Source organism: Danio aesculapii, chromosome 20, assembly GCF_903798145.1.
Source record: "Danio aesculapii chromosome 20, fDanAes4.1, whole genome shotgun sequence".
In the NCBI taxonomy this organism is placed as follows: domain Eukaryota; kingdom Metazoa; phylum Chordata; class Actinopteri; order Cypriniformes; family Danionidae; genus Danio; species Danio aesculapii.
The window spans coordinates 11,807,756-11,879,844 of record NC_079454.1 but is presented as its reverse complement, the minus strand read 5'-3'; the positions used below and the strand labels follow the sequence as shown (position 1 = coordinate 11,879,844).

The window sequence follows — 72,089 nt, the reverse complement described above, 5'->3', positions numbered from 1 at the left end:
AACTAACTGAGTCATTCATCGGAGTGAGTTTTTCGCAAGTGAGGAGATGAGAAGACTATTGTTGAGAGTGAGCCATAGGGAGGAGGGTGGCTCTGGATAACACAGCCCACACTGTTCGGCTGTACTCACCGGGTCACAACACAGAGCTAGAGGGGCCAACAGTACGATCAGGAGACAAAAAAATGTTTATTATCCAGCCAATGTTTAGCGCAGTCATGAAAAATGCTATTATGTAACTTCAAATATGTGTAGCAGCGTAAAGGGAGAGAATGGAAGACCTTGCTAGGGGAAACAAATTATGTTCTTGGGTGTGATGAAAAAGATATTTGTACATTAGCACAAAAAAAAAAACTGTGAATGTTATGAAGAAGTCTTATTTTATCTTTTACATAATGCATATCCTGTCAGAATTATGAATTATATTCTGATGACATCATATTGTTTTTAAAGGGAAAAAAAGTTTTTGTTTTTTACTTAAAATTTTTACATTTACAAGAATATATTTCAAAAAGAATTTGTGATATTTTTATCGAAGGTTATCATACCGTAAGAATCTTATACCAGCCCATGCCTATGCGTTCGTCTGAGCTACAGCAGTCAGCGGGTGCTTTGAGCACAAAACCCCAGCGCAGTGCATGTCGGACAGTTTATCAAGGATGTACCGCTGGATCGCGTCTCACTATAGTTGTTAAACATGATATTTAATTCATCTTGTCTCTATCAAATGACTCTTCTGTCTTTTTAAGATATATATATATATAGATATATATATATATATATATATATAAAATATATATATATATATATATATATATAATATATATATATATATTATATATATATATATATTATATATATATATATTATATATATATATATATTATATATTATATATATATATATATATATATATATATATATTATATATATATATATATATATATATATATATATATATATATATATATATATATATATATATATATATATATATATATATATATATATATATATATATATATATATATATATATATATATATATATATATATACACACATACACACAGCTTTTTGAAGTTTCAGTCTATTTTTACTCCCCAGGTTTTTGTCAGTCACCTAGTTTTCACCCTGCGCATGCTACAAAATGACAGACTCTGAGACCCAGATCTGCTTTGGAGCTCAAAGTGCTGCTCTAGACGAAGATTCTCCCTAGTAACACATCTTTTATTTATTCATTTGCTTCATGCGCATCGTAATAAGTGTGCCAGAGATTAGCATATATAAAAAAAGCAGTGTTACAGTGATTGCAAAGTATGACTAAAGTGTGTTGGTGATTGATAATAATCAATTCTGCAACTTCTTTTAGGTATTTTAGAGAAGATTAATGATGATGTCTACTAGAGATGTCTTTTTTTTTTTAAATATATTTATTATCGGTTTTTTGTCCTGTCTCTGTAATCCTGTTGCACTGCAGAAGCTCTGTCACGAAAACAAATTCCTCGTATTTGTGAACATACCTGGCAATAAAGCTCTTTCTGATTCTGATTCTGAAAAGAAAGCAGTGCACTAGTCTGTCAACATACATAATAAATTTAAAGCATCTGCGCCACAGAAATGCTGGGCATTCAGTTTCCCTTCATCCAGTCAGTACCATGCATATTCATACTCAGAATGCACAAACATAAGCTGGAGACCAAAAGACGGAGGCAGCTACCATCATGATGCACAAGTTCCCTTGACAGCATCTCCAGACATTCAGAACACAGCCATACTGAGCTTCTGGTGAGTGTTGCTCATCTTTCATTCAAAGAAAAATAGTTTGAGTACTTAAAATGCAAGAGTAAGTCTGTTGCATCTTTAAACAAGCATTTTAGATGAATAAAAAAATCTGAACTAGACACGGATGAGACACTTTTGGAGATGCATGTGAGAATGAGCAGTGGTAGAGGTAAGTTTGTGACTTTGTTAAGCCTTAATTAGACTGAATGTGAGATTTTTACAGTAATCCTCTGCTCAAGCCACCTGGACAAGCCTGAACTTCAAAACCTTTCTTGGATCATGTGGTGGCATTGACAAGTAACTGTAGTAGCAGTGTACTGTACACTTTCACTGGACAAGCCTGAAAGTTTCCATTGCTGCATTATGAACAACGCCTGGAATCTATAAATGCACTATATCATGTAAAACAAAAATAAAAATAGAAAGAAAAACATTTAATAAATATAAAACAGTAGACAAGTGTGGTAGACACTATATTAAGCCGTTACAGATAAGATAACTGATGTTACATTTGTACATTTAAAATATGGTCCAATTTACACATTTTCAAGAAAGCATTATGCATTTTTAGTTCATTGCAATAGTGTTTTGGAGGCCAGAAAATGCACATTTTTAAAAAAAGGTTTAAATGTGCATGTTTTAGAAAATAATGCCAATATACCAGCTTCTTGGTGCATAATTGTTATATGTTCAATATAATTTTACTAAATTTGCATAATTTGTTTATGTGAAAAAAAAACATGCATCTTTGCGGAATAAATACCACACTTGTACAACAGTGTAGATTTTCTTTTGCCCGTTTTATGCCAGTTATTTAATTTGCTCAGTTTAAATCTTTTAGAGTACTTCTATCATCTAATGTTTGGTCGAAATTAAGCATTAACTCATTAATGCTCCTTATTACCATGATTAAATGTAATTTTAACAGATCTCAATATGAATATCTATTTGTTACACTGTGCATTTTGTTGTTAATTTGTAGGATTTTACATTTTTAATTTAATACGTCAAACAATAATATCAGTGCAGAATTATTTTGATACTTAACAAAACTGCACCCGTCTGTACATTCCTGCTCTACTTTTTACACTTTAAAATAGGGCTGTGTCGATAAACAATATTATACAGAATCAGGATAAAATGTGAATAAAAAGGATAAGCTCTGGACTTTTTTTTACTCTATATTGATCAAAGAGCTAAATCACACAGCAGAAATGTGCAACAATAGGAATCTAAATGTGTTGATATTAGTAATGTACCGAATTTTCAGCCACCGAAAATTTATCAGCTGAAAATGTTATGCCATTTAATGGACTAATTTTTGTGGCTTTAGTCATTGATGGGTACTCTTTTAAATCTAGAAGTATTAACAACTTGTATCGAAATATATATAGTTACCGTTCAATATGGAAAATAATTATTGAGATTTTTATAAATATTTACCGATAATCATCGCCCAGCCTTAATTTAAACATACAGCAACTTGATGACACCTTAAATTATACAAAATTACAATAAAGTTCAAGAGCTCGATCAAAAACGCCCTTAACTTTTCACTAGACGAGCAAAGGCTGAAGAAGACATAAAGAGCCGAGTCAAGAACACCAAATGATCTCCAACACAATACATGCAGACTCACTCTGAGGTTGTCAATATCATAAAGAGCGCACTATTGATGTGCTCAATCGTGAAGCGGGCCTGGCGGCCACTAAATGGCCTATTAAACATTGATGAGGAAGTCATCCTGAGACAGTCGCAGTGGGACTGATGGCTGCTGGACAGTTTGACTGTGTGCAGGAGGTAAAAGCATCAGTGCCCCGCCCCGGGATAATCCATTATCCAGCACCAGCTGCCACACGTTCCCAGCCCCCACCGAAACAGCCATTTACTGGCAGAATCCTAATAAAACACTCGCTGCCATGCAGACCTGTGCTGTATACCAGCTCACCTACTGCTGAGGTGACGTTTCCGATCATGATAAGAGGACAAGCTGGATGGCAAGTAGGATAACATGGGGTTATATAGGGCCAGATGGAATCTACGGACGTTTTTGCTATTTCTGCTGAGAATTTTGGTAAAAATCTGCGGATTTCTGCGGAATTATTTTGGGAGTATCATAACTACAACCTTAATATATGAAATAAAAAACAATATCTTTTTAACTGTGATTTAAAACGCAAATCCAATTAGATTCACTTTATTTGGCAAACAAGCAAGTCTCTCATATAATATATCTACTAAAAGACAGAAAATATTACTGTACAAACTGCATTGTACATAAATCTGATGAACATTTTCATATTAGTCAATGATATTATTGTATTTAATTTAAAAACCTGAATAAATATAGATTTACACACATTTACTCAAGTAAATAAACAGAATTAATGATGGGCTAAAAATCTGCTGAATTCTGCAGAAAAACAGCGTAATTCAGCGCGCACCGATTCCGTGTGGCCGTGTTAACCTTCAAGACTTGAAGTAATTTAATAATTTACTTTATATACCACTTTTTTCTCTCTCTTGGTCTCTGAAAGTGACAAAAATGGCCTTCAGCCCTTCACCAAGGCTTGTTTTCATCTTTAATTAATGTGATTCAATCATAAATGGCCGAAGGAGACTCCGAGTTCCCACCGAACATGCATTGAAATGCATGTTGTGACCACTCCTGTTTAGATTTTTTTCAAAGCACATTATTCTAATATTATCTCACACTCACAACAAATCGTTTCACAAGAGGAAAAAACATTTTATGCGTCTTAGTTATAACAAGCATGAAAACAAGTGAATGATGAAAAGAAAGAGGACAACAGTTATGACAACAGTTATCATAATCGGTGTGACCAAAACATCAGATAAAGGCCAACATACTTCAAACGAAGTATTCTAATTTTATTTAGAGTTTTTTTCAGATCATCTTGGCTCCTAAACACCTTAGAGATGGTAATTATGCACATGGTTGGTGTGTTCTGAAATGACACCTTCTTTGACGTGCAATTGATTGGTATCTCATATCCACAGAGGTCAGACAGGAGACAGCAACATCAAGTTAGGAACATGAATAACATGAATACACTGAATGGTCAAGTAGCAGAGCTGGTACAGATGTATCCGTACCTGTATGATCACTCTGTGATATTTAAAATGCTCAGAGCAGGTCACACGATATATGAGAAGAGCTTACCACATCATTTAAATTTTAAAACAAAATCTATTCAGTATGTGTCTACTGCAAATAGAAAACAATGTAAAGATGTAGCACACTGTGGGGCTTCTAGTCTGGTGTTCGACCATATTTACCAGATGTGTATGAAATTGTTCTTCTCTCACAGCTGCTATTGTTGTTGTGTTTAGGGAGGACACGTGAGCAGTGTGATACATTTACACTATACCGGTCAAAAGTTTGGGGTCAGTAAGATTTCTAAATGTTTTAAAATAAACTTATACTGCTCAACAAGGCTGCATTTATTTAATAAAAATGCAATACAAACTGTAAAATTGTGAAATGCTATTGCACTATATAATAACTGTTCAAAAGCAGTTTATCATTTAATCTAATGATTTATTCCAGTGATTTTAATATCGAATTTTCAGCTTCATTACTCCAGTCTTCAGACAGAGTCACTTGTTCCTTCAGAAATCACTCTAATAATAATTTTTATTATTATTTTAAAATAGTGTATATTAAATATTATTATTTTGTTATTATTATTATTATTATTAATAATAATGGTAATAGTAATAAAAGCAATAATGACTGGAGCAATAATTTCATTTGAAAATACATATAATAAGTAATAAATGAACATTTAATAAGTATTTAACAATTAATGTTTTTTTACATTGAATAGATGCCACGTTGAAGAATAGAATTATTCTCTTTAAAAAAAAACATGAAAAGAGTGGTTAACACGTGGTTAAAAGTGGATAAGCTTAAAAGATTTCAGACCTCATTTAAAAAACATTTACTGAGTGTAAAATACACACTTCTATGGAAATGACACTAATAACTATTTGTAAACATAATAGACAATGTGCACAAGATTTAGGTTACTAGAACAGTGTTTCCCAACTCTGTTCCTGGAGGCACACCAACAGTTCATATGTTTTGGATGTCTCCCTCATCTGACCCATTAACTTTAGGTTTTGGAGTCTCTTCCAATGTTTTGATGAGTTGTTTCAGGTGTGTTTGATTAGGGAGAGAATGTGTACTGTTGGTGTGCCTTCAGGAACAGGGTTGGGAAACTCTGTACTAGAACACAGCATCTTATACCTTACAATTTACAAAATATGTTCATTGTATGTTCATGCAGTCAAATAGGTGTAATGATTTCAGAAGTCAATCCTATTCAGGCAAGAAGACTTGAGTAATTAAAAGTGAAAATTACATTTTTTACATTTTCTGAGACCATTATTTGCTTCCCTCTTTATGCATCTCATTCTTGCAGTAAAAATATTATGTTTTAAGGTAAGAACAAATATATTCAAAATTCACACTTTTGAATTTGGCCGTTTTTGGTAACCGCTCTACTCGCTAGATCTGCTCAAACATTGATTTCTATAAACAAGCCGAATAACCAACTTCCCCAATCGTCACCCAGCCCTCAACTTCTCCTTTTGTGGGTTAAAATAAGCTAATATGACACTGAGATGCTCAACATAACCACACTATTACCATCATCCTTCCTCATAGTATCTGGCTAATGATTGTCTATGGAGTCACAAAACTAAAATGGCAACTTCAACCACATGTATTGATGTCACTTCAGGGTGTATTGAATATATATTAAAAGACAACGATTTATCTTGTGCTGTAGTGTGAATCGTGGAGATAAAACGAAGACTTTTGTTTTCTGGGATAGCAGTTCTCATTACAAATGAAGAGAATTCAAAGGTTTTCGGAGTTTCAGAGTGATCCCACTAGAAATGTGGCACAGTAAAAGTGATAATCTGCCAAGAATAAGCAAGTTTTAATACAAAAGTATTAAGTATCATCAAAAACAAAAGAAAAAAAAAATCTCACAATACAGTCACACTGATTAAATTAAAAGCTAATTGCAAATAAACAAACATGAAGCATAAAACTTCTTACACAAGTGGAGAAACAAAACTGCTGCTACTCAGACCAGTTGATATAAACTCATTCATTTTAGCACAACTGAAAGTTAAAACAACATTACAACATTTATTTCCATAAGTGATCCAACAAAAGCCGGCAAACCCATATATGGACATCAACCAGAATTCAGCTGGTGTTACACAATGATGAAGATGTCAAAGACCAAAATAGAGCTGAGAAAAAAAGTGGCCTCCCACCACAAGTATACTGATGGTAACAGTCACCACCATTGGCATGAATGGGTCAGTGACTTTCCAAACAGACAATGAAGCATGTCTCGGGGATGGAGCCTCTGTGTCATTCATTACTTGGGTCTTCAGCTGTTGTGGGAGACATTTACGCAAATCACATCCATCACACAAGACTAGGTGTGTCGCTTGAAAGTCTTGCCTAGACAAAATGGTGCAAGAATGCAACCTTCCAATAGATCAAATCAATACAAATACACTCTTACACAAGATTGAAAACGTAAAAAATGATTGCAAGGTTTAAGCTGAAAGCTGATCTTACAGTTGATATGGAGAGGTGAAACCTGAGCACAAGGGCATGATGACCGTATTGAATCATTTTGAGGTCAAGTTTTGAATGGAGTTGCTTTTATTCTGCTGAAACGTAAAGGATTTTTTCAGGAAAAAAAAGCTGACAGGAACAATGTATCTGCAACATGTCAGAAAGAGCATGAATAAAAAGATGAACATTCATCCATTGTTATAATATCCTCAGGGGATTGGCACTTTGACTAATAAAGATCCTGTCCATGCCGCATCATTGCGAAATTCAGAGAGGGAGTGCAAGAACATGCTGTGGGGTTATGAAAAAAAGAAAGAAAAGAAGATTGTTTCTCTGGGCGAGTCAAAAAGCTTGGAGGGGAAGAAAAAACATTTATTGGAGTTGTTCGGGCATGACCGATGAAAATCTGAAAAATAGAACATAGGGTCATGCCATCTATTTACCTTCACCTTCAATCAGATAGTGAAAAATTGGTTTGGAAACAATTTGTGCTTCGGTTTCTCAAATAAAACAATGTATATTCGTCATAGTTAATGGTTATTACTGAGAATTGTATCTTAAAATAAAACTTTTAATTAAAGCAAGAAAAGCACAAAGGCCTCATTTCCATCGAGTGTTTTCAAGTAATCTGATAAGTAGTAAACTATTGGTATTAATATTAACTGAAATGAGTCTGATGGGACCACTTGGGGTTGGATTTGGTCAAGATGTTTCTGTCTAATTTAATCAAGCTCTACATCTCTCTGTGACCCAAGAGTACTAATGCATGAACGAACCCATGTTATAGGATAAATGAGTAAGTTGCGGGTAAAAAAGGGTAATAAAAAAGAATGTGAACAGCATCTACACTGTAAAACCCAAAATTTTAAGGCAACTCAAACCATTTGAGGAAACAGACTGCAACAAACCATTTAAGTTCAAAAACTAATCCTAATGAGTACTGTGAACTTAATCCATTTGAGTAAACGAAGCAATTTGAGCACAGTAAAACCCAATTAATGAAGAGAACTTAAACCAACTGAGTACTGTAAAACCCAATAAGTTAAGGCAACTCAAACTGTTTGAGGAAACAGATTGCAACAAACCATTTGAGTTTAAAAACTAATCTATACGAGTACTGTGAACTTACTCTATTTAGGTTGAAGTAATGAGATTTTTAATTAACGCATTACCTTCAACACTGAGTTCAAAACTCTTCTCAATTGAGAAGAATTATCTTTCAGTAAATTTTGAGTTAACTACACTCCTTTCATTTAATAAAGTTGACTGTTGGGTTTTACAGTGTATACTTTGTTTTATAATCAGTCAACATGTCCCATAATGACCACATTGGCGTTTACACTATGAAAGCAATCAAATGCATTTTCGATCACCTCTGCAAATGATCAAAAGTCGACAAGCTCAAAAATATCAGATCCCTTTTACACCTGTATTTATTGTTAGCTACTTGTGCTATAATCTTCATACCAGGTGTGAACAAGACCAAAAAACACTGCAAGACTGTACTTAATGTCATAAATAAAGGAAAGATGACTGATTAAAAGACAAGTTGAAATAAAATATATGGTTTCTACAAAAAGACACCATTTAACAAACTCAGAGCCTTCAACATGTCGGTCTTTAACAGGGTTGTCAAAAGTATCGACTTCTGTACCAATTTGTACTCAAATGTTAAAAACGTCCATTTGAGAGTTATTGAGCCTTTCAAAGTTGCGTCAATCAGTTGTTCCTTCAGCAGATCGCTCATATGTTTGTTCATAGACAGATCAGCTGATGTGGCTTTGAAATGCTCCAGAGCCCCTGAATCTGTGTTAGCACTTGTTGAACAGCGGTGAACAGTGGTAAACCATGACCTTCTTTGCCAATCACAGTCATATCTGCTGAACACGATGCCCAATCAGTGGTGTTTAAGATGTTAGCGAGAGATGGACGTTCTTAAAATACTTTAATACTTTTGACAAATCTAATATGTAATGGTTTACAAGTTATGTCTAAAAGTTAAGTTCTTTAGGGTAAAACTTAATGCAGTTTTCACTTCCGGAAACTGGCTGTTGCAATTTATAGGGCAGGCTTTATCAGAGAGCTGGACAGCTAATCTGTGTCATGCTTACGGCCGACGGCCTAAAAGCAGGAGGGGGAGCAGGGGGGTATATCGCCCACACATGCCTTGTGTTGGGGGAGGATATTAGCAAGAATGACTGGAATTCACTTCAGTCCAGCCGCTGCTTTGGGTCAGGTGACAAAGTCCCGAGGGACACCGACTTTGCAACAACGTATGATCATTTAAAATATTCATCTCACAGCCCCAGTGGTAGATCATAATGACTTTGCTGCAGCCTGTACATCTGTAGAGCTCAGGAGTGAACAGCATTTGTTTTGAAAGGCATTCCTGACACAAGCCCTGTCCTGACTCTGCACCTAAAGCACGCTGTGTACATGTCAGAGAGGTATGCAACGATTCAGGGTGGCCTGTGCTGTGGAAAGAGAGATGCCTCACATGGTATAGACCATTTGGCCAGTTCACAGGCAGCAAAAGGCTCGTTCTGGACAGAGAACATACCAGACATTTCCAATGTAATGGGAGTTGCAGCTTGCTCATTTCCTCCTGTTCAAATTGAAGAGTAACCCAGGGCAGGGCTTGTCTGTTTGGCCCAATTAATGAGATTGTGTCTTCTCAGAATTCAAGAAGGGTGAAATTGATTTAAATGTTTTTATGCGTCACAGACAGAACATTACTGTAGACCATGAATCTGCTGTACCTTTCGCTTCGGCTTTCATGTGTTTTCATCTTTTGAATAAAAAATAAAATAAAGGGATTAAGGGATTGTTATTCACGCTTAAATGACTTCTTTAATAAAAATAAAGTGCAGTTCATCTGAATAAGAGTGAATGCTGCCATTTGAACCTTATTTCCACAGAAGTGAAAATGAGGCAGTTGAAAAGTTCTTGTCCACTTCCAAATGAAGTTTGTAGTTTAAATAAAATAGTAATTAGATAATAGTAACCTAATACTAACCTAACCCAAACCCTCTTAACTGAACCATAAACACCCTTATATAAAATTATTAGAGCTAATCAATTAGGATGTTCTGTTCCATCACCATGTACAACATAAACACTGTTGTTTGTTGTTTTTTGTTTGGTTGGTTGTTTTTTGGTATCTTGAAGTTCAGGCCTTAAAATCACAGTACGAGCATTTTCTTCTTAGGTCTGGACCAAACAAACCAAGAAAACAGAACTGCAAAAGTGAGCACAGTCCAAATATTTCAGGAGTAACAGTAAATACATTTATAAAGTTGCCTTATATTCCGATCACAAACAAATTGTGCTTTTCTTAATGGTACAGTAGGTTTTTGTCTTCAGAAAGATGTTTTGTTGTGCTGGTTGAAAGTCTTTTCACATTCCACTAGTAATGATTGAAGTAAATGATCTAAATGTTTGTAATAAGCATAAGACTAAAAAATGTTTGTCCAATTAAAAATTGTCAGGCCAAGAATTCCCATAATTCTGATAAGTAGCCCAAATTGTCTGTCAACAAATATAGATTTGTACTAGGGCTGCTCGATTTTGGGAAAAATCATAATCACGATTATTTTGGTCATAATTGTAATCACGATTATTCAAAAGGATTTTCAGCTGAAGTCAAAATTATTCACCCTCCTGTGAATTTTTTTTTAATAAATATTTCCCAAATGATGTTTAACAGAGCAAGGAATTTTAACAGTATTTCCTATCATTTTTTTCTTCTGGAGAAAGGCTTATTAGTTTTATTTTGGCTAGAATAAAAGCAGGTTCAAATATTTTAAAACCTATTTTAAGGTCAATATTATTAGCCCCCTCAAGCAATAAATATTTTTGATTGTCTGCAACAGAAACTACTGTTATACAATGACTTGACTAATTAAGCTTTTGAATCACACTTTGAATTTGACTGCTTGTATTTTGAAAAACATCTAGTAAAATATTATGTGCTGTCATCATAGCAAAGACAAAAGAAATCAGTTATTAGAAATGAGTTAAACTATTATGTTCAGAAATGGGTTGAAAAAAATCCCTATGAAAAATGCTATATGATGCAATAATCGTTTATCTCGATTAATGCTTTTTCATAATTGTTAGAAGGGTTTAGGGTTATATGCATGGATGTGTTGTTCAGCCACTAAAATCTCCCGGCGCAAGATTGATGTGACTATTTTCAGTTTCATACAGGACCTTTTACAGCATCGATGATGTAGATTTTAATTTAGTTTAACAACAAAACACCAGTGCTATTGCACCTACCCTGTTTTACTGAGCTGAAGTTGCTTTTATATTCACAGTGGTTCATTTTTGAACATTGACAACCTGTGACGCGCTCCCATATATTGTTTACCATGCTACTTTGAACATTCTGACTGAAATAGCATTTCAGTATGGCTAAGTAATACGTGTAATTCCTGCACGTCGCCGACCAAACTAAGCATACAGTAGTCACTTTAGGACAAAGCACATGAGAGTGAGACCAGCGATGTTTACATGCATGATATATTGCACATTATGAGAAGTTTTGCTTGCTACATAAAAACGTGCTTGATACACTGTAAAAAATAAATCCGTAAAATTTACAGTAAAATACTGGCAACCACAGCTGCCGGGTTTTTTTTCTGTGAATTTTTACGGAAAAAATACGGTACAAACCGTAAAAGTAATTTCTCATTTTTACAGTAAACCACCGTATTTCCTTAATTTATTGATGTAATATGTCTGTATTTTGAATTACCAACATCTACACATCTTTTGTTACACAGATAGACACGTTAACATATGCTGGTGTTGATGAGAAAGTATAATAATGAACCAATACTCATCACAAACAACTTTTCCCCACAAGCAGAAAAGTGTATCAGTCTATAGAAGGTGCTCAGTGTCATTCACACGGCTACTAAACACCAGTATGGTAACACGCATTAAATTAAAGTCATGAAATAAATAGTTTATCAACATTAGATGTAACATAAATCTCTACTGTACATAACTGATGGGGAAACAACTAAAAAGATCCATAGTAATGTCAACAAAAAGTATAAAAAGTGATGTGCCATGGAGGGAATTTTGGGAAAGTCAATTTATGGTTATTCGCCGTATATATTAAGGAAACATACTGTTAACCAGGTTACGGATTTTTACTGTAGCATTTTTAAAGTTTTTTACCGTTGAAATCACGGTCATTTTACAGTGTATAATACAGTTTTTTGTTTGGAATTGCAGTATTATAAAGTACCATAAAGTTTTCTAACTGGTGAATTACATGATCTATTGGGTTGTCTGCTGTCATCTTTAAGGTGCGCGCGTTCATGTTTCAGGAGGCGTGGCTATGGAAGGCAGGCAAGGGACCGTGTTTCAAAGATATCATGCTACCCGGTTAGCATTTTGTCAGATCACCTACTGCACCTTTCTAAACATGAAAGAATACAGAAAAAAACATAACTGTTTCTACTAATTAAACTCATCAATATTAATTATAAATGTTTCCTTAGCACCAAATCAGAATGATTTTAAATGATTTTAGAAGGATAAAATTGGCCTTTTAAAATAAAGTAGAAGACAGTATATTTTCAATTTAAAAAAAAAGATCTCAATCTTATAGGGGTGTTTTGTATTTATTACAATGTATTTATTAAAATCTAAAATGTATTTATTAATGTATTAATGGTGACATATAATCAGAAACTGCTTTGGTGAGAATGATACAACACCTTTTTTGTGGTGCCTCACACGATGTTGGATAAAAAAAAAAATCTGAATAAGAAACAGAACAAGAACATCTGCAAGCGTAAACAATAAAATTAACCATCTAAAACTGTGAATAGTTTACTGGTCTGCCTACTTAGCATATAATTACTGATCTTGCTGTGCAGTTTAATGCATAACTTTATGAGAGGCTAAATTAGGCACCACAACATAATGTACCAAAAAAGACTGAAAAAAATAATCTATTGAAGAGTATTTCCATTAATGAGGAGGATAATGGTATTCCACATATCATAAGAGTAAAAAAAATGCTAGGCAAGGCCTTTAAAACTGTGTGCGTGTCAAGACGGCAACCTGAAATGTCATGAAAATGAGGCAGAGAGAAAAATCTCAGCAGGTGCAGGACTTAAAGAGTTGCAAAGCTGCCTGTAAACAGAGCGCACAGCCAAAAGCCAAGCTTACATGACAGGGCCTACATCTCTTTTTTTCCGGGCTAGCAGTTTCAAACAGTCTCGCCAGTCACTGCAGCTTCTTATTAGGTTATTTGCTGCTGCTTGTGAAAGTAGGCTAGTCAAAAAGCATCTCCCAGCTGTGGGAATAAGAGGCAGCAGCTGCTTTAAATAAGGACGAGCGCACAGTCTGCTGTACGCCACACCAAACAAGATGATTCGCCCATCAAGAGGGCACGATTTGCCCTGCTGCCATGTCTAAAAGCCCCTCATTTCAAAAAGCCCCTCTTTTTGAAATGTAGGCTCGGGAGGGGAGTATTATCTGTTGGCACACAGAACACTCGACCACAGCCGACTATGATGTTTGTGGGAAGAGGAAGTGTGCTGATCCCATGAGAGGATGCCAGCTGGGAAGTCAGGTACTGTTTACTAGTCCAACTCCCTATTTTAAAGAGGAAAATACAATAGAGAGGCATAACCTGCTTTGCAGCTTCATCAGGACACTAGGGTGAACACTATAGAGCACGGCAGTTTGTGTTCAAACACTGGGAGTAGGCCGGGATTCCGAGCATTACAGTAGTTAAAGTGACAGAGTATGACTGGCATCGCTAATGCCCTTTTCCCTCAGCAAGAACCAGGTGTATTTCAGAGCCAATGATATTACTGGTCCATCTGGTGAGCCTTCTAAGAACTGGTTTGAATTTCTTCCTTTTATAACCCTTGTCCACAGTATGAGTGACGCTTCAAAGTCCGAGCCTAGTTCCAAATTCAATCTTTGTCTATCAACATCCAAAGCACTGGCTCTGAAGCAGGAAAAGTTCATTAGCATCAAAATATTGTTGGGCTAGAAGTAAGAACCTCTTGCAAGGACAAGATTACCCGCACCAACTGCCATTTTCTAGGCCTATTCAGATTTTTAGAAAAGTGTGACTTGCTGATACAGATGTTTGCTGATTTCAATTTCTTTCTAAGAACTAAAATTATAAGTATTAATAATAATAATAATAATAAATCATAATTAATAACAATTTAACATCAGTTTCCCCCAGAATTGTTTATCCACACACTGAACATTTTAAAATCAGCCCAAGTAAAAAAAATAAAACATTTATTATGGCTTAAATGACTAATAATTATTAATTAATTACATAATTGAATAAATAATTAAAGATATTTAAAACTGATAACAAATCAGTTTATCATTAATACACAAATGTCTCAAGCACAGGTACCTGCTTAGATGAAAAGTGCCAGCCTAAACATTCTCTGTCAGGATTTCATCATGCATATTACCAACACAATCTCACGGCAATTCGTAACTTTTTTTTTAGTGGCTAATTCGTATGAATTCGTACGATCTAATTCGTACAATTTAGTACGATTTGCTCATCCTCCAATGACGGTTGGGTTTAGGGGCGGGGTTAGGTGCCAAGCCTCCTTTTTAAAATCGTACCATTTCGTACGACTGAACTCGTACAAATTCGTACGAATTAGCCACTAAACTGTCAAAACGTAAAATACTTACGTTTTCTCGTGAGATCAGGCTGATATTACTGAACACATTATCGCTTCTAATCTCTGGTTCACCAGACCAACCAGCTCCAAACTGGCACCTGGTCTGTGCTAGTGTAAAAGGGCTAAAGAGCCACCGTTGAGGCAGGTTTATGTCAGTGCATAAGTCTCGTCTTTTCCCAGAAATACAAATGGGTTTTGACAGTCACTGAAAACTGAATACGATGAATACAAAAACACAGTATCAAAGATGCATTGCTACTAATGTTAAAGGGTCACGAAACACCAAAACACATTTTTTGAGCTGTTGACAGTCATATATGTGTCCCATTCTGCTAAAAAAAAAAACTATTAGAACACATATTTCACAAAAAAAAAGTGAAAATCGGTTATTTTGAGCAAATTCATTCTTCCGGTTTGAAAGAAATTTTTAAAGCTACGTCACGCTGATTAGATCCTTGCGTGTATTCCAGCGTGTAGACTGGCTGTCTGTACCTGGGAGTACATTGTGACGTCTCTGAGTGTGCAGCATTAATTCAACTTCATTAATATGCATGATAGCTTCGACGAATGTTTTTACCTGATACAGTGTTCAGAGGGCAGAGACACCACATTGTGTTGCCAAAACAAGTGAAAGAAAAACAAGAATTGTTTGGGGACACAGATCGTCAGTGTTGCGTTTTTAAATGTGCTGCAACTAAGGTTTTGTTTTCATTTTCCTGCTATGAGAGCGCTGCTGGACACATGTGTGGACTACAGTGCACGCGACACACGGCAGAAATATGTTTGCACGGAACATTTTTTTTAGCTTTTCTCATCTGCAAATGGTGAAATCTGGATTTGCCGCTCGTCTCCTTTTACAAAGACGCGGCTCCAGTTGGTGTTGATTGTCCTGTCTCTACAGATTTGGTAAGTGTGTGATCAGTGCCCTTTGTTTGTTCATTCAGATGGCAAAGTCAGTTCGTATCGTCAGCAGTACTCTTTCAGTTTTTAAAAGACATACCTTAGTCAAAATGATTTCTAAGTTACTAAGTTTACAGTACAGTAATCAGTACAATATTATGGGCTAAAAGATCCGCTGTAAATGCTGCTCTCCGAGTGTAAACATCGCAATCAAACTATTACCGTAATGTTGGATTTTCGCCGCATTTTGTGACAGGATAGTCTACACACACACGGCTTTCTGACGCTACCAATCGAGTGCATCTAAGATATGCAGAGGTTTTTTTTTTCTCTTATACAACGTGCGGTATCAAACATTCCGCAGTCACAGTCATTAAACAAAGTCACTGTCTTTCTCCCTTAGGTCTGTGTGTTTGTTTTACCTCCTCTGTGAAAATCAGCGCGTGCCCAAATGGAAACTAATTTTTATCAAAATCCTTCCCTCTTTCCCTCCCCCGACACTCCCACCTAAACAGAGCTAGACACACCCACTTTCCGGACTTTTTCCAAACTAGAGGTGTGAAAACACCCAGCTGAAACACTCAGAAAGCCTACATCAGCATCCCAACACTGCAAATTGAAGGCTTTCATTCTATAGTTTGTGAAGAGGAAAATTACGAGCAATAATAACTTTTTTTACAGCTTGCCGTAATTCAACAAGACATATTAGAAGCAACAAGAAGTCCAGCATTATGTTCAGCTGTTATTTCAAATATGGTGCTCAAAACAGCTTCTGTTGGTCTCAGTAACCCTGCCCTCAGCCCCTGACATAAGTAGTTCTTCAAGCTAGTGATGGGTTATATGGCAAACAATAAAAACATTGTTTTTATCCTAAATTTTGTCCGATTCACGGTTTCATTTATTTTTTTTAAATGTGTACTTAGTCCATTAAATAATTAACAACAAGAAAAGGGACATAAGACTAATGCCCATTTCCAGTGAACACACATTTTGGTGAGTGGAAAATTATTTTCACATTAACCAATATATTGTTAATAATAAAATAATACAAGCACAATTACACACAGCAGAATGGCTCAACAATCATATCTGCCAAATGGTCTGATTACAAGACTATAGACAGTCAAAGGACCTGGCAATTCGCTGATCTGACCTGCATCATCATAAAAGTTTGAGCATGATTTTAAATCATTCAAGAGCAATAACATGAACAGTAGGGCTGCATGATATTGTAAAAATCACGATGTTTGGTTTCTCTGCGATATGATTTACCAGATTTCACCAGAAGGCTTAAATATTCTATAAATGGCTTAAATATTCAATAAATAATAATAATTCAGGTACATAAATTGAATAATTGCACAGAATAGAAATTAGTGCAAATAATTAAATAAAATCTTTTTTATTAAACTTACAAATGGTACAATTTCTTACTGCCTGAATGCTTTAAACTCTCTCGATGAGCTTATACAGTCACAGTCATTAAAAAAAAATTTTTTTGCTCCATTTATGGTACAAATCTTCAATGACCCCCCAAATCTCATGTTCTGAACTGCAGCTCCTGGTCAACTAGTCCCTACTCAACATTGCAGATCCTGCGATGTGACTATTGTGGATGCACACATTGCAATATTGATGGAAAAAACAATATACTGTGCAGCCCTAATGAACAGTTCAATCTAGTATGTGCTCACTAAATCGAGTTTTTCTTCACATCTTCTTGCTCTCAAAGGGACAAACACATTCAAAATTCTTCAAATAAGACAATCACAGCAAGCACTCCCAAAAACAGTTGGTTACGTCTTAAGAAAACAGCTGAGAAATAAACCTAATGTATGTACCATCTTATATCATTATATACCATCATGTTATCACAATGAAGGAAAACAAACCTTTAATGTACTTTTATTTGACAAAATGTAATTGAAAATTTTTCCATTCAAATTGGTCACGAATAAAAACAGGCTTAACTGTGCCTCGACCTTTCACTTTCTACAAACCTGCCAAATACAAAGCGCAATAACAAACTGCATTTTAAAAAACATCAAGGGAGTTAGAGCATAGTAAGTCTCTGCATTTAGCAGCTTGGCTACAAGTACAGGTCACGCCAAAACCTGCCAAGGAGGGTAAATACCAGTCAACGTGTTTATTCGGCTTAATCTTCTCCTTTAATTAGTCTTCAGTCAGCTGTCAAGGAGGAAGTCAGGCATAAACACCTGTATGCCGTTCTCTGTCACAGCTGACCTTGGCAATATGCTGCAGTTGAGAGCTCACAGAAATCAAGCAAAAGGGGTAAGACTTTGCAATGATTAATAACTGCTTTGCTTGTTGCTTATGCAAAGACAGCCCCATTATAAACTCAGTTATTAGGAGCAGGCAATAAATTCATGAACTAGCCAAGCTTGACTTCCTGTCAGGCTCGTACACATAGCAAAATGGATTCATATGCACTAATTCAGGTTCATAAGCATTTCTTGTGCAACACTGGAAGGAATTGCTCCAGTCAGAGCTTGTCCTCTCTTGGAAAAGAGCCCCAGAGAGACAAGATGGACTGTGAACCAACAGATCTGGTCAATAGCAGAATGCGAGGTGCAGTCAATATGTCTGTCAGTGATAATGAGGTGCAGATCTGTAGGGATCTCACACACAAAAACGATTGTGTCAATGATTGTGCCATCAGAGAAGAGACGTGGCTGCAGGAAGTTGCAGAATGCTTTTTAATTAAAGATTACCAGGATTAAAAAAAAAAAAAAAAAAACAGATGTCCACAACTAAATAACCAACAATGACAATATTCTTAAAATTGCAAAACACTGGCACATTATTGAAGCTGAAAATAAATTACATAACCTGAAGATCATGTACGATTTTGGGACACTCTGGGGTGGGATTTAGCTCAGAAGATGTGGTTTAAGTGAAATTCTGGTACAACTGATCACTTACAATAGTTTATTTAAGCACATGTTGCCATTCAAACCCTTGTGCATAGAACCCAGTAGATAATGATGGGTGCAATAAAAAAAATAAAAAGACTTGTTTGTCTTAAAAACGTGGCCATCAAATGACAGAATACTTCCTTGACACTGTCCACGGCCTACAGTTCAATACAGGTGTCAGAAACATGCTTTCTGGCAGCAGATCATCATTTGTGTTTTACAGAAGAATTCCTGGTGGTCTTTTGACTCCTTTGCACATTTATGAGATCTAGAGGAGTTCTTAACTACTAAGAAATAGCATCACATGTAACCATATACTAGGGCTGCACGATTCTGGCTAAAATGAGAATCACAATTTATTTTGCTTAAAATCAAGATCACGAATTTCTCACAATTTTGTAGATGTAAAGTAAAGGTTATTTTGAGTAGGCTATTATTATTGTTATTCTGAAACATACAGTAAAACAACAATAATTCTAGACCTGTGTGTAGGTCTACTGTTGCTTAAAATGATTAATTTTGTTTAGACTTGGAATGGTGGATTTTAAATTTGTACTGGTTATTATTCACAGTAAAGTGACGTAATCAGAATAAAACTATTCATAATTCTAAAGTTGAATTATTATGTTTGAGACATATGCTTGTCATTTGTCATTGACATTATTAGACCCTTTTATGCAGTGGTAAAAACAGACATTTGTCATTATCAGATTCCCTCTAGCATTATATTCAACATTATATAGGCTAGAGTAGTTGTACTGACCCAGTAAACATTTATTCTCATGTACAACTCTTTGTGTTCACTATGAAAGACAAAAAACATATCAAATGCTTTGTCATAATCATAACTGCAAAATGTGATATGATCATTTAAACGATGGTTTCACTTTCACTGCTGAGTGCTGTTAATGTCATGACTGCGGTCACTTCAAGAAAAAAAACATACATCAGTGTTTCCTCTAGGATTTTTTCCAGCTGTGGCGGCAGGCCTTTTTTCACACAGATCTACCAACTACCTGTGGCGTTATTTCAATGACAAATGTCGTGAGCGCAGTATTAGAAGTCAAGATCGCATTTATGTAATAGCCTACAAGTATGCGGATCTTGTTGCTTGCGCGCCAATTTTTTTGCTCGTGCACAAAACTTCTTGCACGCCCCCTCAAATATAAGCCGCTTTAAGAGCGCACAGATCTTCTAGTGCGCCCTCAAATAAACGCTGCTGAGGTGCGATTTAGTGCGTTTATGTTACGAGTATGTCTCCAGCATTTATTAGATTTGTTAGGAATATTTATGAATACCTCTGGTATTAATGCGTCCTGAAATAAAGTAAAACGGCTATACTTCGTGTTTGCTGGCCTCACGCATCACGCACCTGTCACAGTCAGCCAGTCAGTCAGCACGTAACCTTAAAGGGTTAAACAAATGACACACAGCACTACTACGGTTACAGAAAAGTTTGCGCCGTTATAATTCACTTACCTTTTAATACGTTTTAATGCAATTATTACCCGCTATTTAATGTTTTAAATGAAAAGCTGTAATGTAGCCGTGGTGGGATGAATCTTGGCGTGGCGCCCCGCCATGAAACAATGAATGTAGCGGAAACCATGCACATGGTATTCATACTTCCCACGCGGCTCCCAACGATCGCTCTGTGCAACAAACTGAACATTATTTACAACTTTATTACCTGCTATTCACAGTCGATGCAGGTTCTGTTTACTAAAGAAGATATCATTGGCGGGCACCCGTGTGTATAGTAAACAAACAGTGTCAGCTCATGTGTGATTTCGCAGCCACAAACGCCATTACTTTAAGACAGAAATTACATTTTTGGGTGAATTATACCTTATTAATACAATTTGGAGGTGTCCATGTTGCTGACAAACGTTTATAAAACAAATGTGAAGACTTGTGTGACTGCCTTTACCCTTCTCTCCTGAACTTGAAAATGTAATTGGCTGAATCGTAGAAAAGCTGAATTAAGATCATGTGTAGGGTCGAATTAAGATCGTGATCTTTTTTCGATTAATTGTGCAGCCCTAACATATCCAAAAATGTTCATTCTTACTGCAATTTCCACTGAGAAACATGACTTAACTTTTTTATACCAATAGAACCATAACTAAAATATATTATTTTCTTTATTGTCCAGGCCAAATAACCCAAGAAAATTGAACTATAAGTGTGAACAGAGTGAACACCATGAAAAAGTCTAAGGTCAAAGAGCTTTAGCCATTCACAAAGTTCAGAAAGATCTGACACCGCTACTCCATCCTATCTGCTTGAAGCAATGTGAGGCAAGAGTGAAAAATTGATTATCTAAAGCTAAGCTGGACTGATCCAAACCATGCCGCATCGTATAGTGAAAAAGCACCGCAAATTTCGCCAGATCGGACAATCACTGAAAAAAGGAGGAAAAAACACTAATATTTTCCATATCAACGTATGAAAACATTTGTTAACGTTCAACATTTATTGCATAAATAATATACCAATAAAGTAGCAGTAAAATCCCATGTGTACAAGTGATCAAGTGTCTCTATCTGTAATAAAACTGGACGGTCCTGTTAGCAGGAAAATGACAGTAGCTCTTTTTTCCCAAACTACATAGCAGAGATTGACACAAATCAGCCACATGAGAATGGCAGATTTGGTAAATTTACCAAAAAAGGTAAACAAGCAATGCTACTGCCACTCTGAAACCTTCCCTTGAAAAGCACTTTAAATGGAAAGCACATATCGAGAGCAAGCACTCTGCCAATACTGCACTTTACAGTGGCATTACGCATTGCTTGTGTTTAACCGGCGCCAGCATAACATCTTCCAAGTAAATCATTAACCTCCGCAATCAAGGGCACCATAAGAAAACCTGCAGCTTCCAGTGGTGTAGTAAGACATAAAGAAGCATTTATGACTCCTGGAAACTGGGTCACACTATGGCTAGCTCGCGGTGATGGGATGTGAGGTGGCACCTGCTAGCGATTGGTTGCAAGAGGACACTGGCGGTCCTTACAGAAGCAAACACACTGGAGTGTAATCTCATTACTGACGTCAACTCTACAACACCCAGGACAGAGAATCCACTCACAGTGAAGGCCAAACACAACTAACAGAACCAGGAAGAGCCCAAGTAAGGGGCATCCCACCCAATGCATTCCTGTTTACTACTAAGCGCATGACTCTTAAAGACCACACCAACTGAATGGTTATCTTGTCAAACTGATTAATGAGCATCGCCCACATGCAAATGGTGATGGCAATAGCAACAACATCAATGTAAGAACATCAACATAAATCAACATCCCCAGAGTTTATGAAGTAAAACATTTGCATTCCCCTTGAAAACAAAGTTCAACTTGTTTGCCAGAAGTTTCAGGAATAACCGATTAACCCTGTGAAGCCTACTGTATGATAGGTGACAAAAATTCCAAATTACGAAGATGATTAAAACCTGTTGAGCGCAATAGTCTACATACCTTCTCTCACCTGAATGACAGGTCATACGTTTGCTTTTTTCACTTTCAGGTTGTGGTACAGGTGTCTTATTGCTGAGAAATCGCTCACTGTTTTTTTAATCACCATTAATGTTTACAAGATTCAATAGAGCAAAGCAACTAGGGTTTACTGGATTACACAAACATGAATTGTTTTAGTAAGATCATGATAAAATGAGAGGCATATTATTTGAAAATATAGTGACAACTTACAGTTACATTTATATGTTTTTCTGTTATACAAGGTAAATACTATTACAGAATATCATCTACTTAAAATTATAATAAATATATGTTAATGGCATGGTTTTGTCATAAATATGTATAATTTTGGGACAAATAGATGATCTTACCCTAATATTCAATATACAGTTTTTCTAACTATTAATTTAGACTCACTAATTTAAAAAAATATACAAATTTTGCTTTTCAAACATCCGATTTTACCCACACAACTGAGATTTCTTCTTACAGTATGTGTGTGTGTGTGTAGAGTTTAGATGCAAAAACCTCTAAATGCCATTTGATATTTTCTTCTAAAATTTGCATCTTTCTCAGACTCGTGTGTAGGCTCAAAAATTTTACTTTTATAGTGACTAATAAGTTTTTTCATTGCCTTTAAAGTGAAATACTAGAACAAACATAGGAGGTTGAGAAAAATGTTCCTTTTAGGAGAATTTCAGATGGCATTTAGAGCTTTTTTGTCTCTGAACTCTTTATGTTTTTAAATATATAATAATAAAAACATATCTATCTAAATATATATATATATATATATATATATATATATATATATATATATATATATATATATATATATATATATAGTTTGAAATTATCATAAACAGATGCAACTTCAGCAGCATCTACTTTGCATCAGTTGCCCAATCCTATACGATCTATAAACTCATATAAATCCCTGTTTTTTGAATACTTCAACTGGAACAACACGACAAGCAGTATCGTCAAAACAACGAGGCCAGGAATCCCAAGAGCAAATGTCACGGCAGCAATTTTGACAATAGCCTGAAGTCAGCTGGGTGATTAAGGCAAATGTAATAACAGATAAACAGGTCTTAAAGGCACACGCACTGATTTCCTTCCCCAAACGCAGTCACTAATGCACTCAAATCCATCAACTTACCCCATTCCAAAAAGTCCGTCACGTGTTTTTCCCGTTTTAAGGGCGAGTTACTGCACTCGTTGTATAAACATATGAGAATATCCAGCAGTGTCTCCACGCTCAGTGACTTGTCGTTTTTCTGATGGCCATCCAGCAGCAACTGCTCCAACTTCTTCAGGCGCACCTTCGCAGACATTTTCTACCAATTTAGCGGCCTGGCTACCACTCCCAGAGCCAGAAAATATGGAATAACACTTGTCGGATTTAATATAACTGGTATTCGCGTTATAAATACACACAGTTGGTATCTATCTGCCTAAAACGTGTGGAACTCTAAAGTCCCAGACTCCAACTGCTAGCCAGCCATCCAGCTAGCCAGCTAGCAAAATGTGCCCAACATTGTGCTGAGATAAACGAAGCCCTAATGCGCCTATCCCCGCTGTTATCCGCCGGTTTCCAGCGTTTCCTCCCCCCTCCTCACTCCCGAGGCCCCGTCGGCTCCATTCGCCTTAATCCGGACAAATCTGTACTTTCCACTTTGCGGGATGTGTTGGGGCTTTTTCTCCCGTCGAATCTCAGGATGACTGGACGCTCATTCCGCTCAGCTGGAATTCTTCAGGAATAAACGAAGAACTACACACACCTTCGACCTACATAAATACGCCCCCCAAAAATCTGTGCTTTATCGAGGAGGGCGAATCCTCGCGTGTGAGCGGGACTAGCCGGTGTGCTGCTTCGCGATGCCGAATATGGCTGCATTCGTGTTCAGCCTTGTCTAGCGCTCCCGAATGAAGAATCCAGACCCGGGATAGCGGAGCCCCGCCCACCCGCACCGGAAACGCTGGGGATATGTGTGTGACGCCATTGTTTGATTGACACCGGGAGGCGGCGAGCACTGACCTCATCAGGAGCTCACAGGCACTGAAAACAGCGGGAGCGTCCTTCGACCAGACCCAAACACTCGGTTCAACAGGGAACTCCGTGAATGACGATCTTACAGATTTTAGAAACGGGCGGATTTACTGATTTGGAAGGCCTAGGCAACTTCAGCCATGGGGCCCCGAGTCCTGAAATGTATCCTTTCTACTTTTATTTAATTTTTATATATTTTGCTGTTTTTTATTTTACTATATCACTATATCTTCTTTTCTACGTTTTATCTTAATACATTTACATTTTTTACTTTAAATTTTTTTAAATACATTTACACTTTACATTTTAAATAATTAGATTTCTTAAAATGAATTTACAACAAAAAATAATGTGTTTTTATATATATATATATATATATATATATATATATATATATATATATATATATATATATATATATATATATATATATATATATATATATACATTATTTTTTGTTAATATATATATATGTATATATATAAATATATATACACATTATTTTTTGTTGAAAATTCATTTAAAGAAATCTAATTATTTATATATATATATATATTATAATTGTATATATATTTATATATCTAATTATATATCTAATTATATATATATATATATATATATATATATATATATATATATATATATATATATATATATATATATATATATATATATATATAGATTTGTTTATAAATTTGACTGCTTGACCGCTCCATGATTGAGGGTGGTGGATATGTTTTTTGTAGTATTATTATTAAATAACATAATAATAATAATAATAGTAATATTTTATTTTTTCCCAGTGATGGGTTGCAGCTGAAAGGGCATCCGCTGTGTAAAACATATGCTGGATAAGTTGGTGGTTCATTCCGTTGTAGCGACTCCAGATTGATAAAGGAACTAAGCCGAAAAGAAAATGAATGAATATTTTATTATATGTTAATATTATTTAATAATTTTATTTGTTTGGCTATTATTCAAAACATGATAGAAAACAATGTTATGTCGGCGCCAGTGGTGTAGTGGTTAGTGCGTCAACACATGCTCTCCGGTGCCCACGGCGACCCAAGTTCGATTCCCGCCTTGCAGTCCTATGCTGATCCTTCCCCTTTCTCTGCTCCCCATGCTTTCCTGTCAATAATCTCTACTGTCCTGTACATTAAAGGTGAATCCTCCAAAAAAATAATTATAAAAAAAGAAAACTATGTTATATATTGTTTATAGGTATAATTTATACTTCTAAACATTTATTGCGGGCCGCCAGATGTCCTGGGGCCCCAAGCAGCCGCTTACCTTTCATATTGATTTAATCTGCTCCTCATTAGCAAATGTATGTTTTTTTTTTCTGGTGTTCTAATTTCTTTCTACTTTTTAAAATAATTTGGCGCAGTAGGTAGTGCTGTCGCCTCACAGCAAGAAGGTCACTGGTTTGAGCCTTGGCCGGGTCAGTTGGCATTTCTGTGTGGAGTTTGCATGTTCTCCCCGTGTTCGCGTGGGTGTCCTCCGGGTGCTCCGGTTTCCCCCACAGTCCAAAGACATGCGGTACAGGTGAATTGGGTAAGCTAAAATTGTCTGTAGTGTATGTGTGTGAATGAGAATGTATGGTTGTTTTCCAGTGATGGGTTGCAGCTGGAAGGGCAGCCGCTGCGTAAAACATATGCTGGATAAGTTGGCAGTTCATTCTGCTGTGGCGACCCCAGATTAATAAAGGGTCTAAGCCGAAAATAAAATGAATGAATGAATGAATATTTATTAATTACATAATATGATGTGTTACATTACATTATAAAATAATTACTGTTGATGATGCTGAAAATTTTTCTTAATAAGTGTTTATTTAATAAGTTATGTTTGGACAATACCTATAAAAACAAATCCGTATCTACAATTATTTCATACTATTTCATATTTTTTTATTAATTGATCATGTTTTCAAATGTTTATAATGTGATGTAATTTATTATGTCATGATCTAATATTATGATTATTATATATTAAAAAATTAGGAATAGATGATGACCATATTATTTATTGACACCAACTATATTTAACATAAAATTATGAGTATATAAAATTTTATATTTATTACATTTTAAAATAAGTAGTATTTTATAATATTATATGATTATGATATGGGCGACACGGTCTCGGCTGGGCGAGGTGGCATTTCTGTGTGGAGTTTGCATGTTCTCCCTGTGTTCACGTGGGTTTCCTCTGGGTGCTTCAGTTTCCCCCACAAGTCCAAAGACATGCGCTTTAGGTAAATTGAATAAACTAAATTGGCTGTAGTGTATGAGTGTGAATGAGGGTGTATGGGTGTTTACCAGTACGGGGTTGCAGTGGGAAGGCCATCCGCTGTGTAAAACATATGCTGAATATGTTGGCAGTTCATTCCACTGCGGCAAACCCCTGATGACTAAAGGGACTAAGCCGAAGGAAAATGAATGAATGAATGATTATGATATATGAAATATGATATTATGTTATATTATGATATTATAATTTTTTATTGACACAAATAATATTTAACATAGGCGTCACAGTGGCGCAGTGGGTAGCACAATCGCCTCACAGCAAGAAGGTCACTGGTTCGAGCCTCGCCTGGGTCAGTTGGCATTTCTGTGTGGAGTTGCATGTTCTCCTCCGCGTGCTCTGATTTCCCCCACAGTCCAAAGTCATGTGGTATGGGTGAATTGGGATGTTTCCCAGTGATGGGTTGCAGCTGGAAGGGCATCCCCTGCGTAAAACATATGCTGGACAAGTTGGCGGTTCATTCCGCTGTGGTGATCCCAGATTAATAAAGGGACTAAGCCGAAGGAGAAGTAATCAATGAATGATTATGATATTATTATTATTTATGAACACAATATTTAGCATAAAATAATGAATATAAACAATTTTATTTTCAGGTACATTTTAAAATAAGTAGTATTTTATAATATTTCTGTCTTTTCATTTGTTGTATATTGGATAATTCACCATAGAGGAAAATCAATTAACATTAACGTAACGTCCCTTCTCAATTTAATAATATATTTACCAATAGCTCTTTTATTGTTTTAGTTGCTTCCATTCTATTTTTATAATTGCAAAAATTACATCTTTAATATTCTCCCATTTGTTTTTATAGTGGTTAAATATTTGTCAGTATTTAATTAAATAAACTTGTATTTTTCTCTTATTTATAACTAATCAGTGATAATTTTTTTATAATAATCTGAATGATTGAAAACGGAATAATTTTAAATCCCTTCTCTGTGTCAGTAAACATACATAGTTTACTGACACAAATATGTTTGTGTATTTTTAAATATGTATTTTACAGCACTTCACAGAGTTGCTCAAATGTTAGTTATGTTACTGTGATCTCAGAAATATAGCAAGATTCCTCATTTGTCAAGCACTGTAAAATGCAGACAATGTGCCAAGCATTTACAGTGTAAGGGGCACACAAAAGACTTAACCTCTATAAAGCCTCTCACAGTAATTGCAGTTCCATTCAGTCAGAAGGATTATAATTGTCTGTGCATTCGGACATGAGCGTGACCTTTTCACCCACACTGTAGTTTGTTCTTATGGTTATTAATGATCAGTTATCATTATTATAGTCATTTTTACTCATTTGTTGATTGTTTAGACCAGTAATAGCCTACTCGTTGGTCTATTTAGAGCTGGGGGGTTATTAAATGTTTAATGTTGATTTAAACATTATGCTTTTTCCCTTCCTATATTCCTCTTTCTTACTCATTTCATGCATTTTAAATCACAAGGTAAGTAAGCTTAACATACTTTAATAAACACATCTATGACTGCTTATTTCTTTACATTATTTAACAGATATTTGAACAGATTTCCACTCAAATCCAGTTGCAGAATATTCACCAACAAAACCAGTTTTACCATTATGGCAAGCCATTTTAACATTTTATCTATAAAACATACCAGTATCTTTATATTTTTAGTTAACTTCACTACTTCATTAGTACTAACTCTAGTAAGGAAACTCTACGTTTTTGAAAATAGGCTCATTTTACTCCCCTTAAATTGAATTTTACATTTTTTTAATCCAATCTCTAAATATGGCAGGAGTTGTTTAGCCTAGTTTAGCATAAATCATTAAATCAGTTTAGACCATTAGTATCTCACTCAAAAAGGACTAAAGTGTTTTGAGAATTTTCATATTTAAAGCTTGACTCTTGTTGTTACATTGTGGACAAAGGCAGATTTAGGGGAAATTTGCTATTTCTAGGCCAATATGGGTAGCAATACTCTTCATTTCCAGCGTAATAATCAGGAAACTTTGCTTCTAAGGAAGTAATCAAAATTCCTGATTATAATAAAGTATATAGAATGCACAAGACGTGTCACTCATATAGTTTTGAATGGGGAAAAGAGTAACGGTCATTATAGCAAATGAAGCCCCTTCAATCATCGATCGATATAGACTGACGTTTCTCCAGGGGAAAGCTCAGGCCAAACGTGTGCTGTCATTAACTGTCAATGCTGTCAAGGAGTCGCTGTCATTTCTGGAGGAGATTCACCATCAGGCCAAGTTGTGGATTTCTTCGGAGAAGCAGCGCGATCAGACAATCACTACCCAGAGCAGGGGTCAGGAACCTTTTTTCAGCAAAGAAGCCATTTATTTTTTTTTTAGCAAATGCATTTTTTAAAGAGCCATTATATAAACACACACATATATATATATATATATATATATATATATATATATATATATATATATATATATATATATATATATATATATATGAATGAAAAGATAATGAATGTTTGTTTGGATTTATGGTGTACAAGGTTACCATAGAAACACAAGTTGTTTGTCCTTTACTGGTGTCGCTATTTAAGTTTATCCACAGCGATGCACACATGCATTGATCGAATGTTCTTATTCATTTTGCTGCAAAAAAAAATACACTAAAAGGAATTGTAATTGTATTCTAAATAGGAAACCTTTGAATTACTAGTAACAGTAATATTGTTTTTTAATTATCATCAAAATATTATTGAAGGGAAACAGGTGGAGAGCCACATATTTTTGGTCAAAGAGCCACATGTGGCTCGCGAGCCATAGGTTCCATACTACTGACACAGAGGATGATTATGTGTAGAACGGCCATAAATGAGGTTGATGTCGTGATCTCGTTCATTTCAAGTGCACATGCATTTTAGCTTGGAGAACCTGAAAATATGCAGATTTTGTTTGATTCGTACGTTTAGAAACTAAACTTATGAGACAGTTGTTGTTTAATTTCATTGCTGATTCCAAATATGTAATGTAATCGTAAGCTTGGCAAACAGTTTTGGAGAATTTGATGTTTCCCCATTCAGGCAGAATTCCTGAGCATCCTGCCCGAGAGGTGTTTCAAAGATGGCTGCTGAGTGAAATGACTTGCCTTATAGGGTCTTTGATTATAACACCAGTATAAGTGTATAGTTCCTAGAACAATACAACCAAGACAGCAACTTTTTCGTTTGCTTATACGCAATGTTTCTTCAGATGATAAGCTTTAAATAGGAATATAAGCTTTACTAAATCTAAACTCATCACTAGTAAAGTTGTAAAATGAACCCATTTTTCTAATAAAAGTGGAGTGTTTTTTAATCATCAATTATTAGGCTGATTCTATTCTTTAGGTAAAACACCATAGCCTACTTACTAATACCTCGGCTTGCCATACACACACAGTAAAACTTTGAAAAGACTGACCTCTGTTGGTGAAAATGAGAGATTTGTATCCTTCTGCCGTTTTAGCACCTCCTATGAGCTTTTTTTCTCCCTCCGAGAAGAATTGCTGACAGCTCTGGGAGACAGAATTGTGTTCGTAGCTCTTCAATATTTTATAAGAAGAGAGCTTCAATTCTCAGTGGGAGCTTGTATGTGTCAGGACGGATTATTTTTACTGCTTCAACCGTAATTTCTGCCCTTTGCCGACATTTTGGTGCCCTGGGGTGTTTTGGGGGACAGGCTTTGAGAAAAGGATACCCCGTAGAGCGTACGCAATTTTTCTCGTCGTTCTCCAAATCCGTTCAGAGTGATGAAAGTGTGCGGATCGGACCGCATGCTAAACTCATTCACTGCTTCTTCAATGTCACGCTTTTTACGTTGCTATCCTCCAATCAACCTTAAGCTTCTGTTGCCAAGCGATAAAGATTCAGAGGAAAGCACCTCTTATGTACAATATGAAAACATGAGCTAGCTTAAGTTGCAACTTGATGTTTTGTGTCACGCTGAATATGTATGTAAAACAGTGAGTTCGTGCATAGAATGTCAGTAAATTGCAGGGATTTTTTTCATAGATTTTTTATTGATTGTGCAGCAGAGGGAGCACTAGGGCTTCACATCTTATTTGTGACTGATTCTTTTACCCATGTTCAGGATTGCCCAACTTCATTGACCAGGCCCGTAGCCGGGGTCCAGAATTTGTTTCATACATGAGCTTATTTGTCCTATTTCACGCTGTGCTATAATAAATTGTGAAAATAACTCCAACGAAGAAAAGCTTTAAGACCAAGTGGAATCTTGGCTGTGTACTGGCCAGTTTTGTTATTTGTCTAATAAAGACAAATAGGCTAGTTTTAATTAGAAACTTTAACAGATTCCTATTTTTTTCTAATGGTATATGATTTAATACTTTTGTATTAAAAAAAATAAGTATTGTTCATATTTCTTTGTTCTAAATGTTTAGGAAATGTTTTTGACACATCAAAAAGTGTGGTTATGATGACCATCAAACCAGCTAATCCAGCTAAAGATAGTGCTTAAAATGTCACTAAAATTCTGTATTTAAATCTCATAATTAAATAGAAAATGAGGCAAATATCTGCAAAAAGGTCCACTTTTTAAGAAAAAAGAACCACCCCTTTCAATGGGCTGGCTACAGGCCTGTTGACTGGCACATCACAGGATGGGCAATAAAAAGGCCTGTAAAATCTAGAAATACATGAGTGTATTCAAAGCTTTGTAATGTATTGTATAGTGTATGTATATAGCGCATTTATTGTGTATGCCCATACACCCAAAACGTTTAACAGTCAGGGGGGGGGGGGGGGGGGGGGGTATCCACTTGGATGATGCGAAGCAGCCACAGGGACAGTGGCGCCAGTGCGCTCACCACACACCATCTATTGGTGGAGGGGAGAGACAGTGATAGAGCCAATCCAGTGAATGAGGATGATTGGGAGCCGTAAGGGCCAATGGAGGGAGTTTGGCCTGGACACCAGGGTTTACACCCCTACTCTTTACGAGAAGTGCCAAGTGCCAAAGACGGCGCCCCACTGACAATATAATGTCCCCTTCACTTTACTGGGGTAGTAGAACTCACACAGACCACAGGTTGAGCGCCCCCACTGGCCTCACTAACACCACTTCCAACAACAACCTAGTTTTCTCATGTGGTCTGCCATCCAGGTACTGACCAGGCTCAGCTATGCTTAGCTTCTGTGAGCAACCAGTCTTGGGCTGCAGGGTGATATGGCTGTGGCTTTAACTAATGAATGGCCACACTGATACTAGAGCTCTTTTAAAATATAGTTTTAATAATTCTGTCATCATTTCAAGATGATAATTCTGTCATATCATTCTCTTAACCATTTTTTTAAATTTATGTTATAAATGTCAAAGGGAAATATGCATTGGCAGCATCTAAAACATATAGGCAGCTGACTTGTAGTGCTGCTCTATCAGACACCTGACAAAACTGATTTTAGAAAGCCTTCTGAGACAGAATATTGATTTAATAATATGAAACAAAATACAAGGAGCTTTGGTGATGATGACTAATACAGTATTTGCTACCAATTCCTTAGATGTGTCATTAAAAGTAGAGAACATTGGTTAAAATATATTCATTCATTTTTCTTCAGTTTAGTCAACACGGGGAGAACATGCAAACTCCTCACTGAAATGCTAACTGACCCAGCCGAGACTCGAACCAGTGGCCTTCTTGCTGTGAGGCGACAGTGCTAACCACTGAGCCACCATGTCACCCTAAAAATATATATTTACACACAAAATGACAACCAAACAGAGCCTAGAGATGCCATCTTTATTTTTGGCTCAACAGTCAGAATTGGAATGCACAGGAGTGTGGGATATCAAAAGACACATTTATGCTACCTTCAATATTCAATGAGAAGCAGGTAAACCTCTCGAGACAGGAAGTTAAGTAAAATTTTGATTTGATTATGTCTTCCTGTCTTCCCATCTTGGAATGTTGCCTCCGAAGGCAGCATTTGAGAGCGTTTGGACAAAGCCACTCTGGTTACATTGTTTGAGTATAAAAGAAGCTGAATACAAGTTTAAAACAACTTGAGAATGAGTAAATGACAGAATCAAAATTTTGATCTATATAAATATATATTGATCTATTTAAATCTCTTTATGTTTAATGGAGCATGCTCTAAATGGTGGGTTGTTTTACCTCAAACTCTGGTAAAAACTTATCTAAAATATTAATTAAAAAAACTTAATCTTAAGCTTAAATATTAATCCTACAGCTTGTCCATATTTTACCCAAATTTACATTAAACACAACCCAAATTGTTTCACTGATTAACTCCATTTATTTTTGTGTGCAAGGACACTAGCAATGAATTCTGATTCTAATTTTTAAATTTCATTCAGCATCAATAACTTTTTTTATTATTATTCTAACTAGTTAAATCATTCATTCATTCATTTTCCAATGAATTTATTTAACAGGGGTAACAGGGACACATTTATTTAACAGGGGTCACCACAGGGAAATGAACTGCCAACTATTCCAGCATATGTTTTTTCGCAAGCGGATGCCCTTCCAGCCATAACCCAGAACTGTGAAACACCCTATGGGCACTATGGCCTATTAGTTCATAGGTGATTATAGGTGGATTTTAGTTCAATCACCTATAGTGCATGTCTATGGACTGTGTTGGAAAACCAGAGTATGGGGAGGAAACCCACCCGAATACAGGGAAAACATGCACAACTCCACACATAAATACCAATTGGCCTATCCTGGACTTGAACCAGCAACCTTCTTGCTGTGAGGCGACAGTGCTAACTACTGAGCCACCTAATTAAAATTATGACTAGTATATACAGCATTTGTGGTCATCAGTGTAGATATGATATTTACAATCTAAGGACAATGTTAAATGCCTCAGATGTCTCAGAGACGTCCAGCGTTCTTCACCCTCCGGCGCCTAGACTGCACCTCTGCACAAGAAGATTGGCAAGAGGACAAATGGTTGTGTCCAAGTGAGCTTGGTTTCTCTCAAGGTTTTTCCTTCACTTTCGTCAAGTGGAGAAGTTTTGTTCCTCGCCGCTGTTGCTAATGGCTTGCATGGTTCAGGACTTGCTTCAGAGCTGCGCATCAAAGGATTTGCTCTTCAGAGTTTGGACTTTCAGTAGTGAAAATTAAACTACACTGAACTGAACTTCAACTCTGAAAACTGGACTGACACAGTTTCAATTTACTATAATCTTGTTAAAAATGTCAAGCTGCTTTGACACAATCTACATTGTAAAAACGCTATAGAAATAAAGATGAATTGAGTTGAATGTCTGTCAGAGTCCTCTGATATAATTGAACAAAATTTGGACACACTTCTCATAGTACACTATACTGATTTGTCTGAAGACATTTTTGTAATTATTTAAAATCTATAATTTTATATAAAAAATATAATAATTTTTCTCTTTATTTTAACAAGTATTTTTTAATAAATATGTTTTATTTCTACCAAACGCATCTGTTATGCTGAGCGACAATGGAACCATTTACTTACTTACTCCCAGGACATTTTATATCTAAGGTGATTGATATTAGCTGCACCATGTTGGTGTTTCGTACATCTCATTTTTATGAGGTGGGTCCTTAGCTCAATGCTCAACTTCCAAGCTGGAGGACCAGGACATACATACATACACTACAGACAATTTAGCTTACCCAATTCACCTGAAGCATGTCTTTCTTGTGGGGGAAACTGGAGCACCCGAAGGAAACTGGAGGGCTCAAACCAGTGACCTTCTTGCTGTGAGGTGACAGTGCACCACCGTGCCACCCAATGGAGCCAATTATTTAAACAAAATTAACCTTTTTTTTGTTCAAATGTTATTTGAAACTCTAAATGAGACACTACTTGCATTTAATGTGCTTTCAATAAATATAAAATCACTTTGTAATTCAGTTTGATGCAAGCACCAAAATATACACAATGAATATTTCATTACATACTAAAATATTTAACAAGTTATCAGATCTCCGTTTTTTTTGTATATTTCACTTTCTTGCTGTTGGTGAAAACATACCCAGCAAGTTTAGACAAGATGAATCTCTTGGAAAGACACACAATTCCACCTTATTTTACCTCAAATGCTAATGACTTTATATTGGAAACCTCGCCTGCCAAATGTATTTATTAATGAGTATATTTAAGTTTTTAGATAGTTCCTCCTGTCTAAATGTGCTCATCAATGTTTTTCACCCCATATACTTTTTTATAACTAGATTTTATTGGAATTTTCAAGAACAACCAAAAAGAAACAAACACACACACACACACACACACACACACACACACACACACACACACACACATTCAACACTTGGCACTGTCCCGGACAAGTCCCATACAATGAGTCAATGAACAAAATAACAATGACAACGTAATTTAGCGGGTGACAACAGAATAAAGAAATAAAAATAAATAATTAAAGAGGTAAAATAAGTAAATTAAGTGTCTGAAGAATACACAGAGGTTGAATGGCTGGTCTGTTCATCCAGATAGTTAACAAATAAACCCCAAAAATTTTCAATAGAATGAGTCCTCATAAATCTCAATCTTTAATACCCCATTTGCTTTTTAACATACAGTACACTCTCAGAAATTACAACACAATCTCACAGCAATTCATAACTTTTTGATTTAGTGGCTAATTCATATCAATTCACACGATCTAATTCGTACAATTTAGTACGATTTGCTCATCACCCAATGATGGCTGGGTTTAGGGGTGGGGCTGGGTGCCACGCCTCCTTTTAAAAATCGTACAATTTCGTATGACTTAACTCATACGAAATTGTACGAATTAGCCACTAAACTGACAAAGCACAAAATACTTACGTTTTCTCGTGAGATCAGGTACAATAGCTGTCACTGGGGTGGTACCTTTTTGAAAGGTACATACTTGTACTTAAAGGGTCCTTATTAATACCTCAAGGGTACATTTTAGGACCTAAAAAGTACAAAAGGTTACCTCTTGAAATTTTTAGGTAGTAATACCTTTGAGGTACCAATATGTACCTTCAAGTTCAAATAGGATCCTTTCAGTGACAGCTCTTGTACCTTTATTTCTAAGAGTGTATATTGCCTGTGGACTTCATATCCAGTTCAGCTCCTTCATTTCAAAAAAAGGTATATCTTATCTAAAGGATGCCAAAATTCATAAAGTATAATTCAAAAATGAATTACATGCTTAAATGCTTTAAATTAGCTTCAAGCTTGTAGATCAAAAGGATTTTTTCAGCACTTTAAATTAAGTCAAGAGACCAGTTGCATAAAATATGTACTATAAACAGTGAATAATTATTATAGTTTTGACGTGTAGAGAAGCCATTTAGCACACTACCATAAGATTTGTATTAATTTTTAATTCTTCAATCAAACTTGATATTACGGTCTGATGCTAGTGATTCCTCTTCAACCTGGTGGGCATCGGTATATTAAAAGAAATTTCAGTTAATAACTTATTTTCCTGAGAGTAGCTTTCAATCTGAGACTTCCACAAAAGCGGAGAGAGAGTAGGCCGATGCATGAAGTGCTAATTGGTTGAATGAATAGAGAATGTCAGAAAACAGGCATGAAGTGAATTTATACGAGATGGCAAAATGACTGAAAGGTCACTCTATTACATTCCTCCACACATGCTGAATTCATAGTTCTTCATTCAGAGAAACATCATCGTTGTATTAAAGAGTGAAGAGGAAATGAGAAGATCTACATTTCAATTACTCAAGAAGAGAGCTTTTCTGTCCAGAGCCTGAACCTCTTGAACGTTCTGCGAAATTTTTATTTTAGGTTTGGTGTGAGACTAAAGAAACTGGTCTGTCTTTTTAATTCGAGATGTAGAGTGGTCTGAAAGTTTGTGCACTATATAAGAAATCCCCAAAAAAGTGGCACAGGTACAGTTTACAAATTTATATATATATATATATATATATATATATATATATATATATATATATATATATACATACATATATATATATATATATATATATATATATATATATATATATATATATATATATATATATATATATATACATACATATATTATATATATATATATATATATATATATATATATATATATATATATATATATATATATATCATATATATATATATATATATTATATATATTATCATTGGTTTTTTAAATAGAAATATTTAAAGATATGCTTTATGGTTGTCAAAGGTCAAGTGATGTTTATTGAACACTGAATGGGATCTGACATTGGCTCAAAATTAAGATAAACTGACATCAATTGTTCATGATTATTGAAGAAGAGAACATGCAAACTCCACACAGAAACGCCAACTGACTAAGCTGTGGCTCGAACCAGCGACCTTCTTGCTGTGAGGCGACAGCACTACCTACTGCACCACTGCGTCGCCATATTATATTATATTATATTATATTATATTTATATAATTATATTATATTATATTATATTATATTATATTATATTATATTATATTATATTCATTCACTTTCTTTTAAGCTTAGTCCCTTTATTAATCCGGGGTCGCCACAGCGGAATGAACCACCAACTTATCCAGCACATGTTTTACCCAGCGGATGCCCTTCCAGCCGCAACCCATCTCTGGGAAACATACACACTCATTCACACACATACACTACGGACAATTTAGCCTACCCAATTCACCTGTACCGCATGTCTTTGGACTGTTGGGGAAAGCAGAGCACCCGGAGGAAACCCACGCGAATGCAGGGAGAACATGCAAACTCCACGCAGAAACGCCAACCAACCCAGCCGAAGCTCGAACCAGTGACCTTCTTGCTGTGAGGCGACAGCACTACCTATTATATTATATTATATTATATTATATTATATTATATATATATTATATTATATTATATTATATTATATTATATTATATTATATTATTTACTTTATCAAAGTGTGTATATCATCTTTCTTTGGGTTTCACACCCGAACAAGCAGAGGGTTTTTAAACATGACATATTTTAACTCTTGGGTGAACTACATTCTTATCAAAATGGAACAAAATAATGTTAATCAAGGTTGTGTGATTAGGTCAAAAGTTGAAAAGTCGACAGATTATTACAATTCTTGTCATATAAATTGTACTCACTATTGGACTGCAATTTGTAATTTAACAACAGGTAATTTAACTTAAATCTTTTATTTTCTCTGAAGTAGGAATGCATGATCACTGCGCTGAACCGACACTGACTCTTTAGTGTTTAAAAATTAACATCCACAGAGGTATATGTGTCAAAATGGATACCTTTCCTTGTCAAGTTACAGAGCCACTGGAAAAATCCGACTGCCAAGTGGCTGAGGTCTGGGTTTTGCTGGATCCTGGGCTGTGAGATGATCACCTGGAGCCTCTATATGGACGGCAGCATCTCCTTTCACTGAACGCTCGCTGTGACATCATCATCATCCTCATAATCAGGCTTGAGCCAATAGGAAGGCGCGTGCTGTAACCTCCGACATCTGACTTCTAGCCCTGTTTTCCATCACGCCCTGTGTTCCATCACACTGTGTAATGTGAAACAGAAATGTTAGCATAAGATACCGGCCTAATAGTTAAGTGAGTGTATGAACTCCAGAGGTCTTGACCCTACGTCACAAATGCAGTTACTTCCAGACAGGTTTAAATATTAAGAAAAATACATCGCTCACAACTGATTTTACCATATCTGACTGTCGTATCTAAGAGGTAAAAATATAATAAAACAGTACAACTGAACACACAACCAGCCCCAAAAAATAATGCAACACAGTGTGTTTAAAGGTGTCATGAAAATCTGGATATAGACATAGCTGAATATTAAGAGTTTAATACATGGCAATGGACATACCATTAGTATCTAACACTATTTTTTCCCTGTTTACATGTAAATCAAGTGAAAACAGGACAATCAAATGAAAACACTGACTGTGATGATCCACATGGGATCATTTATTTGCATGTCTCAGCAGCATTTGATTGATTTCCTAATGTGAACTTCCCCCTCCTTCATCTACGATATTTTTAATTTGATCTAAACTTTAATTATACTGTATATAGGCTATGTGTGACTCTTATTTGAAAAAGTAAAGTAGCTTTCTGTGACGCAAGCAGCCATGTATGACCATGGAGCGTCAATGCAAAATGCGGGATATATAGATGATAAATTTATTTAATGCGACCCTGAAGAGGCATAAGGTCTGTTTAATTGTATCTTTAGGTTTTTTTTGCAGTGTATTTTGTAATGAGGCAACAAACACATATAGACTGCTGAATATGTATCTTTTATTGTATCTTTCACAATAAAATGTAAAAAAAAAAAATCATTTACTTATGCATAGCTTGTCCACTTCACTCTACCATACAGTTACAAAATTGTCATTTAACAAGTCATCTACTAAATTTGTTTCAGTCAACTGCAACAGGGCATCAGAGCAGAGCTCATTAATATTCACAAACCTTCCAAAAAACACCCATCTCACTTTAGGTCCAATCATAGGGCTTGAAAATACACCTTTAATAACCTTTTCTGGAGAACTTTTGCACTTATTATAAGCCACATAACTTTCTTTTCAACCTCAGAGAGCAATTTTAAAATATTGTATCAATGCATTCTATGGCACCTTTAAATGATCTATGCAACAGGATGATTTGGGTACGGGGGAGTTCATTATGAAGGACTGGTGTTCATGAAATTCATAATGTTGCAGGTAGGCATGGGCCGGTATAAGATTCTGACCGTATGATAACCTTGGATAAAAATATCATGGTTTCACGGTATTGTGTTTACTGCGCTAAAATCTATTCTTTTTAAATGTCTGGGTAAAAAAACAACAACCCCCCTTTGAAAACAATATATCTTATTTAGAGAAACATTTAAAATATTTTGGAGCAGTAAACATGTCAGCTAGGCTGAATATTTCAAAAGAGTAATTGACTTTTGCTGTCTTCATTTTTTTCCAAAACAGATTTTTTTTTGTTTACAATTTTAAAACAGCATCTTTGAATATATTCCTCCTGCTGGAGATACCGTTTGTTTAAAAAAACATAAAAAATTGTACACGTAGCTTAGGAATGGTATAGCAGAAAATGTTTACGGTTTTAAAACCTTGACCATGGTATACCTTGAAAACAGTTATCATCTAGTTGCAGGTGATTACAAAAATATCAACCAGGAATTAACATTTAACATGTAAGTTTACTCACCTTCATGCCAGTAGAAGATTTTTAGCTGAAAACATGGTCCATTGAGATTCATAAAGTGAATTCAACAGCAATACCAGCCCCTTTCAGAGTTAACAAAAACAGGCAAAACAAAATGAATACCCATTGTTTTGACACTATATTGATGTTAAGATGTTAAAAGATTTTAGCAAAACATTTTTTTTGCTGTTGTTTTTTAAAGAAGGATATTTTTTTTTTTAAAGAAAATGCACTAAAATACATTCATTCATTTTCTTTTCAGCTTAGTCCCTTTATTAATCATGGATCGCCACAGCAGAATGAACTGCCAAACCGCTGTATATTTCTTAAATAATTATTCACTTTACTTACACCTTTGGTAACATGATCACCATGACTTTATTAACAATTTACATTCTGTTTAATTAACAATGCATGGCTAAGAATAATTCAGTCTTAAATTTAAGAGAGTAAATCTCAAAAGCTGACTATATTTACTTCAAAGGGGACTGTTCGCCATAATTTCCATAGAACAATCAATAATCCCCTTATAATTCCCTATAGCCTATAACAGGGATATATACCACCAGTAACATTAAAAGTGCAAGAGTATGCTAATCTACACAACTGCACAATAGTCATCTTCATTACACAATCTGCATCTTGAACACAAAGGTGCCTGTCTCTCACGCGCCCATACGCACGCACGCGCGCGCGCACACACTCAGTCGTGCTCCTGTGACTCGGGTGAGCGCGCGTGAAATTACAGTCGCTTTCTCATTCTCGCGCTCTGAGGTAACAGTAGCAGGAGTCAGTCTGGGAGAATCTGACTTGAGTCCTCCACACACATCCACGGGATAAAAAGCAACAGACACGGGCTTTACACGGACAGACAACACTTCTGAAGGCTACAGGTATGATGAGCACTTCACACATCAGCCGCACAAACGCCGAGCAAAATATGTCTGTTTCTTCAACAATAAAGAATAAAAATTGTATGATGTGCGAGATAGTTTCGGATTTTGTGAAGTATAAACCGAAGTGTGATTTTTGTAAAGTCTCTGACTGTATTAAGCAAGTATTTGATGCTGTAGCAAGAGTTTAATGACATAAATAAAAACTTATTATTACATTGCTGCTTGTTGCCTAATAGATGTGCAGTTCTGCCAATATGTTTCTCGTGAAAAATAATGCTAGAAAAGAGCTACAGTTATCATATAATGCATTCAATTGGTACCTCATTTTAATTACATTTTTAACAACAGGTGTTTTAGTCTGTATAACACCGTCATTTTGAACCTAATATTGAAAGAAATGTGAGTCATTTAGCTAACAGTTTCGTGTGAGATTTTTTTCCATTCATTTACAGTTTCAATTACTATGAATGTACCTGGCACGGCAAGTCCTGAAATCAGTAACTCAATCTGATAAAGTCACACATTTCAGGTAATCCAATCTCGTTATTGCGTGGATGAAGTGATCTAGCTACTACTGATAGATCCTGTATACTGATTGGTCAATCCAGGATATCACGGATTAGATTTAGCCAAAATTTTGCGCGATAAATCCAGTTATTTTAATATGAGTCTATCACGTGATTTGGAATTTGCATCACTCAACAGACTGTTTTGATTAATTGAGATATACATCTTCACCCTTTTCCTATAGTGCCCATATGAGAGTAGCTAACATAAAACCTAATTGTACCCAATTAAACCATAAGTACACCCCTCACAAATCTTTAAAATTCATATTTTTATTAGGAAGCTATACAATATTATATTTGTGCATATACATTAAATTAGTCAGTACTGAAGCCAAATCTGGAGCTTATCTAACAAAATAACTTAATGGTCCAAAAACTAGTACACCCAAATATATATATGCTATAGAAAAATATTAAATACAAATAAAAAAAGAGGAAAAATCAATAGAATAAAAGAAAAAATTAGTTGAAATTTTGTAGGTTGTACTTTTTTCAGTATTTTGCTTGAATTTTATTGTATTATCTTTCAGTTTCTAAATATGTTTAGTGACTAAAATATAATAATAAGTATAATAAAATATAATAAATTTGTTTTGTTTAATCTTTGGTGCTCAACCTTCCTGCAAAGTTCAGCTTCAAGCCTGATCAAACACACCTGAACCAATTAATTAGGATCTGAACAGCACTTGATAATTACAGGCAGGTGTGTTTGATATGGGTTGCAACTGAAATCTGCAGGAAGGTTGATCTCCAGGAACAGGGTTGGTCACCCTTGGTTTAAATGCACCACAATACATTCCTTGAGAAATGGATAAAATATTCATTTTTAAAATGGGGTGTACTCAATTATGCTGAGCACTGTATTTACATAACTTGTCATTTCTACTTCCACTCATCTCCTTCAATCTCAAAAAGTGAAAGGAAATGTAAAATTTGTAACATCTTTCAAAATCATTATTTATTAAAAAAGTTGAAGTAAAGATGTTTATGCTATTATGCAACATTGTAAAATGAAATGTTCTTTAACTGCAACATTGAGCCATACTATTTCAAAGTATTTTCTGTAATGTAATTTAACATAACAAATTGCATTTGAATGCATTAGAAACCATAATACATTCATGTGAAAAATCTTAAAGGAGATTTTTGAGAAAAAAATCTGATTCCCGGTGCATTCCAAAGAATTATGTATGATACAGTTGAAGTCAGAATTATTAGCCCCCTTTGAATTTCTTTTTCTTTTTTAAATTTTTCCCAAATTATGTTTAACAGAGCAAGGGAATTTTCACAGTATGTCTGATCATATTATTTCTTCTGGAGACAGTGTAATTTGTTTTATTTTGGCTAGAATGAAAGCAGTTTTTAATTTTTTAAAAACCATTTTAAGGTCAAAATTATTAACCCTTTAAGCTGTATTTTTTTTGATAGTCTCCAGAACAAACTATCGTTATACAATAACTTGCCTAAGTACCCTAATCTGCCTAATTAACCTAATTAACCTAGTCAAGCCCTTAAATGTCACTTTAAGCTGTATAGAAGTGTAAATCTAGTAAAATATTATCTACTGTCATCATGGCAAAGATAAAATAAATCATTATTAGAAATGAGTTATTAAAACTATTATGTTTAGAAATGTGTTGAAAAAAATCTTCTCTCCATTAAACAGAAATTGGGGAAAAAAATAAACAGGGGGGCTAATAATTCTGACTTTAACTGTATATGTCATAACTTGGCAGAAAAGAGAACAAATGATCAATATGTTTATTCATGTTGTAAAAGTGAGAATTGGGAAAATGAAAGAAATAATCAAGAGAAAAATAATGCAGTGGACCAAATGGAGATATTTCAACAGATATACCATGCTGTATTAAAATAGCAAGCATAGTTATTCCGCTCTGCTTGATGTCTGAAAACACATGAAGGCAAATTTACAGCTGATTCAGACTATGACAATGAACATTTTTTGCATTTCAGAGAAAATGTCACAAATATTTTGAATAGCAATGTCATTACAATAAGCCCTGTGTTCTAGTCAAGGAATGAAATCAATTAGATATTCATCAAAATAAACGGTAAAACTGTAATGTTTGTCCCTCACCAACAGATTTCTTTAACAGCATCTAGCCTGATTAAAATTCAATAGCTTTAAAGATTTTAACCCTTTAAATTCCAGTTTGTTTAGATAATGCCTCTTGTTTTTCTATGAAAGAAAATCCATCTCACACAGGTACAAAACACATTCTGATATCAACACCCACATATCTACATTATGTGATATCTACTGGTCTGCAGAGCTTAGAAGCAGAAAACGGGAAAAAGCATTTGCTTCACATGCCTCTATATTTCCTCGAAACCTAAAAAATGGTCAATATAATAAAAGAAAAACTCACATTTTAGAAAATTAAAGTTTATAAACAAAATTTGCATGCTTTTTATGGGGCAACAAGATGGCTCAGTGATTAGCACTGTCACCTCACAGCAAGAAGGTCGCTGGTTTGAGTCCCGGCTGGGTCAGATGGCATTTATGTATGGAGTTTACATGTTCTTACTGTATTGGCGTAGGTTTCCTCTGGGTGCTCCGATTTCCCCCCACAGTCATATGTGCTATAGGTGAATTGAACAAACTAAATCGACCATAGCATATTTGTGTGAATGAGTGTGTATGGATGTTTCCTAGTACTGGGTTGCAGTTGGAAGGGGATCCGTTGTGTAAAAACCATATGCTGGATAAGTTGGCAGTTCATACCCCTGATGAATAAAGGGATTAAGCTGAAGGAAAATGAATGAATGAATGCATGCTTGTTATGATTAAGTGGTTCTGGGTAAAAACACTGTAAAAATTCCCCATAATACATTTATGTTGTCCCAACACAAATCGATTAAGTTAAGTTAACAAATTTAAGTGGATTCACCATAAAACAACCAAGTTGTTCCAAAAAAATCTTAAGAATGGTGTTGTTTCAGCTCATTTAAATTAAGTAGTTTGAACAAGGAGCATTTCTTATGAGTAAATATAATCATTTTAACGGTTTTCTATGGGGACATCTTTGTCCAGAAGTGTAAAACCAACACAGGCTCATTCTGAAAACATTGCCCTATATAGATTTTTGGAGATTGCAAATTACGTAGCCAGAGGTATATATGGCTGCATTTCGTCTTTAAAACGAATGCTATAGGGCGGTATGATGCCATTCCTTTTCGCGCTTACCAATTACCTCTATATGGACGACTTTCCCGCTGTTACCAGTTTGCCCGCCATGTATGTCGATAGACTTGACCAAAAAAACAAAATAAACAAGTAAAAAACAGGGTGAGAATGTGGTCAAATCTAAAAAACGTGGTAAAAATCAAGCAAGGGCTTTTCTGGATTGCTTTTTAAAACTGTCAGTTTGATTTATGGAAGTGGGTGGGCGGGTTAATCTGTGCTTTTGAAAACATTATTGGTTGGATTTAGGGAAGGAGGAGGGTGGGTCAGTCAGTCAGTTGACAGCGGCCTCTATTGGATTTATGTGATAAGAGCAGGCGCGAAACAAATTTGAGATCTCAAAAAACGTACACAGTGGCCTCTGATGGATTCGCGAAAACAAAAACTGCAAAAAAAAACGTACCTGCTGGGATGTATTTGGTGTTCTCCAGAAGTGTATATAGCAGTAAGGGCTGGATGATATGGCAAAATAGCAATGTCGATAATTGTTTTCCATATTGACTGATAACGATATATATTTCAATATAAGTTGTTCATGCTTCCAGATTTAAAAGAGTACCCCAACAATGACTGAAACTACACAAAATAGAGGGTCCATTAAATGGCATAACATTTTCGGCCGATAAATTTTCGATGGCAGAAAGTTCGGTACATCTTTAATATCAACACATTTGATTCCCATTGTTGCACATTTCTGCTATGTTATTGGCTCTTAGATCAATATGGAGTTAAAAAGTCTTGAGCTTATCATTGTTATCAACATAAATCCTATTGCGATTCTATGTAATATTGTTTATCGGCTCAGTCCTAATAGCAGTACGTTTTTAGAATGAGTGTGTTGTGTAAAACAAATGAAATGAAATGAGGGTAATATATTAAAAATCCAATACAACTTTTTCAAAAATTGCTCTTTGCATGAACAGCCAAAATGATTAAAAGAAATGAAAAAGACAAAAATTACTGGGGTTAAGCAAAGGTGAGTGAGTAAACAATGTGAGATTTGACATTTTCATGTGGAAAAAGCTCAATTTCTGTCTTTATCTGCAGTTTTTATGGACATTAGCAGATTTAAAGGCACTAGTTGTTTAATCATTCACATTGGTAATGCTTTTCAACAGTTTATTCACAAATCTATTTGTCCAATTGCACATCCAGTTGTTTGTTTTGCAATAAGCTCTGGCTTTTACTTCCACATTGTTCTCTGCAGTCGTTTGTTTTAAAGCTGACTTGCTGGATTTGGTTGAGCAGTTGTGATAGTAATACTTAGCTACAAGAGTTTTGCTATTGACTGCAGTCCAGCACTGGTCATTTGCCTATATTTGAGTAAGATTTTCCATGTCACCAGGAAAGGGGTGGTGAGGTCTGTCGTTGCACCCAGCCACATTAAATTATTCAGATACCATCTCTATTTTTCACAGAAACACCGAGCGACGCACAGCGAGACATCTTTAATTAGTAGAAAAGTAGAAAACAGCATTTGAAACCCACCATGCACTCCAGTTTTAAAGCAATGGATACTCAAAAGTGCAATGGGCCACAATAACACCTGCTCTGTTTTTCAGGGTTGCCTGAGTGAAAATATTTTGATGAGCATATGAAGTCTTTGTATGGCCGCCTACAAAGCCAGTTTCTACAGTGCTTTGTCTCACTATAAATGGCACCAAGCACACGCACAGCCCTTTGATCCCTCACTCAAGCCTCTTTTGTCTTTGCCGCTCACTTTCACCAATGGAAAAGCCTGTATGCTAACAGGAGCTGCGTTTGTGCTGGTCACCATCAACATAATGGCAAGCATGAATAATCAGTCCATTTTCCACCAACATTAAAGGCAGAGAACATAAACAGCTTAGTTTCTTTATCTGTCTACCATCCAGCATCTGTGTGCTGCTAATTAATCTGAATGGTGCTTTTAGTAAAAAAAACTATTTATTTATTTATTTGTGGATAATTCAGTGTTTTCACTGCTGTAATTTTATTGATAGCTACGATTGTAAGTTGGTTTTATTAAGTGTGGATTGTTGGAGTGTAATTCTTTGGTTCGTTATTTAATTTTTAGTGTGCTATCGGGTGTTTTCACACCTGCCTAGTTTAGTTGAATTGCACTAGAGTTCATTTGGGCAGGCGTGAATGTAGCAATCGCACTCAAGTGGGCACCAAAAGCGGACCAAAAAGCTTACTTGAAGAGCTTGTCTCGGTACGCTTTCAAACGAACCCTGGAGCGGTTCGTTTGTGGTGAGAACTTGATCCGAACTAAAACAGACCCAACTGCAAAGTGTACTGTGCCTTTTTGGACTAATCCAGCTGCCGTAGACCAATGCACTGTCCCTTCTTATGGGATAGAAAAATATTTGTTGTCAGCGCTTTACCAACAGTTTTAAACAGTCGTCCCTCCAGAGTAAAAAGCAACATTTTGTGTCTGCCCGTTTGTTTACCTTCGAGAGTTCCATTGGCATTTTCCCACATGTTAATTCTGACTAATCGAAAAGCAGTTTAGGAAATACGTTCAATAACATCTGGCCAATGAGTGATGTGGATTTTGTCACATGACTGCATTTTAGTTCTTTTCAACTGGTTCGGACCAAAGCAATCCGTGTGGTGTGAAAAGGACCCAAAAACTGCAGTACAATGCTACAATGCATCATTTGTTGCCCTTGGTCCAGACCAAATGAACCGAACCACAGATGTGAAAGCACCCTTAATCCCTTTTTTCTCTTTTATATCCAGAACTTTCTTTTATCTGCTCACCCTCCAGTTTTTCCACCCAACCCTCGTCCTTTGATTCAGTCGAGGGTAAAGTACAATGATAATGACAGGATAATATCCTCTCTGATGAGACCTTTGGTTTTTCAGATAAAACAAAAATATCTTTAAAGTGGCTGATCTCTGCAAAGAAGGACTGTCACCTGTGCGCTTTTGGCTATTTCTCATTACATGAAAGCACAAGAAAGCATCATTGTGGCCTCTTCACAGCCTTATCTCAGATCAGCTAAGCCTGGATTCTGGTTTTATCCATGCAAATCATCAGGTGATAGTATGTGTGTCATCACATTGACAAAAGTAGGTTTGGTGAGAGCATGGACACAGTGTGTTAAGTACTGAATGAGCAGCATTGTACATTTTTAAAAGTAGTTTTTTTTTTATTTGGGACCATGGGCCGTAAAACAGTCAGAAGTCTCTCTTTTTCTAATGGTGTCTTAGGATAGGACAATATTTAGCTATCGTACAACTATTTGTACAATGGAAAGGTTCAATAAAATGTTCCTTAAACCGTGAATGTGACCCTACTTCATGGACCACAACATCTAGAATCTGAGGAATCAGAAAAATGTAAATACTGAGACAATTATTTAAGTTCTCTAAATTAAGCTCTTAACAATGTATATTACTCAAAAATTTGGTTTTATATATTTACAGTAGGACATTTACAAAATGTCTTCATGGAACATGATCTTTACTTGATGTTTATACTTAATACTTAAAATTTTAAGATTTAAGATTTTAAGATTTTAGACACAAAAGAAAAACAATATATACAGAAGTCAACTTTAGAAGTGGACAATTTTTTAAAAAGTTGTCCTAAGACAAGAATGGGGGTTTTTCAATAGTTTTAGGACAACTTTGATGAAAACATATTTATTTTCAGGGTGTCCACAGGGTCTTAAAAAGTATTAAAAGTTGATAAATCAATTATGAGAAAATTAAGGCCTTTAAAAAGTATTAAAAAGTCTTAATTGCAATTTTATGAGGTCTTAAATTTTGTCAAGCATTGTCCAAAATGTTTGACTCCAAAAAAGCATTACTATATTTATTTTCCGCCTCTAATCTTAACAACGGCGTGCTCGATCCTCACAATTGGTTCGGGCCAGGGTGCGTCTGGCCAAGCTCCTTCGTCCGGGTGATGTCACGTAATTTGCAACAAATGTGGGAAGGTTATCCAAATGTGGGTTAAAAATATCCTTTAACAATTTTCTTTAACAGATATCTTTAAACAAAGTAACTTTTATTGACATTTTAGTAGATTAGTTTGAAACAATATATTGTATAAGAAGTATAATATATATTAATAATTTATAACAAATAAATAACAGAACAATTACAAGTTTACCAGGCTTTCGTTGTACTGTAATTTACAAGACCAACCCAGACAATATGGGCCTGTTTACACCTCGTCGCGCATTTTTTTATGATCAGATAGCAATCTGATTTCTTAAAATGGTTCCATTTACATTTGACCACATAAATGCATCTCCATTAAACGGATATGATTCGATTCCTCAAACCCTGCACTATATACAAATTTAATCTGTGTCGACTAATGCGTCGAATACACCGCATTTTATTTAATTAATATTATTTACAGAAACGCAAGCTATATATCTGATTTGGCATTCAAATTATTTTATATGCAGGCTGTAAAACAGCATTAGAACATCGTTCTCCCTGCGTTCGTGTGGGTTTCCTCCGGGTTCTCCGGTTTCCCCCACAGTCCAAAAACATGTAGTACCGGTGAATTGGGTAGGCTAAATTGTCCATAGTGTATGAGTGTGAATAAGTGTGTATGGATTTTTTCCAGAGATGGGTTGTGGCTGGAAGGGCATCCGCTGCATAAAACATGTGCTGGATAAGTTGGCGGTTTATTCCGCTGTGGCGACCCCGGATTAATAAAGGGACTAAGCCGAAAAGAAAATGAATAAATAAATGAATGATGACAGTAAATAATATTTTACTAGATATTTTTCAAGACACGTCTAAACAGCTGAAAGTGACATTTAAAGGCTTAACTAGGTTAATTCATTTTTTATAAATTGTTAAAATAATGGTGTTTGTGATGCAGCAAGTACAGAGGCTGTTGTGCACACCATGATTTTATATAAAATTCACTTTAATGTGTGATATAACTAATCAGTGGTCATGAATGAATTTTTTTTTTTTTCAGTTCAAATGAGACTGTCAAATCTGACAGTCAAATAGCCCACAACAAGTGCACTCTCACGTTAATTTAATATTTTTATTTTAGGAGGATACATGTGGTTTCAACAACCTGATGCATTTAGACATGTCCAGTTTCATCTGGAATGTGTCCTAGAGCAGTGGTTCTCAAACTTTTAAGCCAGCGACCCCCAATGTAAGATCGTCAAGAACTCGCGACCCCCCACTACCAAAACATATCCAAACAATAAAAATAACTTATTTTAAGTTTTATAAACAGATTTATTGCATTTAAAATCAACACTAATCAAAACTAACAAGCAAAAAATAATATATATATATATATATATATATATATATATATATATATATATATATATATATATATATATATATATATATATATATATATATGCATGCGTGAGGAAAATATGTCTCAATGAAATCTCGTTATCACAAGAAAACACATTTTTATAGCATAATTGAGTGACCAAAAGATAGACGGACGAACCACTCACCGGCCCTGCACGCACTGCTTGACATGAATTTATTAATGAATCTGTTAACAATACGTTAACTGTAATGTGTTCTCACAGATGGTGTCTGATATTGCACAGATTCTTTTGACATATACCTTATTATTTGTATACATCATTTTAATAGCAATACCGGTCTTTTCATGAGCTGCAATATTAGTTTAATCTTGGTGAGTGCAAGCCCTTTTGGGATGGTGTATGTGGTGTTAGATTTTACATATAGCTGACAGCGTCTGGCCATTAAATAAAGGTGTAAACAGAACCTATCGTGCTTAAAATGTGTAGATGTGGCAAACTGTTACCTGAAAGTTCCGTCCCACAGACTTTACAGTGAACGCTTTAGTTATTTTCATAGCAGACTTAAAGCCAATGGAAGTCTTTTATCCACTCTTGGAAAAGTCTAGATGGTGGATTAACATTCAGCACATGATCAGTAATCAGATGTGCCATTATTTGTAGCTTTAGCTGGTTTCTAAATCTAAATCTGTTAGTGTTGTTTTCATTCTCTCATCTTCAGCGCGTTACATTTTCGCGGTTGTAGCTCCTGTCATCTGAAGGCAGAGGCGTTGACTGAATGATTCAGTCTAGCGCAGTGGGCCAATAAGAAGAGCGCGAAGGCGGGACAAGCGTTGCCGGCTTTGTTTACTGCAGCAAGTTGACATGACAACAGTTTTAAACTGTTCCTGAGCGCTGCGTTTTATGTGCAAAGATGCATTCTGCCTGAATGTGTCCTAAATACTTTATGAATTCATCAGTGATATCTTTAAAAAATCTGAAAATATTAGCTTTCACTTATAATACTGAAAAATATATATTATAATCACTGAAAATTACACAATTTTTAAATCACTTTTGCGACCCCTTGAAATTATTCTGCGACCCCCGCAGGGGTCGCGACCATCCGTTTGAGAACCACTGTCCTAGAGCACCTCCTGATGTGATCTTAGGGATTGACTTTAAGTTGTGTTTCGATTGCGTTTAGACCTGTCCCCTTCACAAGTGGATAGCTATCCAATCAGAGAAAAATGCATGAAGTGACCAGGTGGAAACAGCCCCTAGATCACATTATATACTGTGTCACACTACCTGACAAAAGTCTTGTTGCCTATCCAAGTTTTAGGAACAACAAATAATAACTTGACTTAGTTGATCAGAAGTGGCTAATATGAGATGCACAGGCCTCTAGATTACACTTATTTTACCAAAATAAAATATGATCATGCCTCGATTTTTAATTATTTAATTAGGACAATAAGGTCTGACTTTGTTTAGACAAAAGTCTTGTCACTTAACAGAAATAATGTACAGTATAGAATATAAAGTCATGGAGCAGTGAAAAAGAATGAATATTGTGTATGATCCCCATGAGCTTGGAGAACTGCATTCATACATCTCTGCAATGACTCAAATAACTTATTAATAAAGTCATCTGGAATGGCAAAAAAGTGCTCTTGCAGGACTCCCAGAGTTCATCAAAATTCTTTGGATTCATCTTCAAGGCCTTCTCCTTCATTTAATTTGAGCCCATTTTCTCTCGAGGTTTTTTATCATTCACTTTCACCAATTGGTGAAGTTTTTCCTCACCACTGAATATTAAACCACACTGAACTGAACTAAACTGAACTGAACTTAAACTCTGAAAACTGAACTGACACTTTCAATTTACTATAATTTTCTATGTGAAGCTGCTTTGACACAATCAACATTGTAAAAGCACTATAGAAATAAAGATTAATTGAGTTGAATTGATTAAATGTTCATGTCTGGTGACTGGGCTGGCCAATTCTGGAACACCTTGACCTTCTTTGCTTTCAGGAACTTTGATGTGGGGACTGAAGTATGAGAAGGAATACTATTTTGCTGAAGAATTTGCCCTCTCCTGTGGTTTGTAATGTAATGGGCAGCACAAATGTCTTGATATTCTTGATATCACTTTTTCAAATGATCAACTAGTAGTGAAGTTATCATTTGTTGCTCATACATCTGGAATCGACGACAAGACTTTTGTCAGGTGTAAAAATGTTATATGGGCTTTTGTAGTGGAGGAACTTTTTCACAGTTCATGAACAGTAGCTGGGAACAATTTTTGTTCTAGTAATGCCGTTCAGCTGAACTAAATGAGCTCCTTTTTCAGAGCAGGGTCTAATCAAGCATAATAGGAACTACAGTGATGTCGTGAACACAGAGGTGGCAATTTCATTTGACTTGTTCATATGAGTTCCAGTCCCTAATGAAAACTCCTCTGGGGAAGTCAAATAGTTCCTCTTTGCCATCGCTGTTGAAAACCCCTTTGAAACCTTTAATTTTAGAAGAGTGAATCCATGAATTCCTCTGATGCAGTATTTAGCTAATATAATCACAAGAAAAATGAAAGATTTAGTTCTGTTATTACGTTATAAAGACTAACATTCTTCATCAAGCAAATACCATGTGCTGATGGTGCTCAAGCACGTTTTCATGGTAAAGAAGCACGAGGCTACAGTGTGTGAGTGTGTGTGTGTATGGGCCTTGTAGAGGGCTGAGGAATCAGCCTCCAGGACCACCAGCTGCTCCACATCACATTTGACTGATCATGTGACACATAGATTATGCAAGCTAACTGTATGTGTGCTTCATGTTAATATGAACAGGCTGTCCTGTGCTTTACGTAAGCAGTGCATAAGCAAGGGTGCTAATTTCTAATTGAAATGTAATCAAAAGTATTTCGCTTTTGAATGAATTTGAGTTTATATGAATTGCTTGAGTGAAAGGTTCAATGATTCGTTTATAAAGACAGTTGTTTCATTACTTTTTGGATAAGCGTATTTGAATAAACCATATAAGTAAATAACAAAAAACAAAACTATTTTGTTCCTGAATGAATTGGTGATTCTGAACGTTTCTGAACGTGATTCTGATGTTTTTTTAATGAATAATTTAACGACTCATTCATTAAGAAAGCCAGTTGCTTTGTTACTGATTGAATTAATGTTTTTGAATGAATAATTTTAGTAAATAATAAATTACTTGCTTATAAAATCAGTCACAAAATGTTTCAAAATGTCCTTTTGAAAAAAGGACACAAATTGTTTTTTAACTATTTTTTTGAGTACATTAATTACAGTTTAATAAAGCCAGTTAATTCTCCCTGATTAAACCTATTTTTGAACGATGAATAAGAAATCAGTGATCAGTGAATAATAAATTCTTTAGTCATAATTATATTATTTAAAAAAGTGTTTGCTCCTAAGTTAATATGTGTTTCTTAAATGAATCAGACGTATAAGTCAATGACTCATAAAGTGAGCCAGTTGTTATTTTCCTAATTAAATGAGCTCTTAAATAAATAATTTGAATAATAAATAATTTACTCATAAATACAGTCACATGGTGTGGTTTACTTGTTGTGAATGATGGTATTTTAACTAATTGTATCAGTGAATGATTCAGTGACTCATTCATGATGTAAGCAGTTCTTTTGTTTCTAATTGAATCACTGACTTGAACAAATCACTTTAATAATTATTAATTAATTAATGATTAATACAGTCTCTTGTTGCCAGCTTCTGTCAGAAAGAATCAATGAAAAATCCGCACCACAGTCTTGGTATTATTCACGAAACTATTTTAAAATGCTGCAATGAAATAAATACAAAACATTTGATAAAAACTAAAAGGAACAAAGAAAAAATGTTGCTTTGGCAATTAGATAAAAAAGTAATCTATTTACTAAAACTAAAATAAAATACATTAGACAAAACATAATAATAACAAAAATTATTACAAAAAGTCATATAAAACATGAAAATAAAACTATTAACAATTTAAAAAAATGTATAATATTGTAACTATGTAACAGATTCTATAAAGGCTGATTTATACTCGACATGTTCGCTAGTTTGCTTGAGTGCGCACAGCGACTGTGATGTCATTGAAGTGTTTGCGCAGGTACACTTTGGTGTATTTGGGTGCGCGTGACATGATTTGATTTGAGTTGAATATGAATCACTTTGAAGAGATTTTGTCTAAAACAGGTACGACTGTACAGACATCTTTATGATCCGTCCATGCGTGATCATAGGGATAAGCAGATGATCAATAATTCTTGGCTAGAAATTGCAACAGCAGTGGGAAAGCATGAAAGTTTTTGTTAAAAAGTTTAGAAAAACTTAAGGGAAAAACAAAAAGAGAGACCCATGTGGTTTTAATGAACAATTACGGAATATGTTTTCCACTATTCATAGGTTTTACACTGATGGATATGTTACAATTTTGAATGTAAAAGAATTTATTAGTAAAAACTAAAATTAAGTAACAAATTATTTCTTTGATAACTGGAAAGCAATATTGCAATATACAATATTGTTTACAATATACTGATGCCCTGTTTTTGTAGGCTTTATTGGTGATAATGGCCAGGAAGGTTGGACCATTGCTGCCTTTTTAGCATATAGTAGAGGACACAAACTAGCCTTGATGTGTGAATTGTAGAGTGGGCTAAATAAAAAAACGTCCGTATTGTTCAGTAAGCGTACTTTGTTTACTTTTAATTCTTTCCATAATAAAAAATATATATTTGTAGAGCAACCCATGTTCTCTTGTCATTCATATTTTAAATAAACTTTAAAATGTGGAACTGTCTGAGATATGAACAAAAGCAAAAGATGCATAAAAGTTTAATTGAAAAAAAATCTTGAATGGTTATAAAAATCTTTATAATCACAAAAATAATTTATAAAAATAATTAGTTTAAAAATCTTGAATGATATTAATGATATGACGTAGTTCCGGAAACGTAATAATTCTCTGTTTATTTGTCCGATTTTATGGTTGCATTCTTTTGACTGCTCCCTGTCGTTTTAATGAATATCACAATGGCGAACGCGTTTTGTGAGGTTTGCGCGCAGTCAGTGGAGGTCTGCGACGCAGCGCCAAGCGAAAGTATAAATCAGTCTTAATATTCTAAACTGACATGATTTCTTTTATGTTACATAAAAAAATATCATTAGAATCGGATACTCAAGAATCGCATAACTATTTTAGTACTATATATATATATATATATATATATATATATATATATATATATATATACAGTTGAAGTCAGAATTATTAGCCCCCCTTTGATTTTTTTTTTTCTTTCTTAAATATTTCCCAAATGATGTTTAACAGAGTAAGAAAATTTTCACAGTATGTCTGATAACATTTTTTTCTTCTGGAGAAAGTCTTACTTGTTTTATTTCGGCTAGTGAATAACCAGTTTTAAATAAAAAAAAAAAATTTTAAGGTGAAAATTATTAGCCCATTTTAGCTATATATTTTTTCGATAGACTACAGAGCAAACCATCATTATACAATAACTTGCCTAATTACTCTAACCTGCCTAGTTAACCTAATTAAGCCCTTAAATGTCACTTTAAGCTGTATAGAAGTGTAAATCTAGTCAAATATTATTTACTGTCATCATGGCAAAGATAAAATAAATCAGTTATTAGAAATGAGTTATTAAAACTATTATGTTTAGAAATGTGTTGAAAAAAATCTTCTTTCTGTTAAACAGAAATTGGGGAAAAAAATAAACAGGGGGGCTAATAATTCAGGGGGGTTAATAAATATATTAATATTAATATATTTATATATATAATGCTATATTATCGCCAATGTGTGAAATGTATAGAATGCCTAAAATAGAACATCAAAGTATGAAACGATTGCTACTTTATACATTGCCTTGGCATTCTATAGAATGCCCATTTGCCATGTGGCAAAGTACGTAACTGGCCCTCCCCCACCATTTTTCCCGCCACTGATGTCGGTGGTGGCGCTTGAGTTGTTTGATGATGCCGATCGAAGCACGTGAGTTTTGAACGTTATTGTAAGACAAGTGAATTGTCGGTATGAGGTTCCAATACTACAGACAATATTGGAACAAATACTTCAAAATCAGTTCTGCTGTTATTGTTTTTACATCATATGCTTTATTTCGTATTCTTTCCTTTCAAATGCATAAAAATCAATAAAGGCTTTTGTTGTGCTCTACTGACAATTTGCCGAAATGATACTTGTCATTCTGTATAATGCCTAGGAGTTGTATGGAATGCCTAGGAAAAGTATGCAAAATCTTTACAACAAACTGAAATTTCATACTTTGCCTGAAACCATCAGGAATTCTGTACAATACCAGGATTTCACACATTGCCGGTGACATATAAATAGTTTATGTTTCAACAAAGTGATGGCATTTGTGATGTTTTCCAAAGGCATCAAATGTATTGATTCTTTAAGCCTAAACAAAGCTGTTTTTAATTTGAACCATTTAATATGCTCACAACTGAATGCTCTGCACCATTCAATTTTCATCACCAAGATGAGTTTTGCATTTGGAATGAATCTGAGAACAGCCCTGATATTATCGCTGCCCACTGAATGTATCCTTGCCCTCGATTTTAGCTGATGATTGTGAAAGTAATTTTCTTCAAAAAGGGTGGAGGAGCTGATTTGAATAACAAACTATGTACAGACTTGCTCTGCATAAAATCATGGTAGGTGCCTGTGGATTGGCTGGACGGCTTTGGCAGGATCTTTTCATAGACGAGAAAACAACCCAGCTGTGGTTATTATTGCAGGTGGCTCATCTGAATCAGTCTCCCTCCCACATTCATCAGCAAATGAGTGGACAGAGCGACTGTCAGAGTGTAAATTCTCTTTCTGCTGGCTTGTTGTAGGTTTAAGTGTGTCATTGGACAGCATGACGGAGGTGATGAACAACTGTGAGTCTGCGGTGGGAGACTTCAGTGCGTCTGAGGAACAGAACATCTCCTTGCAGGTGGGTCGGCTGCCTATAGATGCTCTCTTGAGGTTAATGCTTTTATTTTAGCATGTAGAACAGAAGTACAAATGCACAAAAGAGGGAGACAATACAGTCAACTTGATATTGTTGGATTTGGTTTGTGACCAAATGTAATTCTTTTTTATTACATTTAATATTATTTAAATATTATAGAAAATTCAGTCTAGCAACTAACAAAACCTGCAACAGTGTTATTAATTAACTGTAATTCAGACTTTTAAAGTTCTTATTCATCTTTATTTGCTTGTGTTCTGCTTTCTAGTTTATATTTATGTGTTACTCCTGACGTGTGTGTAAAGTTTCAGCTTAAAATACCTCACAGATCACTTATTATTAGACCATGCTGTATAAGCTCCTTCCTGGGTAAAAAGCAAACCAAACCAGGCCGGTTTTGTCTTTTTAAATGCAAATGAACTGCTGCTCCACCCAATTTACATGAGAGGGCAGAGCCCATTCAGGTTGTTCTTCAGTTACTCTGCAGCAATAAATAAACCACCTGCAAGAGCTTTAAAGCCTTGTCAGTTTAACGTCCAAATACTTTTTTTTAGATTGCACAGACAAGAAGCAAATCACATAAAGGCACAATAAGTCACATTTGGTCATTAAAGTTTAAAACACACTAAAACAGTATTGTGATTTATGTGCTTACATTATCCCGAATGTTTTAAAGAATGTTCAAATCCAGAGAAAAAAAACATTTTTAACTAGTGTAGTCATGTTGCCAAGCTAATGATACCATATACCCTTGATTTCCGGTTTTGTCGAAAACAGGGAAAACACCAAAGATGCTTTGAAATGTTCTGCATTTTATTAGACTGGAATTGTAACAGAATCTTAAAATGTATTGCTTAAAATGTGCTACATTTAGGTATGGGACGGTAACCGTTTTCAAGATATACCGTGATTTGGAAAAGTCAAGGTTTTAAAACCGCCAAAATTTTTATGTATTACCGTACTAAGGTATGTGCAAGATTTTTTATTTACGTTTAGTTTTTTTTGTCTTTTTAGGACAACAGTATCTCCAGCAGACAATATATCCAAATATGCCATTTTAAATTGTGAAGAACTGTGTGTTCAACCCAGGCTCATTCTGAGAACGTAGTCCCGGGGACGTTTCTGGAGACCGCGAAATACGTCCCGGGAGGTACGTATTTGTGCAGTTTTTGTTTTCGCGAGTCCGCGAGAGGCCGCTGTGCGTGCTTTTTTCCGCGCCGTTCTCGCGTAAACCCGCTAGAGGCCGCTGTCGAACGACCTTCCGCCTGTCTGCCTGGATGACAGAATGATTGACCGTGCAACCGGCCAATCGGCTGACCCACCCTCCTCCGTCCCTAAACCCAACCAACTACGGTTCACAAAAGCCATCCAGAAAAAGAAAAGCCCTCGTCCGATTTTTACCACGTTTTCGGATTTTGACCACATTCTCACCCTGTGACGAACTTGTTTGCTTCATTTTTTGGATTTTGTTTTTGTTTTCTTACCTGATTTCTGGAACCGCTCTTCCCCGGACTCGAACCCGGTCGTCGTCGTGGTCAGCCCCTCTCTGCGCCTCGAGTCCGCCAGAGTACACGAAGAGCTAACCGGACAAACTGGTTGCAGTGGGAAAGCCCTCCACACGGAGGCGAACGGCCGGCTGGCCGGCCGGCGAGCGCCGAAGGGAACGGCGTCACACCGCCCCGCAGCGTTCGCTTAAAAAAATGAAATGCAGCCGTACGTACCCCCGGCTACGTATTTCGCGGTCTCCAGAAACGTCCCCGGGACTACGTTCTCAGAATGAGCCTGGGTTGTGTGTGTTTTTGAAACTTATGAAAACAGCAGAAGTCAATGATTTATTTAAACTTTTTAGCCTAACATGTTTACCGTTCTAAAATATTAAGTTTGTCAACATAAAATATATTGTGTTCAAAGTGGAAAACGTTTTTTTGTTTTCCACTTAGACATTTAAAAAAAACATATTTTAGAGCAGTAAACACAATATGTGAAACCGTAATATTTTTTTCGAGATCATACTGTCAGAATCTTATACCAGCCCATGCCTAGCAGCATCACACTCGTTTCTCATCAGCAATACATCTCTCTTGTTTCTCTTCATCGACTTTCAGCTTTACTCTGCTTCATATTATCAGAATATTAAGTCTTGAGTACTTTAGCTCATCCATAAACATGATTTCTGAACTTGAAGTCCTGTGGATGTATTGAAGACTATCATGATTCCTCACTCATGTATTTTGTTGTCATCAAAATACGCCTTTGTTTGTTGTGAATACACGCCTTCTATTGGTAAAAATTATGTACTGTGGCTTTAAGATGATACTGGGTGAAAGTCCAATGCTATCTCATGGCAAGTGGTAACTTTTTGATTTAGTGGCTAATTTGATTGAATTCATCCAATCTCATTTGTACAATTTAGTATGAATTGCTTATCCTGAATGACGGTTGGGTTTAGGGGTGGGGTTTCGTGCCACGACTTCTTTTTAAAATTCTTACATTTTCGTACGACTGAACTTGTATGAATTCGTACAAATTACTCACTAAACTGACAAAGTGTAAAATAGTTATGTTTCCTCGTGAGATCAGGCAGGAAAGTCCTATTTCACATATCTGTCAAATACACACATGTTTGGATCAAAATCCTGTCTGATCTCATGAGGAAACATAACTATTTTTACGTTTTGTCAGTTTAGTAGCTAATTTGCAAATTCGCATGAGTTCAGTCGTACAAAAATTTAAATTTTTTTTGAAAAGGAAGCGTGGCACCCAACTGTTGTTCAACTGTTATTGGGAGATGAGCAAATGGTACTAAATTGTACAAATGAGTTCACACAAATTCATACGAATTAGCCACTAAATAAAAAATGTTACGAATTGCCATGAGATCATATTGCAAAATCTCAACATCCACACATTTACATATAATGTTGGTTATGTCTCAGTAGCAGTATGTTAGATCTGTTAAACAGGATATTTTGGACATGAAGACAACACGCTCAAGCACGACTCAAATAGCTCTTGCACCCTCGGGTGGGAATGATTTCATTGGGGATGTTGTTATCTGCATGCTTCCAGAAGTAACAGTGCTTACTGATATAGAGAAGACCTCTCTTTGGAGTGACATGACTTGTGCTTTGTAGATCTTATTTAACCACAAACAGCAACACTGTGCAATGAAGTGGATCGTCCTTCAACAGTGACATTCATATTAAACTGAACTAAATCTGTTTTAATTGAACTACAACTAAATTCTACCACTACTCTGCTGCCTGCCTGATATGCTGAATATGTTCCACAATCTGAAATATTGTTGTGGATTTATGGCTCATTCTTTTTTCTTTATCAACTTAAAGCTGCTTTTACACAAACAAAGATGACTGGGCTTGAACTAAAAGGAGCTGAAACAAAATATGAAATGTAAAGAGGCAAAAATTACAGTTTGTATTTGCATCTCAACTAGGCTTAATATTGTAATATTTTACTTTTAAGAGTAACTTTTCCCAACACGAAGCACTTATCAAATTAATATAATTAGATACGACGCATTCCAGATTTGTGGATATAAATTTCCATTCATTTTCTTTTACCTGGAATGATATTAAACTAATGTATAATTTACAGTAAAACTGAATTGATTAATAATGTAAAATAATGAAAACGCTTAAATGTGATGAGAACATTTGATTATGTTAATTGTTGTTTAACTTATTGTTAAAATTTTTAAACCATAACTAAGTTGACATTTTCCACCATTTCGTGTTTAGCTTAAGATGCTAACCTCAAAGCCAGATGTCTAAAGCAGAAATTGATGATTTTTAATCATATTATTGTTTTAAAAAATTGAGTGTGTTGCCAAATAATTAATCTACTATTGGTGTGTACTAAACATTTTGAACAAATTAATAACAGAAAACGCAAGTCACATGCTATTTCTATCAGTCCTTTAAAGGTTGTTATGCCATTTCATAACTGATATACTGTAACAGTTGAGTTGACCAGAACATAAGAACAGTCACAATATTTACTTTTTTGTAACTGAAATTACAAATAACGCAGAAAGTAAATATTGCGTGCAAATGTTTAATTCAATAGACTATACACAAATAAAAAGAGGAAATATAGAATATTTTCATGATAACTGAAGCTTAATATGATGCAAAGACAGTCAAAAATTGGTACAGTGGCAGTCTTTAAGTTAACGTTTAACATAAGACATGATGTCCCTAAACACACACACACACAAAGATTAGTTTTTAGTGATAACATGATACAATTTGTGTTATTATTCAAAACGATAAATGTATTAAACACAAAATGTGCCCACAATTCAATAATCACCCGTGAATAAATTTGTAATGTACTGGTGTTGTTTGAGGAGATGCCCCCTCCAATGTATAAAGCTTTTAGTATTTAAAAAATGCTATGTTGATTTAATGAATTATTATGTAACAAGAAACACGGTAGGACATTGAATATATTCTTTGTAAAACAAACAAAAAATGAATATAAAATTAGTTGCAAAACAAATGTTTTTAATGTCAACTAGCTGCAACTGAAATAATTTAATTACCAGTGTTGGGCACATTCTTTTAAAAGAGTAATTAACTAGAGTTATTGGTTACTTTTCACAAATAGTAACTGAGTTAGTAACTGAGTTACATGATAATAAAATTAACTAATTACCAGGGAAAGTAACTATTGTGTTGCTTAAAAAATGGTCAAATGACTATAAAATAAATATAAAACATTGTACACTAATCTACACTGTTTTAATGTTGTTGTGGGACAACCATCAAATTCAACATATCATTATAAAAATTAAAATAAACATTCTTGCCTTTCACCTCAACGATGGAAAAGTAGTGCTTATATTTCCAGTTTGCAAAAGCTACCTTTGAGTCCTGGTCATTGGTGTGTGACTGACTGCATGTGCTTGTGTGTGAACACATGCACTACTCTGCCTCTGATTCATACCTGTCAACATCGGGATGTGAAAATAGGGATACACCCCCCACCCCCACCCAAAATCCCCAAATTAATAAATATGTTCTTCTGGAGCTGTTTCATTGTAAATAAACAGTTAAACGGTCAGTAATATGTATTATTATTATTATTATTACAAAAGAAAAAAATGTATTGTATACATTAGCAGCAAATAAATTAGCAAACAGCTATTACAATTAAATAAATAAGCTTATTAAAATAATAGCTATTATAAAGAAATAGAATAAAGTTATCAAATCTCATAAATTTTTTCTTCACTGTATAACTTACACATTCTTATTAAAGAACAACAAATGAATCTCATTTAGGTGTCACTTTAAAAATGCATACATCTAACGTTATAATGAAAGCATTCGATTGCTTTCCTAACATTTTATGCTCATTTAGGACAAAATTAGTTGTGTTTAAAAAAAAAAAACATCTTTAGGTGTTATTATTATTATTATTATTATTATTAATTATGTGTATATGTCTGTTCAAAACATGCACCCAAAACCCAGATTTTCGCTCCACTTTAAATGGCGTGTACAGAATCCATTTGGGAAATCTATTTATTACTATGAAGCGCGTCAGAGGACAGTCACGCACCGCTATTTGACTGTTTTGAGGATTGCAAAGAAGGGGCGACAGCATCTGTAATAAAAAGGAAGGGAATCCCATCGATTTCATGCCTAAATAAAACGAAAGCACAGAATAGACTCACTTCCCCAGCCCTGAACACACAGACACCCCAGAGAAAGAGAGGTCAGATCCCTATGCGGAGTGTTTCTCTGGCTACCTGTAATGGATGTCCGATTGTCCGTGCATCTATATTGGGCTTTTCCTTCATTATTTCAGCCTGATTAAATCCCTTTTAACTTTGCTCTCATGGCTCCGAAAAGCCAATCAGATGTCTGCTCGTCACACAGCCTACAGGATGAATTCATATTCCTCTCAGACACTCAAGAGAGCCTCAAAAGGTCACAATCTTTTCAGGAAACGATCATCATTACCCTTTCTTTAGCACAGGATGAGCGGTGCCATTATATGCCAGCTGAATCAACCCTGTCTGAATCTGCCATTCACTCTTGTCATGTAAGGCTATTTCTGCACTGTGTAAACCAGAGCGCACTCTTTCCCACTGTTGGCATGGATGCTTTTAAAGCGTTCACATCTCACTTGATGCAAACACACGGACACACACTCAAGATGCTCTCGTTCACACTTCAGTGCCATTGTGGAGAAATAATCATACACAATGTGAGTCACATCCAGCTCTCATGAACTGTAAACAAAGCTGCGCTGTGGCAATAGGACTCAAACAAAGCATGAGGTGAATGCCAAACACCTCATTAATAGACACCCATCAAGGAGTTTTTGATGGAATCGCTGGGGTAAACTTTTGTAAACATGTATTTACTCATATTATAAGTGATTGCCCATGTAAAACAGATCTCATTCTCTCTGATTGCTTATAATTGGAATGCGCTGAAAATCCCAAGTAGGCTTTATTGCTGAAGGCTTTTAAGACTAATAAAAAATCTGACCTGATCTGAATTTTTTATGCGTGTTTTTTTATTGAGTCTTGTTTTTCAGTAAATATTTCTAAGCTGACATAAAGCACAATACAATCACTTTCAAGGAAAGGATTAGTTCTGTAGTAACTAATCTCACAATGCCTTTTCCAAATAGCTGATATTTTAACGCCATGCTTCAGTACAGCATTAAAGGTCCCATGAAATAATTTTTTTTTTAGATATTAGTATCAGTATTATTTGTTTTTAGGGTATCTATAAGCTATTGTGTCCCAAAACAGTGACAAAAATCGCATTTACAAAATATAAAACTGATTCAAACATGTGAAGCCTGTAGTGTTGCTTCCACATGGATCAATGGTTTTAATCACGTCACCTCACACTAGTTTCTCATCACATCATAACCAACCAAATGCTCTCTAGTATCTGACATGCCCCACCCCCTTCAAGACTCTTCTCATTTGCTTTTCATTTGATGCGCTTGAACTAGCCTCCTCCATTCGGCCTCTTTACGTTTATTTTCACTTTCTCTTTTTAGTGGATAGGGAAACGGTGTTGTACACTCCACTGAAGACATCCATTAGCCTACATAATTAATTTGGTTTGTTAAGCACTAAGATTTGTTTCAAAACTATTTCTAAATTCAGTTCTAATAATCCAGCACACGAATAAATGAACAATAATAATGAAGTGTGGTCAAAAAACTGAGTTATATCCAAATACACATGCTATGCCCCACATGGTCCAAAACCTGACAGGTGGACAAATCTAAGCTTGTTATAATAATGCAAAAATAATAATAACATTATACAAAAGCAAATTGAATTGAATAAACTGGAAAAAGCCCCCTGAGATGAAGGCATGGAAGTAGTGGTTTTTATATTTATGTAGAAACTAATAATTTTTGTAATATTTTAATCTTTAATTCTTTTTAATTTGTAAAGATATTTGAGTAATGCTTTACACCCTGCATGTTTTAAACAATGTGTAAGCGAGGTGCACAACTAATGTGCTCTGCGCTAGACTTTAGACCTGCTTTCAGCTGGTCTATTGCACAGTGTATTGTAGTCCCTTAAAATAGCAACGCACCAACAATGCACCTTAACACACCTTTTTTCTAGACCATAACACCCATCAGTCCACAAAGTGGAGCAAATGGATTTGCTATTTAAACAACGTGGTGGAAAACAGTAAAATTAAGGTTGCGCTGGTCGGAAAATAGCAACACGTTGGGGCAAACACATCTTGCACCTTATTGCGCCAGGTGTATGATAGGGCCCCTGTAGTCTATGAAACATATACTGGCAGAACAAAATTAATACCTGTTGCTCCTGGGAATACACTGAGGTTTTATGAAGTGAAACAACTGAACATTATTTGCAACATTATTAGCTTTAATACAGCATCTGTAAACAGATATGAACGCTTTCACAGCATCTGGAGTATGCTGTTTGTTTACAATGGAGAGATAAGGCAAGTGTGTTGCATTATTCATCAAAATGATGCTTGGTTTCGATTATGGAAGCTGCAACCAATATAATATGTAAGTGATAATGTACATCTAGGCTATTGTTCTTGCAGAATGAAGACAGACACTCTTATCAGATCCTCCTTGTAGGATGCCTGTATATTCTTTTTAGGGTTCCTGCAGGAGTCCTGCATGTTCCCTGTAGCTATCCTACATGTTCCTTTGCTATTTTGTACGAGTCTTGAAAGTAAAAAGTTAACATACAGTACACTATAGAGTATGTCGCTGAATTAAATAGAGCATTGAGGTATAATTACGATACCAATCTAGTTAAAGAATGTTGGTAAACTGTCCAAAATATATTTTATGCTGTACTGTGATGTTCCATTCAATACTGTTTATTAAGGATTATTTAATATCAATGCTTTGAACTTTATAGATAAATCAAGTGTGTCACTTCATATTTTGTGAGTTTTCCCAATTTCCTTTCTGAATGTTCTTGTTAGCATGCTGAATGGCTAAGTAGGGTTATAGAGTAATAAAGTTACCATTGACTGTATTCAGAAAGACCAGAGCATGTTATTATTGTATCTCAAAAATGTCAGCATTATTTATAAACGCAAAGTTGTTATGCAATCTATAGATGGGTGACAGACATTTTATATTTTTTTTAAACATTAGAGAATTGCAGTGTTTAACAGCAAAGTGCAAAACATCCAAACAACATAGATGCATTCACTAACTGTCCTGGGGTGCGTTTCCCAAACAACGATGTAACTCGCGGCAAACTTTTATTGTAAGATGCATTGTTTGGGGAAAGAACGACAGCATTCGTCATGAGTCATGGTTGTGTTCTAAATGACATCAATGTTTTCAAAGTACACTGCGAAGGGAGCGCAATTGTTAACATGAAGATTGCTAAAAATGAACTGTAAAAATACTTTGAAAGCAAATTACACCTAAAAGAAATTACTTTGTTGTTTTTTTTATAATTCCACGTTTAAATGTTAGAATAGGGCATAGGGGGGATAACTGGAAATAGAACATAGCCAGGAACAATGTTTTTAACTACAGCTCTAGAGGTGTAGTTGCAAGCATACAAGTTTGCAGTGCAGCTTTCAAATGTTCGTTGGAACGATGGATTTGAGAAACACCAAATCAATGAACTATGTTTATAATGACGGAACTTGCAACCTTAGTTGGCTAACGCTGGTTTTCGGAAACGCACCCCTGGTCTAGTCTAGAAGTTCCTCTTCCTCGTTTCTGATTACTATTAGCACGTAAGGATTTAATCTACTACTGCTCATTCTTGTCATTTTGACTGTGTTAGATTTGTTTTTGTTGTTTCTGTATAAAGCATGTGAAGGCTCCACCCTCTTCTGGAAAGGAGCAGCTTATTTGCATTTAAAAGGGACACGCACAAATACTGAGCTATTACTTATATTATATGATCTGTGGGTTTAATAGAGGAAATTTACAGACACTTCCTGGAGACACTAGAAAACTATTTGGCATCCTATGAAATGGGACATATTATGTCCCATTTGGCAAAAGTTTACAGATTTTTTTCATTTAAGCATTTCATTCTTCTAAAATGTGTACAGTTAAAGTCAGAATTATTAGCCCTCCTGAATTATTAGCCCCAATTTCTGTTTAACTGAGGGAACATATTTCTTAACATAATAGTTTGAATAACTCATTTGTAATAATAATAATTTCTTACATTTAAATAGCGCTTTTCTGGACACTCAAAGCACTTTACACATTGGAGGGAATCTCCTCATCCACTTTTATCTTTGTTATGATGACAGTAGATAATATTTTACTAGATATTTTTCAAGACACTTCTATGTAGCTTAAAGTGACATTTAAAGGCTTAACTAGGTTAATTAGGGTAATTAGGCAAGTCATTGTGTTACAGTGGTTCTTTAGACGAAAAACTATTACTTAAGAGGGTTAATAATATCAATGTTAAAATGGCCAAAAACTTCTTTTATTCTAGCTAAAATAAAACAAATAAGACCTTCTCCAGAAAAAAAAATATTATAGGAAATACTGTAAAAAATTCCTTGATCTGCTAAATATAATTCAGGAAATATTTAAAAAAGAAAATTCACTGGAGGACTGATCATTTTGACTTCAACTGTATTCTACTTCTTCCGGTTGGAGGTTTAGTGAGGTCCTCAGATATTAAATAGGAAGTAAAGGTCAAGCCATGATATCTTTATAAAAACTGTCAGCTTTTTTGAGGTCCTATTCAGTTACAGCACACTGAACTGTCATGTAACGTGGCCTCTTGTGACCTCTATGTTTCAGATCTACCCAGACTCCCATGAACGGTTCCCAAAGCTCTCCAAGCGGCTGCCGTCTATTGTGGTTGAGCCGACTGAGAGCGGAGAGGTGGAGAGCGGTGAACTCCGTTGGCCTCCTGATGATCTGAGCCCTACAGATGACAGCAGAGACAAACAGGCACAGGCTGCATGTAAGCCCATCTCAAACATTAGAGCATCCAGTTTGAGTTACTTTTTCCTGCCGTTTCCTCTTTATTTTAGAATTCATCTCATCATTTTTATTTAGCTTTAAATATTAATGTTTTCGTTTTTATATCAATCACTATGTTGTAATGTTACGCCATTATTATCAGATCTTTGATGAAATAGCTATTATGAGATTAGTATAGAAACATTACAGCTGTTTTGTATTGTTGATTATATGTTGGTGGCATAGTGGCTCAGTGGTTAGCACTGTCACCTCACAGCAAGAAGGTCACTGGTTCAAGCCCCAGCTGAGCCAACTGCCATTTCTGTGTGTCCATAGACATGCACTATAGGTGAATTGATTCAACTAAATTGGCTGTAGTGTATGAGTGCATTTCTGAATGCGAGAGTGTATGGGTGTTTCCTAGTACTGGGTTGTGGCTGGAAGGGCATGTGTAAAATATATGCTGGAATTGTTGGCCTTTGAAATAGAGACTAAGCTGAAGGAAAATGAATGAATGATTATACATTTTTATTTAACGATATGACAAAAAAAAAAAACGCTTTAAATGTTGACTACTGTAAATATAAGCTAACTAAGTAATGTTCAAATTAACCATTTAACATTTAACAAATAACATTTCTTACAAATTTCTAATAAAAATATAATCTTAGAGTTTTTTTTTCTCCAAAAATGTGGGTTATTCATCTGGTATATTCCACCAACTGTTTTTTATAACTTTACTGTAGTTAAAATATTGGTATTGTGTTGTCTAAAAGTGAATTTAAACTGCAACCTAACCGTTCTTGTTACTTCATTAAAAGATGTTCTAAATAACTTCAGTTTTTAGAATTCAGAAGAAATGTCATTAATAATGAACGTACAGAATAAAACAACTTCTAATCAAAAAGTTTACTCAATTTTTAAAACAAGAAAAAATCTATAATTAGCAAATCCAGAGAAAATTGTCAAGTTTCTCTTCTCCCATTTCTGTGCATATATTAATATCATTATATATTAATCTTTTTTTTCACTCAAAACTTAGGGTTTACAAAATATCTCTAATCTCTTAAATTTTAAATAGAAAAAATATTAAATATTCGTTCATAATTAATTAGTTTTCCTTCGGCTTAGTCTCTGATTTATCAGAGGTCGCCACAGCGGAATGAACCCCCAACAATTCCAGCATATGTTTTACACAGCGCATGCCCTTCTAGCCACAACCCAGTACTGGGAAACATTCATAAACACTATCATTCACACACACTTATACACTTCGGCCAATTTATTTTATTCAATTCACCTATAGCGCATGTCTTTGGACTGTGGGGGAAAACGGAGCACCTGGAGGAAACCCACGCAAACACGGGGAGATCATGCAAACTCCACACAGAAATGCCAACTGACCCAGCCGGGACTTGAACCAGTGAATTTCTTGCTGTGAGGCGTCAGTGCTAACCACTGAGCCACCATGCCACCCCAAGATTAAATGTTAATACAGCAATTAAAATTGTCAGCTTTCTATGTAATTACATATATTTTTAAAATGCAAACTTTCCTTAATGATTCAAAGATGAATTTTCAGCATCACTACATAATTCTAATACGAGGATTTGCTGCTTCAGAAGTTTCTCATTATCTTCCATGTTGAAAACAGCTGCTTTGCGTCATATTTTTGCTTTTAATATTTTTTCCAGGATTCTCTGTTAAGTAGAAAGTTTAAAAGAAAAGCATTTGTTTTAAATAGTCATATTGTGTAACCTTATAAATTGCATCCTTGCTAAATAAAATAAAAAAGCACAATAAATAAAAGCACAATAAAACAATCTTGCTGACTCCACATTTTAGACAGCAAGATTGTTATTATTATTTATTTTAAAATCAAAACTCGCTTGCAGATTGATGATTCAAAATGCAAAAATTTATTTGAGATATCATCAAATCCAAATGCATTTAAAGTCTGACCAAACCAGAAGCTGTGCTAATTTTTTTCCTCATATTGTGAAGCAGTTCCTAGAGAAACAGAATATTAAATGAGAAAACAGTAGGCGTGACTTTTTTTTTTCTACTGCGAGTTGACTGGATGTAGTAAAGTATAGGCATTTCATTCAGAAAGATTGAGAAAAGGGTTTCAGGAGAGTTATTACTGTTGTCAAAACTGACAGTGGGAGGGGTGTGGTTAAATATGTTAGCCACGCCAATATCTCAGACAGATGTAAGCCCCTTTCACATATACAGACCTTTCCGGAAAATTACCATCAATTTTCCGGAAAGGGATCATGTGTGAACAGGCCATTTTTAAAAATACCGGTAAATCCGGTTAATTTTCCGGAAAGAGATGTTGTAACATTACCGGTATTTTGACGGAATGGTGCGCAGTGTGAACGCAGAATTATTGCCAGAAAGAGCGGGTTCTCGTTTCACGTGACACGTCTACTCGAGCCAATCAAAACATTCAGACACATTCACAACAGAACTGTTTAAGAAAATAAAAGTCTTTGAATATTTTTCCAGACACATTTAGCTGCTATATGTTAGTCAGATATCATTTCTATGTTACTCCTTAATGCCAACTGTGTAAAAAATTATCGATAAAATGCTTATGATAAACCACTGTTCATTTACCATCAAGCTCTGCTTCAGTTGCTTGAGGTGTGTGCACATGGAGTGCTCCAGTGAGCGCCAGCACACACACACATATTATGTACATCTCGACATGCGGAAGTGTTCCTCCTTATGTTTACATTGAAGTTGTTAACAATACTTATCCATCCACTGAGTTTGTAATATAGTTAAATGTGTAAACATTTAGCTGCAGTTTGCGAATCTGTCTTTGGATGTCTCTTGGATAAAAGCAGCTGCATGAATGCTAAAACTTTAAATAAAAGTGAAACCATCAACAAAAGCGGACCCATTCTTTGTTTACAAATACAAGCGCAGAGCTTTCGAGGTCATTTCTGGTTAATGATGTGAGAATTTACTGGTATTTTGGAATGGATGTGTGAACGATCTTTTCTGTAAAAATTCCAGAATGTCCTTGCCTATGTGAACAGCGTTTTTTGAATTTATCAGTAAAGTCGTTCCTTAAATTTTCCGGATATTTACTGGTTTCACTGTGTGAAAGGGGCTATTATCTGATAATTTTACTGAAAACAAACATGAAGCCCATATTCAGATTTCAATTTAAGATAACAAGGCCAAAAAAAATTTCTTAATGGCATGCACCAATGAATTGTTCACCACAAAGCTAGCAACTTGAGCTAACAAAAATTAATATGGATAGTTTTGATTTCATGTGTACTTTAAGGAAATCTAACGCTCTCAAATGTCTGATCCTACTGTATTTCATTCTTCAGGTGAGAAGCTTACAGGCGACGTCGAAGAGGTTGAAACGGCGACAGAAAACTAACGGGCGATGGTTGGCACCGATCCAGCCAATCACTGTGAATGTCTTCATTGTGGACAGGAGTGAATGGGAGACTCCACCGGTCATCCACACTAGAGGCCTGAGAGACTGTCTTAACCGAAACGACTCACGTGCCAAACTCTAGTGCTAGTCAGCTGCTGTGATAGAGTTGTAAAAAAACGGTCTCCAGTAAGTCACCCTAAAATATCGGCATACATATTTATTTGCTTCGGACCAAAGTCTTTCATCCGCTCATATCAAAAGCACATAAATAGATGTATTATATCAGCATACATTAAGCGAAAATGGATTTCAGATAACATGTAAATGAACTACAGTGCATAATGGCTCTTTCCAACCGCACGCTAATAGGCTTTTCTGTTCCACATGCTTTACACACATAAACATTTGCACACACTTTTTTTTGCCACTCGCATTATCTTTGGGATTAGCTTATTCATGAGCTGCTGTAAATGTAGCTTTCTTTGCCTTAGACATTTGTTTGTAGTGACACTCATAAATGAAATGACGTGGCTGTTTATATGTATATTGTGTTAAGCATCATATGTATCTGTCAGGCGAAACGCTTTGCTGTTTCGGAGTTTGTTGAATCTCACTGTATTGGGTTACAAATCTACTGCTCTTCTTTTGATGTTTGAGTATTAGTCTTAAAATATTCATGATCTGTCTGAGAATGGGAATGAACGCAGCACAGTATCACTTCGCATTAAAGGCAGTTGTTTCTAACAGCCGTGCTCTGTTGATTCAGCCTTGACACATCACTGATTTCTTGTGGGTAGATGTCAAGCACTAGCCAAAGGCGCTTTTGGTGGAATTCTGTGTTGACACGAGCGATAGTTATTCTAAACCCAACAGCTTTGAGCAGCTTGCAGCCATAGGGGATGTTAGAGAATTTTTATTTCAACCCTCCTAAAACTTTTTTTTCTGATTAACTGTCTGCCCCTTTTTAAATCTGTTTTAAAAAGCGACGGTTCGTTCTGGTTGCAGAAAAAGTAGGCAATGTGAAGTTAAGTAAGGCCTTTAAAAACTTTTTGTAACTTTCTGTCAAGACCTCATTCAGTTTCTTTTTTGTGTTACAAATTATGCTTTTCAGTTTACATTCTTTTAAAATAACTTAAGTCTGCTGTTAATATATTTCGTTAAAACTAATGCATTCAAAAGTTTGGGATCAGTACTTTTTTTAATGCTTTTGAAAGCTGTTCTGCTCACCAACACTGCCATTATTTGATCATAAACTACATAAAGAAACATTTTAAAAGACGTTGAAATTGATCAAACGTGGC

The 72,089-nt window shown here is 35.3% G+C and overlaps 2 protein-coding genes across 4 annotated transcripts in view; one reads left to right on the top strand and one right to left on the bottom strand.

Moving 5' to 3' along the window:
* The window catches only part of cdc42bpb (CDC42 binding protein kinase beta (DMPK-like)), a 131,023-nt gene extending 106,698 nt beyond the window's left edge, over positions 1-24,325 (bottom strand). Inside the window, exon 1 of one of the 2 annotated variants that reach the window (XM_056481374.1) lies at positions 23,581-24,325. In XM_056481374.1, coding sequence (XP_056337349.1) covers positions 23,581-23,755 — 175 coding nt within the window. In that variant the 5' untranslated portion in view covers positions 23,756-24,325. The remainder of the gene's footprint in view (positions 1-23,580) is intronic. The other variant, XM_056481375.1, reaches the window with a different exon arrangement.
* Positions 24,326-40,662: 16,337 nt separating this feature from the next.
* Positions 40,663-71,532, top strand: si:dkeyp-72h1.1 (uncharacterized protein LOC799956 homolog). 2 transcript variants are annotated; one of them, XM_056481467.1, is made up of 4 exons: positions 40,663-40,856; positions 56,803-56,903; positions 67,218-67,383; positions 70,736-71,532. In XM_056481467.1, exons 2-4 carry the CDS (start codon positions 56,826-56,828, stop codon positions 70,786-70,788), a joined length of 297 nt encoding a protein of 98 aa, XP_056337442.1. In that variant the 5' UTR covers positions 40,663-40,856; positions 56,803-56,825; the 3' UTR covers positions 70,789-71,532. The 2 variants fall into 2 exon arrangements, with proteins under 2 accessions (XP_056337442.1, XP_056337443.1); XM_056481468.1 differs by lacking the exon at positions 40,663-40,856 and having other exon boundaries at positions 56,594-56,903.
* Positions 71,533-72,089: the final 557 nt, after the last annotated feature.

What these genes read in the sequence shown, in the direction of transcription:
- si:dkeyp-72h1.1 (XM_056481467.1), top strand. Translation starts at nt 56,826, where the DNA reads ATGACGGAGGTGATGAACAACTGTGAGTCTGCGGTGGGAGACTTCAGT. An exon ending in AACAGAACATCTCCTTGCAG is followed by an intron (nt 56,904 to 67,217) that starts GTGGGTCGGCTG and finishes TCTATGTTTCAG; the next exon opens with ATCTACCCAGACTCCCATGA. An exon ending in CAAACAGGCACAGGCTGCAT is followed by an intron (nt 67,384 to 70,735) that starts GTAAGCCCATCT and finishes TTCATTCTTCAG; the next exon opens with GTGAGAAGCTTACAGGCGAC.